At 26.0% G+C, this 72,089-nt stretch overlaps 2 protein-coding genes and 2 pseudogenes across 2 annotated transcripts; all 4 read left to right on the top strand.

Annotated features, from left to right (window-relative positions):
• Positions 1-20,058: 20,058 nt before the first annotated feature.
• On the top strand, positions 20,059-23,153 carry LOC149510733 (disease resistance protein RPS5 pseudogene; annotated as a pseudogene).
• A 13,881-nt stretch (positions 23,154-37,034) lies between these two features.
• LOC149510732 (uncharacterized) lies at positions 37,035-51,920 on the top strand. Its single transcript, XM_089757074.1, has 7 exons — positions 37,035-37,183; positions 43,798-43,946; positions 50,694-50,773; positions 51,155-51,214; positions 51,357-51,599; positions 51,668-51,751; positions 51,903-51,920. The coding sequence occupies exons 1-7, from the start codon at positions 37,035-37,037 to the stop codon at positions 51,918-51,920; spliced, it is 783 nt and encodes a 260-aa protein (XP_089613200.1).
• A 4,413-nt stretch (positions 51,921-56,333) lies between these two features.
• On the top strand, positions 56,334-59,938 carry LOC149510731 (disease resistance protein RPS5 pseudogene; annotated as a pseudogene).
• Positions 59,939-66,491: 6,553 nt separating this feature from the next.
• LOC149510730 (disease resistance protein RPS5-like) lies at positions 66,492-67,988 on the top strand. The gene has a single exon (XM_089757073.1). The coding sequence runs from the start codon at positions 66,492-66,494 to the stop codon at positions 67,986-67,988; it is 1,497 nt and encodes a 498-aa protein (XP_089613199.1).
• Positions 67,989-72,089: the final 4,101 nt, after the last annotated feature.

Genomic DNA, 72,089 nt, shown 5'->3' with positions numbered 1-72,089 from the left:
CCCCCAAAAGTAATTTCAAAAGTTTAAACATTGGATAAAATGGGGTATTTACAGTAAATTACTAATAACATTGTACTAAAATAATGATAACTTAATTGTCAATCTTTGATAACTTTTTTTATACTTAAAATTGTTAGGGATCGAACCTTGGTTAGGATAAATCTACCATAAACTTATTTAATAAAAAAAATTTAGTAAAACAAATTTAAATTTAAATAAAGCAATAACGTTACTATATAAAAAAAATTATACCACTACTAGAAAAATGGCCTTTACCGAGGGAAAACTCCATAAAAAAAAGCCAAAATTTTATTGATAATAGCAATAGCAAAGGATTTAGTGACTGAAAAATTTCATTAGTGGTAGCTAAGTTAGAAATGCTATTCCATTAGTAATAAACAAAATCTGTCAATAATAGCTGAGGAAAATTCTATCAGTAAATTTTGCCAATAATTATCGAAGGAATTATTATCGATGAATTTACGTATGGATTTTCATTGGTAATTAACCTCCATTAATTATCGACAAAAAATCCATAGGTAAATCCATTAGTAATTCATTGGTATTTTGTATGTATTTCATTGGTAATTCATCGGTAATGACCAAAATCCCATTGGTAATACTAAAATTCCATCGGTACTATCTATTAATAAAATTATAGTTTCATTAATAATTTGATTAATTCATTCAATAATTATTCAAAAAACTTGTAATTATTTAAGAAACATGTAAATTACAATTAAAACATGTTTAAATATTTAAAAATTCTATTATTATGAATTAAAATATCAAATCAAAATAACATTCATCAAATACATCATAAAATATCCATCCATCCATAACATCCATCATATATATCATACAAATCCAAAAAAAGTGTCACTGTGCTGCTATTGCATCTCCTGATCTAGATTCTTCGTTACCATCATTAGGTTTATAAAATTTTATTAGTAGAGTTTGTCTAGAACCCATCAAAACCATCATGTGGTCCATGAAAAACTTAAGCTTAGCCCTTAACTCATCAATTTATTTATTTTTCTTTTTTTTTTCTAAGGCTAATGAGGCATATATTATAGACCACAAATGGAGTGAGACATTCCTACTACAACAATGGACTAAGTTGAGCGAATGAGGTCCCCAAATTTAATTGTAAATCCAAAGCCATATACATGAGCGCGGGTAGCTTTAACTCCTCTAATAGCTTCAGTCCATACCCGTGGATCTAAATCTGGATGATTGGAAGAGTCTTCACTCAATTTTTGAGATAATGTAGTAGCATAGTTTTTCTATAAAAAGTTTAAAATAATTATAATTCATTTTAACTATAGTTGACTAAAATAAGATAACTTCAAACAATTTACAATGTCAATTTTTTATTATTACATATGCAATAGTTTTCCTATTTGACAAAGTCATTGCATTTCAATATGCACAAAATATTATCTAGTTCAATATAGAATTTCCCATAATATTTATGCTTTCAACTACTTCACTATATACATCATCAACAATTATAATATATAAACAGAATCACAAATGAAAATACATAATAGTTTTCACCTTTCACAAATGTGATCTCATCTAAATATGCAAATAACACTATATATTTCAATATTGAATTTCTTACAATGACTATTCATCGTGATGTACTATTAAGATAGTTCATCAACGATCACAATAAACAACTATCATTACAATGCAAAATACGCAATAGTTTTCACATTTCACAAATGTAATCTTATTACAATATACAATAAAGATAGTTGATCAACAATCACAATAGATAATTGTCATCATTATTCAAAATATGCAATAGTTTTCACATTTCACAAATGTGATCTTATCACAATGTACTATGAAGATAATTAAGCAACAATCACAATACATAACCAGAATTACAAAATAACAATAGTTTTCACTTTTGACAAAATCTTTGCATAAAAAACACTCAAGATATTATTTCACACAGTTAGCAATATTATTCACAAAGTCTTTGCATCATAAAACACTCAAAAAATTATATATTTCAATAAAGGAAGGTAGGTAGCAATTTGAAATTATTCTGAATCTTTTAAAAGTCACATAAATTGATAACTTTGGACTTGTTGTCAATGAAATAACCATATCCTCCTGAACATCTATTTTATCTAGCAAACCAAACTTCAAGGCAACAATAAATATCTAAGTGTATGAAATTTTTATTCTGCTTGAATCTTTCTCCCTAATTTTCTTGTTTAGTGCTTGCAATAATGGTCCATAGCAACAGGGCATGATCTCGGGGTAAATAAATGAACTATTGTTTAATTAACATGAACTAGAAATAGTCTTGCACGTTGTCGATGGTTCAAATTTTTTTTTATTTGTAATAAACAATGTTCAAGATAAATTTAATAAATCAATGAGTATAGTTTCATTTATAGTATTTTAATGTAATGATCAGTAAAAATTTATCAATTAACTTATACATAATATGTGCATTTTATTTTGACATCTTATGTAACAAATAAAATCAAAATTCATTTTTTAAATTTTATCTTTTCAAACATAATTAAGAAAAAAATAAAATAGACAATTTAAAAAACAAAATAAAATTAAAAAAAGAAAAAAATGGCCTAAGAAAAAAAAAAGAGGAAAGAGAACTAAATTGAGATTCAACATGGACAAATTCACTTAGGATGACAACAAGTCGGATTAAGATGGATGTTTTCTAGCTTTGGCTCTGACCCAAATTTTTAATAATTCAATCCGAATCCAATTTAGACTTGACATCAATTACTATTTTTATATCCAATCTCAACTAAGCATATATGTGTAATCACATCTGACTTAATTTAACTCGAGATGAATTCATTAATTTTAATTTAGTATAATGTTTATAAAAATATTATTTTTAATATAAATTGTATTTAAATTATATATAAATGTAGTTTTTTTATTTAATTAAGTTATTAAATAATAATTTTATTAATATAATACATATACAAATATAAAATTAAATAAATAATAAAAAATATATTTTTTATATATCCTGAAGAGGATCGTGGCAAAGTACCTTGAACTCGCCTCTGACACCATCCTGATTTAAAAAAAGAAAACCATCCTAGCCCAACTCAATCCCAATTTTGAAAAGAAAAAATGTCCCCTATTGGATGAAGTTGGGTTAGAATTGGTCGGATGCTAATTATTTTGTCATTCATATCACTAGTGACCCATTTTTTGATAAAATTTATCTAGAAATAAATAAAAACTAAAAAAAATGAAGAGGGCAAAAATGAAAAATAAAAGAAAGCCAAATTGAAATGTCACATAAATACTTCCATTTAGATATGATAACAGGTTGAGTCAGGACGAGTTAAGGTTTGTCCTTTGATCCACTTGACTCTGATAATTTTATCCAATTTTTCTCCGACTTGACATCAGCTTTTTTTTTATACTCAGACTCCGATCCTGACTATATATGTTCAATATGCATCTGACAATAGAGAAGTAGTTTTTAGTTTATTTATTTTGGAGGTGAATAATGTGATTGAATGACTGTGCCTATGGTGCAAGTTGATAATATTCAATTCATCTCTCTTTCTGGTTCTATTGTCCACTCAAATTTGTCGAAATAGGGATAGTCTATAATGTTTCTGCAATTTAAAGTCATTCTCACTTCATTATAGAGGTTATAAAATTCTCTAATCTGTCAGTATGATGTAAGGCTTTGAGAGAAAAAAGTACGAAAAAAATTACAGGATGAGGTAAGGAGGAAAAGAAAAGAACTGCTGTAACTATTGAAGCTTGTTTGGATCTGTAATAATTTCTTGAAATGTGTTTGTTCGTGAAATATCCAGATATTTGTCTCAACTAATCAAACCTATTGCATTTAAGATTGATGTAAATGCTACTCATTGGGAAAAAAAAAATCTTGTTCCCGATTGTTTCTGGTCATTTGTCACTTTTTTTGCTGTCTAATCTCAGAGTAACCACTGTCAAACATGGAAATGAAGTACCCCTCTGATTAAAATGTGTAAATTTGAATATTTTGAAGTTTTGCCATCATCTCTGTTTTTTGCTTTTTAAGTTTCTAAACTACATAATTTGTTGTAATGTCTACATCATTTTGTTTGCTGACTTGCAGCTACTACAAATTTAGCAGACGATTCTGAAGAGACTAAAATGTCTGGTTTGACCAGCCAGCTTATTCCAAATTCATCTGGGGTGAGTTCATAATTGTTTTTTTGTAAATCATTAACGCAAGCATGTATGTTATGCCACATCATTATTGCCATTCTTTTTTTCATCTTTAAATTAAAATATTTTATCTAGTAAACCTTTGAAGTTAACTGGGTAATTAGTGAACTGTGCTTGCATAGCTGTTTCAAGTTTCAACTATGTTTTAAGCCGCTGTGAAGAAACAATACATGGGATTTGGAGAAAATGAAGTAATTGATTTCTCTTTTTTTTTTTTTAAATGCACTCAAACGTTAGAAATTGGGAATAAATATGTGAATATTGCCTGCTTAGGGACTTCTTTTAAAAATGAATGAAAAATCTTACCTTTAGCTTATATTTTAGAAGTTTGTAGTTTACAATTTCTAACTGCAGGTGGAATCTCTGGTCAGAGATATATGCAATGCAACTTCAACTGCAGAGTTTGAACTAAAAGTAAGCAGGCTTTAATTTCTTGTGCCGCAAATAGCTTGATAATGTTAATGGCTTTTCTACTTGAATTGTTTCTGTTTCGTATGCAAAGCAATTACATATATTGTGGTTTTGAGTGGCTTTCCGTTCTGTCTCCATTTGTTAGCTTGGTGGATTCGGTTATACATGGTGAGGGACTTGGCGGGAAAAGTGAACATCCACCTGCGATCCCAAGTCCTCCTCCTGTCAGCGTCAGCACCAATAGAACTGTTGGAACACCTGACTCAAATGGGGCTGTTTCTTCGCCTTCTTTAGCTGTCACCAAACCACTATCTTCTTCAGGGAGAATCCAATCCTTGCTTGATAAAGCTGCTGATGAAGGCTTGGTGATACTTCAGTCTCCGAATGTGAGAATATGAAATTTAAATTTTCTCTTGCTTTGAACTCATAGAAGTATGATGATAAATTGTGCAGGTAGGTTTCTTCATGAGATCACGAACCATAAAGGGGAAGCGTGCTCCACCATCATGTAAAGAGGTAATACTTCAATGGATTTTGGTAAGAGTATTTATTTATTTTAGGGGCCCAAATAATAGATTGCTTTGATCAAATTAGCAGAAAGAGATAATGTTTTTTCTCATTTGGCCATAGCATTCAAAACGGTTTTACTGTTTTTCATCCTTTTATTTTCCAATGAGTTGTCTTCAAGAGACAAAACATAAATGAAACCATTGATTTGGAAGCCATCATTGGCTCACTTGTACTCTCAAGGGTTGCTTTCGTTTCCATATGTTAGAGGTTCTGTTGAGAAATTCTGAGTTTGCTTTTGCAACTGGGGCAAATAGTGAAGGATTGCCAGGTGCTTTGCTACATTGAACAACTAGGTGGTGAAATTCCAACTGAGGTATAAATCTTGACTTGATGGGAATTACCATGTGCTTACTTTTGTATGTTGACTGATGGAAATGAGGGGTTGATTTCATCCTACGTGTCTTGCTACTTACTTTTCATACATGCTTATGTTTATATGATCAATGAATCTGGGTTTTGTTTCTAATTGTGATCATTCTTTCACCAGTCGAATGTGTCCAGGGAGGTCATAAAAATTCTGAGAGGATGGTGGTATGTTTTGTCACTTGTCAGTACATTTCAGTCTCACCTCTTCATCTATTCTTATATGTTATGCTTACATGACAGATCCCGTAGCATATGGTGATGCTCTTTTCGCACTACTCCCTTCTTTACCGGGGATAACGAAGCTCCAGTAGATGATTTAGTTAATTTGATTGCTATCCCATCACGGTGCTTAATAGTTTGTCACAGATGTAATCTTTTAGTAGAATGAATACCACATGCCTCTAGCTAGCATTAGCATTCCTCCAGTGGTACAGGAGGATTTATTTAAAAAAAAAAAAGCCTCCATCAAAACAAAATTTTCATGTGATCTATGAATTTAGTAGTTGGAGAAACTATTTCTTTATTGGCAGTAATTAAAATTAAAAATTATTTTTATAATCAAATAATTTTATATATCACATATTACATACATACATTTATGAAAAAATTAATAAACATTAATTAAATAAATTTCCTTGCATGATGTATGTCTTAATATACATCACACATTCATTTGCTTTTACATATTTGATTGTGCAATCAATATTTCTTTACCAGATAATGTTGTACCATTGTATAATTATATTTTTCTTTTAGAATTTTTCTAATAAAGTAAAATAGAAGAAATTTACTTCTCATCTTTATATAAACTTTTACTTTCTGAATTACTTCTACAATACTTTATTTTTCATAGCAAAAAATTACAAAACATGAACTCTATATTTTTAATTTATTCTTGATCTATACCAAACATATTATCTTCGTATAGTCAAATGATGAAAATTTTTTAAACTTATTATAAATAAATTTAATCATATAATTTATTATAGATATTATAAGTCAAAATTAACTCATCAAATTTTAATGTCTCTTTTTTAGAGCTTATTAAGTTTAATTAAGAATTTAATTAATTTACATATTTTTATAATCTTGTCTTGAAAAAGTTTGTTTCAGATATATCCTTTTGTTTAATTCATCATTTTAAAAACATGTGAATTTCACTTCCTTTAGTGAATTAACATCAATGCAATAAGTATTTTTTTAGAAATTGATTCTTTTTATGGTGTATATATATCAAAATAATCATTCTATTTGTGTAAATTCTCTTAACAATATTTGGCTTCAGTGTTTGTCTAGAATTATATGAACTTTTATTTTCTATTAAATTTCATTTGCAACTTATTGGTTTGCAACAAAAAGATTTAGCCATTAACAAATATATAAATATATATTATATTATTAATCATTATAATTTCTTTCAAGAATGCTATTCCTTGAATTCCATTTGTTTCAACAAAGCACTAAAATCGGATTTCATAACAAACATTATATAGGTTTATATGCAACTTGTTCTTTAAACAAGTATCATTAAGAAATATGAGTCATATGATTCTTATTCTTTAAATAAAAAACTTAAATCATAATTTACTTTTTTAACTCTTTATTTTAAAATGTACAAGATCTTTATGTTCTTCAATTGGAAAGAATTTTGTTTCAAGTTCATATGAATTTTTTTTAGTAATTTTAGTAACTTGATGAATTACCTTGAATATATATTCTTTCAGTATGATATGAATCTACATATTTTATTGTATGCAATTATGCATAACCAATGCACTTAATTCATCTTTAATTTCTTGGTTTTGAAAACTTTTACTATTGCTTCATGTTCCCGAACCTTTAGATAACTTAGATTTGATTTTATATCTTTCATAATTCATGAGAATAACTTTTTTATTGTCTGAAATTTTATTTTAATCATGATATAATATCATTAATAATTTAACCTTATGATCTTATCTTGCTTGAAGGGAGTGAATCATTTGGGTTAATTCTCATATTTAGAAAATAGAAATCTTTATGTGCTTGACTGCTATGTTTTTTTATGGCATCTCTCTATGAGAGCTTAATCATGTGCAGATCAATCAAAATATTATTGCTAAGCTTAGATTTAAATTTAAAAATTTTAAATACGAAATAAAAATAATATGAAAAAAATATGAAAGCAATACAATTTAAAATTTTCATAAAAATTATATATAGATTTGATAAAAAAAAAAACGTTTTGTGTTGGGTGCTTATACGAATTTGATACTACAAGTTTTTATGTTTTACATATGTTAGACATGATAAAAATATGAAATAGGTATACTTTATTTAAATTCATTGGTTTTTTTTTCATTATCTTCTATATTTTAAAAACATAAATAACCCGATAAAAATAAAATTTTTATGTAGTTGATGTATTTATTGAAATCATCTAATTACAATTAAAAATTTATCATAATGAAATAATTTCATATATCATATATTACACATACATTTATAAAAAAAAACAAATTAATTAAATAAATCAATACAAAATTAAATTAAAGTCACTTGCAATAATACTTAAATGTGAAACTTAAAGATTTTAAAAGCTCATTCTTAGGGTCGATTTAGATGAACGATGAAATTGATTTCAGTAAGATTGAAAGTAGTAGTGAAGATGAAATTTGTTATTACAACAGTAAGATTGATTATTGTAATGATAATATTAAAATCAGTAGTGGAATATATGTTTGGATGCAAACGTATTGATAACAATGAGGTAAATTATAATGAAAAGATAAAATGATCATTAAAGATATTAAATTAAAATTTACATATCATAAAATTTATAAAATATATTTGATATTCGTGATATTAATAAATAATTAAAATTTATTAAAATTATTTTATATCAAATAATATTTTTATTAATAAACTGAAAAATATTAAAATGATTTTTATATCAAATAATAATTTATTATTATATATTTAAAAACAAAGCTAAAAGCTAAGGGAAATTTTTGTCCCTTCACTATTGTTTGAGGGGTAAAAAAGATAAAAAGAAAAGAAAGTAAAGCTATCATAGCAAAGGATGTTTCGATGAGGTGGAGAATTTTTCATTGGAGTGGGGAGTGTGGCAGGTGAAAAAAAGGGTATATGGCGCGTTGAAACTCAACTCCAATTGCACTGATATTGTTTAACAAATGTATACATGATGCGTTTGGCACAATTTTTCACACAAAAAGTATTTCCACTGGACCGTATTTGATTCCAAACGAAGCTTTAGTAGTGAGATAAGGTTTGATTGGTTAGAGAATGATTGACCATTTTTCAATAAAAAATATTACAATTTACATCTAATTAGTCTTCCCAAAAAAAAGATTTAAATAATTTTGTTCTAGGAAATTAAAATCATATTTAGTACACAAAATTATAATAGAATAAGATAAAATGATATTATGAATAGGATTAGATTAAATAATATCATTTTGTTTTGTTTTTAATGTATGTAAAGATTAGAATATGATAATTTATTTTTTGTCAAAATTATCCTTTCTTAAAGCTTATACAATTTAAATTATTGATATAATTTTTAAGGGTATAATTGGATATATAAGTTTAATATCATGGATTAAAAGTAATCTTCTCCACTTGAAGAGAATTGAATAATCCTATACTAATAAGATACTAATCCTTCTTACAATTCCTATAATTTTCTTTAGATACAAATCAAACATATATATTATAGGTTGATTATTATCCTATCTTATCAATAATTCTATACATCAAATATAACCTAAAACTGACTTAGTCGTAGATGTGCATGCCAAATTTAATTTCATTCCACTTTTTACACAAATAATGTATGTTTTGAATCTACAAAATGAAGGGTTTCAATGATGCTTCAATGGCAGCCTCAACATCCAATTCATGGCAAAGACCTCGAAATCTCTTCTCACATTGAATTCTTTTCCTTCATACAAGAAGCTAGAATCTGTGAAATTTTTTTCACAAATCAAAGGGTTATTGGGCTAATTTTATCTCTTTGCGAGAGAATAATCATGTGCACACGGATCAAAACACCATTGCTATACTTAAATTGAATGATCAAAACAAAGTTTTCATAACAATGGTTTGATGAATTTAGAATTCAGAGGAACGATTTTTTTTATTGAATGTAATCACAATTAAAAAATTTCATTATAATCAAATAATTTAAAAAATAACATATTTCATACAATTATAAAAAAATTAGTAAATAAATTCATTAAGTAAATCAAAATAACATTAAACTAAATTGAAATGCAAAAAGACTTAAATTTAAAAGTTAAAATTTAAAAAGGTTATTCTTACTATTTTTCTTCTTAAAAATGACTGATTATTTTTTATATAAGATATTGCAGTTGACGTCTAATTAGTCTTTCTTAGGTCCATTGAAAAAAGAAAAAGTTTTAACCAATGTTCTTATAGGAAAGTGATTTGGTTTAATTAGTCATGGATGTGCACGCCAAATTGGACCACAACAGAAAAGCCGACCCCACATTATTAAAATTTTAAGCTAATTATTTATTAGTTGATTCCAAAATACTTGTCAATGAAAGTATAAGGCTTTGTTTTATTGTGCACCTTCCTCTTCACTTTCTCTGGCCAATATAAAATGCTGTAAGGATAGGTGCCAAAAGCCTTCTCGGCCCCAAAAGTCATCTTTTGCTAAGAAAAATATATGCATGATTGTGACAAGAAACCAACTTTAATTTAATTTAATTTAATTTAATTTAATTATTATTTGATCCTATAATTTTTATTTGGAAGAAACATAATCATATGATTATATCTACTTGTACTTGTTTGATATGTTTTTCTGTGTTGGTTATGGTATAATTACCAGTTAAATTGAGCAGCAAACTAAATATTTTTAATGGAATGAACTAGAAGAAAATTGCAATTACTAGTAATTCCCACATCAACTGCTCCTAATACTTTTTTCTTTTTTTTTTTTTTTTAGGTTCCCATTAATGTAACTATTCTAGTTTATTCTTATTTCTTTCTCTCTCTTATTTTTTTTTTGACTTTTTTATGATTTAATTAAAAAATAAAATATTTTTGGTTAAATTAGGCTATTAAATTTGTTTAATGATAACTTATAATTAAATTAAGCTATTTGATTTTTGAGAATTATAATGAAAAGATAAAATAATCATTAAAGACATTAAATTAAAATTTACATGTAATAAAATTTATAAAATATATTTGATATTTGTGATATTAATAAATAATTAAAAAAATTTTAAATTATTTTATATCAAATAATATTTTTATTAATAAATTGAAAAATATTAAAATTATTTTATATTAAATAATAATTTGTTATATATTTAAAAACTATTTTTGTTAAAAATAACAAATAATAAAAATAAAAAGAAAACAAAACTTAAAGCTAAGGAACATTTTTGTCCCTTCACTATTGTTTAAGGGGTAAAAAAGGTAAAATGAAAAGAAAGTAAGGGCATTATAGAAAAAGATGTTGAGGTGGGAAGGATAATTTTTCATAGGTAGCGAAATAACGCGTTGAAACTCAACTCCAATTGCACTGATATTGTTTACCAAATGCATACATTATACGTTTGGCATAATTTTCATACAAAAAAATCTCCACTGGACCCCTATTTGATTTCAAATAGAGTCTTAGTATTGAGATAAGATTTGATTAGCAGGAGAATGACTAACCATTTTTTAATGAAAAATATTGCAATTGACGTCTAATTAGTCTTAATAAAAAAAAAATTTAACAATGTTGTCGTAGGAAAGTGATTTGGTTTAATTAGTTGTAGATGTGCACACCAAATTGGACAACGATAGAAAAACCGACCCGACATAATTAATTTTTTAAGCTCATTATTGTCTAATTGATGTCCAAAATATTTGTCAATGAAAGTACAAGGATTTTATTTTTATGTATTATTAGTGTGTAAATTTTATATATTATTAGTGAATATAATGGCGTTATTTTATTAATTGGTAAGATTTTTTAAAAATATTAAGTTTTGTATATTTATTTTAAGAGTTAATATTTATTTATTATTGAAATAATATCATTTGATTTATTAATAATATATAAAATTTATATATTGATAATGTATTAAATGTAAACTGTTTTGTTTTATTGTGCACTTTCCTCTTCACTTCCTCTGGCCAATATAAAATGCTGTAAGTAAAGCCTTGTCGGCTCCAAAAGGCATCTTTTGCTGAGAAAAATACATGCATGATTGTGACAAGAAACCAACTTTAGTTTAATTTAATTATTATTTGAACCTATAATTTTTATTGAGAAAAAAACATAATCATACGATTTTATCTACTAGAAATTGTCTGATGAATTTTTCTGTGTAAGCTGTGATATAATTACCAATAAAATTGAGCAGCAAACTAAATATTTTTAATGGAACAAACTAGCAGAAAATTCCAAATACTAGTAATTCCCACATCAACTACTCCCAAGAATTTTTTTTTTCAAGTTTCTCATTAATTTAACTATTCTAGTTTATTCTTATTTCTTTCTCTCTCTTATTTTTTTCTTTTACTTTTTCATGATTTAATTAAAAAATAAAATATTTTTCATTAAATTAGGGTATTTGATTTTTGAGAATTTTGTGTATTAAATCTTGTAATTTTTAAAACTTGTATTTGCATAAGAATATATAAGAATATTTAATAAAGGTGCATTTATATATATATATATATATTTAATATTATATAATACCAATAAACATAAAATGTTACGGTGGAACAAATCATTTTGATTTAAAGGTAAAAAAATATAATACTTACATTAATATATCTGAATCTTTACTCTCTTTATATATTTTAATATTTTTGTGAGAAAGATAATTGTAACTATTGATGTAGAATACTTTTGGATTACAATGCTATTGTTGAAGTTTGGGAATTCATAGGGAACCTTCAAATTACGAAAACTAAGATAGTTATTAATAGAATAGTTGTTTCTTTAAAAAAAAAAGAAAAAAGAAAACAGAATGGTTGTGGATACTTTCAATGCCAACTTCAATTTCCATAAACATTTCTTTAGTTTAAGAATCTTTTACAAGGAAGAGGGCAATTGTAAAGTTAAACTCGACGTTGATAAATTTTTCAAAATGAATGTCTTCTTTATCCTCTGCTTTACGACTACATCGCTAATTAATTAATGATAATTTTAAATTATGTAGAGTTAGTCAAAATATAGAGAACATTTTATCTATAACTTTTTTATTTATATAATTTTGTAATTATTCTAATCATAATAAAAAAATTACATAAAATTTATTACTTATAAATATGAAATTTATTATTATTTTAATGGATTGTACACCGTTTTAATATATGTAGAATACACATTTAGACAAAAAAATAAAAATCATATATAGAATACACCCCAACCGCTTACTAGAACACACAATTGCTACATAAAAGGGTGAATATGTCAAGGAAGCTTTAGGAATTAATTATCAAGAAAAATGGAGGAAAAGAAGAAAGAACATGTCAAATAGCTTTTTTTTTTTAAGTTGAATATATTGAATTTATTCACAATTTAAACTTATAAACAACAATTCCGCATATGCAATGTAAAATATTGGTAACTCCAAAAATATACAAACAATTTTATTGATATTACAAAAAATTTAATGAAATTCCTTCTTTTCCGGGGATAAAGAAGCTCCAGTAGATGATTTAGTTAATTTGATTGCTATCCCATCATGGTGCTTAATAGTTTGTCACAGACGTAAGCTTTTTAATAGAATGAATGCCACATGCCTCTAGCTATCTCTGGCATTCCTCCAGTGGTACAGGAGGATTTACTTAAAAAAAAAGAAAAGATCAAAGCAAAATTTTCATGTGATGGATGAATTTAGTAGTTGGAGAAACTATTTCTTTCTTTATTGGTTGTAATTAAAATTAAAAATTATTTTTATAATCAAATAATTTTATATATCACATATTACATACATACATATATATGAAAAAATTAATAAACATTAATTAAATAAATTTTTGTGCATGATTTATGTCTTAATATACATCACCCATTCATTTGCTTTTACATATTTGATTGTACAATCAATATTTTTTACCTGATAATGTTGTACCGTTGTACAATTATATTTTTTGTTTAGAATTTTTTTAATAAAGTAAAATTGGAAAAATTTACTTCTCAAATTTTTATAAACTTTTACTTTCAGAATTACTTTTACAATACATTATTTTTCATAGCATAAAATTACTAAACAAGAACTCTATATTTTTAATTTATTCTTGATCTGTACCAAATATATCATCTTCATATAGTCAAATGATGAAAATTTTTAAAACTTATTATAAATAAATTTAATCATATAATTTATTATATGATATTATGAGTCAAAATTAACTCATCAAATTTTAATGTCTCTTTTTTAGAGCGTATTAAGTTTAATTAAGAATTTAATTAATTTACATATTTTTATAATCTTGTCTTGGAAAAGGTTATTTCAGATATGTCCTTTTGTTTAATTCATTATTTTAAAAACATGTGAATTTCACTTCTTTTGGTGACATCAATGCAATAAGTATTTTTTTTAGCAATTAATTCTTTTTATGGTGTATATATATCAAAATAATTATTCTATTTTTGTAAATTCTCTTAACAATATTTGGCTTCAGTGTTTGTCTAGAATCATATCAACTTTTATTTTCTATTAAGTTTGATTTGCAAAAGATTAAGCCATTAACATATAAATATTATTAACCATGATTGTAAAACAATTAATCATTTATAATTTCTTTCGAAGAATGCTATTCCTTGAATTTCATTTGTTTCAACAAAGCATTAAAATCGGATTTTATAGCAAACATTATTATATAGGTTTATATGCAACTTGTTCTTTAAACAAGTATCATTAAGAAATATCAGTCATACGATTCTTATTCTTCTAATAAGAAACTCAAATCATAATTTTATTTTTTTAACTCTTTATTTTAAAATGTACAAGGTCTTTATATTCTTCAATTGGAAGAATTTTGTTTCAAGTTCATATGAATATTTTTTTTTTGTAATTTCTTTAACTTGATGAATTACCTTGAATATATATTCTTTCAATATAATGTGAATCTACATACTTTATTGTGTGCAATTATGCATAACCAATGCACTTAATTCATCTTTACTTTCTTGGTTTTGAAAACTTTTTCTATTGCTTCATGTTCCCAAACCTTTAGATAACTTTGATTTGGTTTTATTTCTTTCATAATTCATGAGAATAACTTTTTTTTTGTCTGAAATCTTATTTTAATCATGATATAATATCATTAATATTTTCACTTTATGATCTTATCTTGCTTAAGGAGAGTGAATCATTTGGGTTAATTCTCAGATTTAGGAAAAAGAAATCTTTATGTGCTTGACTGTTATGTTTTTCGATGGCATCTCTTTGCGAGAGCTTAATCATGTGCAGAAGAAGCAAAACATTGTTGCTAGGCTTAAATTTAGAATTAATAATTTTAAATACGAAATAAAAATGATATGAAAAAAATATGAAAGCCAAACAAATTAAAATTTTAATAAAAATTATATATGGATTTGATAAAAAAAAATTTTTTGTGTTGGGTACTAATACGTATTTGATATTACAATTTTTTATATTTTACATATGTTTGATATGATAAAAATACGATATATATATATATATATACTCTATTTAAATTCATTGGTTTTGTTTTCATCATCTTTTATATTTTAAAAAAATAAATAACTTGACCAAAACAAAATTTTTATGTGGTTGATGACTTTGTTAGAATCATCCTTTTTGTTGATTGTAATTACAATTAAAAATTTATCGCAATGGAAAATTTTCATATATCACATATTACACACATACATGTATGAAAGAAAAACAAATTAATTAAACAAATCAACACAAAATTAAATTAAATTCAATTGCAATAAGATTTAAATTTGAAACTTAATGATTTTAAAAGCTTATTTCTAGGATCCATTTAAATGAACGATGAGATTGGCTTCAATAAGATTAAAAATAATGGTAAAGATGAGATTTGTTACTATAGTAATAAAATTAATTACTGTAGTGGTAAGATTAAAATCAGTAGTGAAATATATATTTGGATGCAAATGCAGCGATAGTAATGAGGTAAATTATAATGAAAAAATAAAATGATTATTAAAGACATTAAATTAAAATTTACATATAATAAAATTTATAAAATATATTTGATAGTTTTGATATTAATAAATAATTAAAAATTATTAAAATTATCTTATATCAAATAATATTTTTATTAATAAATTGAAAAAAATTAAAATTATTTTTATATTAAATAATAATTTATTATTATATATTTAAAAACTATTTTTATTTATTATTTTTGTATAAAATAAGAAATAATAAAAATAACAAAACTTAAAGCTAAGGGACATTTTTGCTCCTTTGTTTAAGGGATAAAAAAGATAAAAGGAAAAGAAAGTAAGGGCATTATAAACAAGGATGTTGCGGGGGGGAGAGGAGAATTTTTCATGGGCAGCGAAAAAAAAAAAAGAAGGGATATAATGCGTTGAAACTCAACTCCAATTGCACAGATATTGTTTACCAAATGCATAAATTATACCTTTGGCATGATTTTCATACAAAAAAATCTCTACCGGATCCCTATTTGATTTCAAACGGAGCCTTAGTATTGAGATAAGATTTGATCGATCGGAGAATGACTGACCATTTTTCAATGAAAAATATTGCAATTGACATCCAATTAGTCTTCATAAAAATAAAAAATAAAAAATGCTGTTGTTGGAAAGTGATTTGGTTTATTTACTCATAGATGTGCATGCCAAATTGGACCACAACAGAAAAACCGAACCCACATAACTAATTTTTTAAGCTCATTATTGAGTAATTGATGCCCAAAATATTTGTGCTGTATAAATTTTATATATTATTAGTTGATATGATAATATCATCTTATTAATGAAGTGAATTAGATAATGTCACATCATTAATGAGTAAATTTTTTAAAAAAATTAATTTTTATATATTTATTTTAAAAGTTAATATTTATTTATTACTAATGTGATATCATATAATTTATTAATAATATATAAAATTTATACACTGATAATATATCAAATATAAACTATTTTATTTCATTGCACACCTTCGTCTTCACTTCCTCTGGACAATATAAAATGCCGTAAGGATTGATGCCAAAAGGCTTTTCGGTCCCAAAAGGCATCTTTTGCTGAGAAAGATACATGCATGATTGTGACAAGAAACCAACTTTAATTTAATTTAACTTAATTATTATTTGATCAATTAATTTTTATTAAGCAATAACATAATCATATGATTATATCTACTAGTAATTGTTTGATGTGTTTTTCTGTGTAGGTTGTGGTATAATTACCAGTTAAATTGAGCGGCAAACTAAATATGTTTAATGGAATAAATGAGAAGAAAATTGCAGTTGCTAGTAATTCTCACATCAACTGCTCCCAATACTTCTTTTTTTTTTTTTTTAAGTTTCTCATTAATTTAGTTTATTCTTATTTCTTTCTCTCTCTTATTTTTTTGACTTTTTATGATTTAATTAAAAAATAAAATTTTTTCATTAAATTAGGCTATTAAATTTGTTTAATGATAACTTATAATTAAATTAAGCTATTTGATTTTTGAGAATTATAATGAAAAGATAAAATAATCATTAAAGACATTAAATTAAAATTTACATATAATAAAATTTATAAAATATATTTGATATTGTGATTTTAATAAATAATTAAAAATTATTAAAATTATTTTATATCAAATAATCTTTTTATTAATAAATTGAAAGATATTAAAATTATTTTTATATTAAATAATAATTTATTATATATTTAAAAACTATTTTTTATTTATTATTTTTTTATAAAATAACAAATTAAAAAATTAAAAAAATAAAAACAAAACTTAAAGCTAAGGGACACTTTTGTTCCTTCACTATTGTTTAAGGGGTAAAAAAGATAAAGAGAAAAGAAAGTAAAGGCATTATAGAAAAGGATGTTGCGGTGGGAGGAATATTTTTCACTGGAGTGGGGACTGGCCAGTGAAAAGAAGGGGATATGGCGCATTGAAACTCAACTCCAATTGCACTAATATTTTTTAACAAATGCATGAATGATGCGTTTGGTACAATTTTTCATACAAAAAGTATCTCTGCTGGACCCCTATTTGATTCCAAACGGAGCTTTAGTATTGAGATAAGGTTTGATTGGCCGAAGAATGATTGACCATTTTTTAATAAAAAAATATTGCAATTGACAACTAATTAGTCTTTCCAAAAAAAAAAGATTTAAATAATTTTGTTATAAGAAATTAAAATTATATAAAATTATGATAAAATAAGATAAAATAATATTATGGATAAGATTAGATTAAATAATTTTATTTTATTTTATTTTTTATATATGCAAAAATTAGAATAAAATAATTTATTTATTTATCAAAATTATCTTTTTTTAAAGTTTATATAATTTAAATTATTGATAAAATTTTTAAAGATATAATTAGATATGTAAGTTTAATCTCATAAATTAAAAATAATCATTTCTATTTTGAAAGAATTGAATCATCTTTTTTAGATACAAATCAAATATGATATAGGATGATTATTATCTTATCCTATCAATAATCTTATACATTAAACAATGACTTAGTCAAAGATGTGCATGCCAAATTAATTTCATTTGCACCTTTTACACATATAATGTATGTTTTGAAACTACAAAATGAAGATTTTGAGAGATGCTTCAATGGCAGTCTCAACATCCAATTCATGGCAAAGATCTCGAAACCTCTTCTCACGTGAATTCTTTTCCTTCGTACAAGAAATGTAGAATATGTGAAATTTTTTTCTCAAATCAAATGATTATTGGACTAATTTTATATCTCCGCAAGAGAATAATCATATGCACACAAATCAAAACATCATTGCTATGCTTAAATTCAATGATCAAAACAAAATTTTCGTAGCAAAGGTTTGATGAATTTAGAATTAAAAATTTTCTTTATAATCAAATAATTTAAAAAATAACATATTTCATACATTTATAAAAAAAATAAAAAATTAATTAAATAACTCAAAATAAAATTAAACTAAATTCAAATGCAAAAAGACTTAAATTTAAAAAGCTTATTCTTACTATTTTTCTTCTTAAAAATGACTGACTATTTTTCTGTATAAGATATTACAATTGACGTCTAATTAGTCTTTCTTAGTTTCATTGAAAAAAGAAAAAGTTTTAACCAATATTCTTATAGGAAAGTGATTTAGTTTAATTAGTCGTGGATGTGCACTCCAAATTGGACCACAAAAGAAAAGCCGACCCCACATTGTTAATTTTTTAAGCTAATTATTTATTAGTTGATGCCAAAACACTAGTCAATGAAAGTACAAGGCTTCTTCCACACAACAGAAAACCTACCCCACAAAATTAAGTTTTTTTAGTCACTATTGACTAATTTATCGGTGAAAGCATAATGCATGATGAGCAACTTCCTCTTGGCTGCCTCTGCAAAAAGGTAGATGCCAAAAGCCACCCCGGCCCCAAAGGCATCTTTTGCTCAGAAAATACATGCATGATTGTTGCAAGAAACTAATTTAATATAGTTATTATTTGATCCTAAAAAGATAAATATCATTACGTGTAAATTGTCTAATGTGTTTCTCTCTGTAGGTTGTGGTCTAAATACCAGTTAAATTGGTCGGCCAAAGGAATATTTTTAATGGAGTAAACAACCTTTTGTTTAAGAATCTTTTACAAGGAAGAGGGCAATTGTAAAGTTAAAGCTCGACGTTGACAAATTTTCCAAAATGAAGGTTTTCTTTATCCTCTGCCTTACGACTATATTGATAATTAATTAATTATAATTTTAAATTATATAGAGTTAATCAAAACATAGAGAACATTTTATCTATAATATTTTTATTTATATAATTTTATAATTATTCTAATCTTAATAAAAAATTACATAACATTTATTACTTATATATATGAAATTTATTATTATTTTAATGGATTGTACACCGTTTTAATATATGTAAAATCCACATTTAGATAAAAAATAAAAATTACACATAGAATACACCCCAACCGCTTAATAGAATACACTATTGCTATCTAAAAGGGTGAATATGTCAATGAAGCTTTAGGAATTAATTATCAAGAAAAAAAGAAAGAACATGTCAAAAATGTTTTTTTTTTAAGTTGAATATATTGAATTTATTCACAATTTAAACTTATAAGCAACAATTCCGCATATGCGATATAAAATATTGGTAACTCCAAAAATACACAAACAATTTTATTGATATTATAAAAAATTTTACGAAACTCCTTTTCCTTTTTTCTTTTTTCTTGTTGAATATTTTTGGCTTTATAGTAAACAGCAAAGAAAATTTCAAGAGTCTTATATATCTCGTAGCTACATGGCCTTTTCTCATAAGTTGCATATCTTTCAAAAAAACTTCCAGGAGATATTCTCTGCCTTCCGTGCACTTCTGCATATCTTTCTTTCATTTTTTCACCCTTTGGCTTGATATTCCAAAAAGCATCTTTGATTTCGTTCCTTTTTCTCCTTTCCAGAAATTGTTCAACTCCCCCTTTAAAACCAAAGCCTAACTATGGGTAACATCTTCTCGATCTCAGCTTCATGCGACACTGTCATTACCCGCTGCTGTGATTGTGTTGCCGGACAAGTACAGTTTGTATGCAAGCTTGAAGAAAACGTAGAAGCTTTAAAAATTGCACTAGCAGAATTAACGGATCTAAGGAATGATGTGATCAGAAGAGTGAAAATAGCTGAAGATCAACAACAGCTGAAGCGGCTAGACCAAGTTCAAGGCTGGCTTTCGAGGGCAGAAACTTTGATTAATGGAGCTCATTTGTTGATTGAGCAAAGTCCTCAGGAAATTAAGAAATTATGTGTAGGAGGTTGTTTTTCTATGAGTCCCAAGTCCAACCTAAAATTTGGGAAGCAAATTACCAAAATGCTCCGAGATGTTGTAGATCATAAGAGCAAGGGAGTTTTTGACAAGGTGGCTGAGGAGGAACCAACACCTCTAGTAACTGAACGACCTACTGGGCATACTGTTGGTTTGGAATCCACATTCGATAAGGCTTGGAGCATCCTTGAAGCTGAACAAGTGGGCATTGTTGGCCTGTATGGCATGGGAGGGGTTGGCAAGACAACCCTCGTGAACAAAATCAACAACAAGTTCTGTGAACCCCCAAATCGATTTGATGTAGTTATTTGGGTTGTAGTATCTAAAGGGTTTTACATCGGAAAGGTCCAAGATGACATTGCTAAAAGGGTGGGAATAGATGATGGAACATGGCAGGACAAAACTCCAGAGGAAAAAGCTCTAAACATCTTCAGGGTTTTAAAGGAAAAGAAATTTGTTATACTGTTAGATGATATATGGGAGCGAGTTGATCTATCTAAGGTTGGGATACCTCTCCCAACTCAAAAAAATGGTTCCAAACTAGTTTTTACAACTCGTTCTATCAAGGTTTGTGGCCAAATGGAAGCTCAAAAGAAGATTGAAGTGCGGTGTTTGCCTGAAGAAAAAGCTTGGGAATTATTTCAAGAAAAAGTTGGTGAAGAAACACTCGATAGTAATCCATGTATTCGTGAGTTGGCTCATGAATTGGCCAAAGAATGTGGAGGCCTACCTCTCGCACTTGTCACCATTGCTCGTGCCATGGCTTGTAAGAACAAAGTTGAAGAATGGAAAGATGCAATTGAAGTGTGTCGGAGATCATCTGCCTCTGTTTTTCCAGACATGGGTGAAGAGGTATATCCACTTCTAAAATTCAGTTTTGATTCTCTTCCCAATGACATGTTTCGAACTTGCCTCTTGTACTGTAGTTTGTTCTCAGAGGACTACCCAATTGATAAAGAGAAGCTTATAGATTTCTGGACAGCAGAGGGGTTTTTGGATGGACATGGGAATACAAGTCTAGCTCGAAACCAAGGCCACCAAATGATTGGTTCTCTTCTTCATGCATGTTTATTGGAAGAAATAGATGAATTTCGCATAAAGATGCATGATGTGATTCGTGACATGAGTTTGTGGATAGCATGTAAGTGTGAAGAAGAAAAGTGGAGGTTTTTTGTGGAGGCAGGTTATCAATTAACTAAGTTACCAGAAGTTCAGAATCGGGGAAGCATACGCAGGATGTCATTGATGAAGAACAGGATAGAAAATCTAGCAGAAGCACCTAACTGTCCTGATCTCCAAACTTTGTTTCTTAACGATAATCCGTTGAAGGTGATCAATAATGACTTCTTCCAATTTATGTGTGGCTTAAAAGTTCTAAACTTGTCAGGCAATAGTGGTATAGGAGAATTGCCAGTGGGAATTTCGAAATTGGTGTCTCTGGAATGTCTCGATCTCTTCCGTACAAGGATAAGACAGCTACCAATTGATTGAAGGCTTTAGAAAAGCTTAAATGCTTGAACTTGGAGATACTTTATTCTACCATAAGAATTCCAAGACAGTTGATATCTGCTTTTTCAAAGCTGTTAGTATTGAGAATGTATGGCTGTGATTATTCTTTGGGCCAGGAAGAGGAAGATGATAATGAATGCTTGGTGGAAGAATTGAAGTGCTTGAACCATTTGAATGTGTTGACTGTCCCTATAACAAGTGCTTTGGGTCTCGATAGACTTTTGAGTACTGAAAGGTTATGCAGCTGCACTTTAAATATTCACCTTAAATTGTTAAAGGACTCGAAGCGATTGAATATTTTATCTTTAGCGAAAATGAAGAGTCTAGAACATCTAGAACTTAGGAAGTGTGAAAGTTTGGAAGAAGTGGAGATGGAGTGGGGAGGGGAAGGCAGAATGATAAAAACACAGAGCCACATTCAAACCTCTCTGATTGCAGGCAAACATTGCTTCCAAAGCCTTCGGTATGTATTTATAGTCGATTGTTCAAAATTGAAGGACATAACATGGCTAATTCTTGCTCCAAACCTGAGGTCTCTTGGTGTGATGCTCTGCAATAATATGGAAGAAATAATCAATGAGAGAAAACTGAGTCAAGTGGCTGAGCTAGAAGAAACTTTAAGCCTATTTGGAAAACTCGAGTCTCTTTCCTTACAGATTTTGCCAGAGTTGAAGAGCATTTACTGGGATACACTTCCCTTCTCATGTTTGAAAGAAATTTTTGTTTGGCGATGCCCAAAGCTGAAAAGACTTCCACTCAACTCCAACAGTGCAAAGGAAAACAAAATCAGCATTAGGGGAAAGAAAGAATGGTGGAAAGAGCTTCAATGGGAGGATGAATGTGCTCTAAACGGTTTTCTTCCCTCCTTTACGTCTTTTGACTGAAAGTGCAAAGTAAACATATTACTTTTACCTTTAGTCTCTGTTATAATTGTTGTGTTTGAACCTGTTGTGGTGTGTTCTAAAATCGTGGATGATTTTCTCATTTGTGTCATGTTCATTAAATTGACTAAGTTAATGGTGAATCTTTTGCTTATATGGATTTAAATATAGGCTGCATTTTAATGCTGAGTAAATAATTTTAGCTTCAACCTAAATATCTCAATTTGTTTTATTTTATTTATGGTCAGCTAACATGTTATGCTACCAACTTTTTCTTGATTTAAACCCGTGCAGTAACTATTTATATTCTTCTCGTCTTTCTTTAATTATAAACTATTATCTATGTATAAAAGTGTGAATTTTAATATTGTTAAAAGTGATTGACTTAAATACTTTTATAAATCTTTAAATTAACAAATTTATTTTTAAATATATAATTTTTATTAATTTATTTAAATTTAATTTAAATCAACTAAAATTAAAAATAGATTTTCTGCGGAATTAAACTGCTTAAAATTTTGAAATTTTAATTCCAAAAGGATTAAAAATGATTCATTAAAATATTCTTAGTAAATTTTTTATAACTTTTAATTTAAATTAATTTTCTTTTTTATTATTAAATTTTTTATAATTACGCTAAAAAAATATTAAAAGTGATTGATTAAAATATCCTTATTAAAATTTTTAATTCCCAAAATGTTAAAAATGATTGATTAAAGTACCATAATAAGTTTTTTTTTTATAAATTTTAATTTAAAAGAAGTTTCTTTTCATTATTAGACTCCTAAATCATTAAAGCATATTTGTTTTTATCCCTAATTTTTTTCCTTTCAGGTTTTTATTTTAATTGATTTGCTAACTATATATGTATGTTAATAATTTTATTAATTGCATATTTCATGAGTTGATAATTTGATCATAAATAATATAATTAAATCTTTTTAGTCGCTTGAAATAATTCAAAAGATAAATTAATTAAATTTTTTTTATTTCATTGTAATTTTTAAAATTATGTATTGTAATATTTTTATATAATCAAAATTTTTGTATAATAAAATTTTTAAATAAAAGAAATTTTATGTTTTTAATTGGTAGAATGTAGAATTATATTTAATTGATGGAAGCACCAATAGAAGATTTTCCAAAGCAAAAAAATGAGAAAAAAAAAATTGACTGATTATACATAGCTCTATCTTAGTCATATAAATAAAGTAAGTGCTATATGATGTTTTAATGAAAAATATATAATTTTAATGATTTAAAATTTTTTTAGGATCAATATAAAATTCTTTTTTTAGGAAAAACATTGTATAGCTTTCATTTTTCTTTTCATTATATAAGTTAAAGAATGTTCATGATTATATAAAAATTTTTAAGGTTACTATGTTAGGTAATATTTATTCAAAAGTATTGAAATTCATCAAATTAATTTTCACTATTACATTTAATATAAAAATATTATTATACATTATAATTTAACTAAACTTAAATGTGATTTAAAAGCATTAATTAACAAAATTCTTTCGATAAATTTTTATTTAATTGTATATTTAGTATTTCAATTATTTTAAATTTTGACTGCTCATAATTTCAATTTGGGTTTTAATTTTAGAATCAACTATCAATTAGGTTGAGTTAAGTTTTATTTGCATCTATTCATTGTATACTTAATTATTCACTTATCACTTGAACAAATTTGACTCAATAATTGGTGCAAACTTTTCCTTCTTTACAAAGTTAGATTTAAAATCATCTTAAATTCAAATAAAATAAAAAATGTTGGATTCTGATTGGATTGCTATTTCAATTCAAATTTTGGGTTCAATGATTTCATATTTTAAATAACCACCAAGGTTTTGATTGTTTAAAATCAATTGAATCAAGTGAAATTTGTTTATTTTTATAATTATGTGTATTATATTATTTTTAATTATATTAAAATTCAAAAAGCGTAAAAATTTTATGTATACTCAATATGAGTCTTGAATTATTTCAAGTTTGAGTTAATTAATTCATATTATTTTTAATTATACTTTTATGACATTGGTATTAAATTTCAAAATAGAATGAAAAAAAAAATTTAAGTGCAAAAGTTATGGAAATATTAATGATAATTCCAGAAGAAAATTCATATACCCAAATTGTGCAAAGATTAAATGACATATCTTCTTTTAAGGATTTTGAAATTCTTATGCCCAAGTCTTGCTAATCAAGTTGCTGTGATATGGATTGAAGGAAACAACTTAAACATTTCATTTGAAATAGATATTATAGTTCAGACTTATTTAGGAAGATAACATACAGTTAAATATTATTTGGGTCGTTATGACCCCTTATAATCTTTATTCTTTTCAAATGAAAAAGTTGGTTGACATCAAAATATATATAAAAAAAAATGCATTTTGAATGATAGTAATAAAAATAAAATAACAATTAGAAATATACTATCTTTTCATTTAATAAAAGAAATTTTTGAAAGAGAATGTGAAAGTAATTATTATAAACTTTATATTTTTTAAAATTATTGTCTATATATTTTTTATAAATTTTATTTAGTAAATTTTTTCTCATTGCTTTTGCATAATTAAACTTTACCTAAAATTATATACTTAAAGATAGAAACATAAGGTAAAGTTTATTATTTTCATTGTTGGCATAATACTTCAATTTTTTCAATCTTTTATAAGAAATTGTACTTCGCTAACAAGTATAAAAATATATAACAAATCATTCAATCAAATTATTAACAAAACTTATCTTAATATGTACTATTTTACAATGAATTAAAAAATTTAAAGAATATCTTAAAAATATTAACTTAATATATATTATACATTAATTTAACTTTGCTTTGATACTTACATTAGTATAAAAAGTTATGATTTTAACTTATTATTATATGCTAAACTACAAATAGCAAATTAAGAGCATTTACTTATTGTTTTTCAAGTCATTTACGTTTAAACATTTTCTTACTTCTTTCTCTATCTTATAAATTACATCATTTAGCATTCATTGCGGATGCTTTCTTTTTTAATATATGCAAATTAATGACAACATAATAGTATATGATTGCTAATTTAGTAATTAATAATGAAAGCTAAAAGTAATCAGTATAACTTAGTAGTAATTATTGATAACTTAATAATTAATCAATAATAACTTAATAGTAAATCATGCATAAATTAGTATATGAATAATAATTTAATAGTCAATAATTGATAACTTAGTAATAAATCAATAATAATATAATAGTAAATGCATAATAATTTAGTAATAAATTAATTGTAATATAATTGTAAATGCATAACAAGAGAGTAGTAAATAAAGAATAATTTAATGAAAAATAAGTGACAACTTAATAGTTAATCATTGATAACTTAATAATAAATTAATAATAACTTAATAGTAAATTAGTGATAATTTAATAATAAATCAATTTTATTTTAATAGTAATTAATTAATAGTAGTGAATTATAAATAACTTTTTTTATATTGTTAATAATAACTTAATATTAAATAATTGATAATTTAATAGTTACTCATTACGTTAAAAGTAAATTAATATAATTTAATAGTAAATCATCAATAACTTAATTGTTAATCAATGATAAATTAATAGTAAATTTGGATAATGTAATATAAATTAATGATAACTTGGTAATGAATCATGGATAATTTAATAGTAAATTAATAATAATTTTGTAGTATATAATCGAAAATTAAATTGCAAATCAATTATGATATAATAGTAAATATATAATAATATAATAATAAATCATTGATAATTTAGTAGTAAATTACCAATAACGCAGTAATAAATTATTAATAACTTAACTATAAATGAGTAACAATATAGCAGTAAATTAGTTAATCATTGATAATTTTATAATAAATTATTCATAAATTAATAATAAATAAGTTATAACTTTATAATAACTTATCAGTAACTTAGTAATAAATAATTCATAATTTAATGATAAATCATTTATAAATATGTAATAAATTATTGATAATTTAATAGTAAATTATTGGTAGCTTAATAATAAATGATTAATAACATAATAGTAAATAAACAATAATTTAATTATTAATCATTGATAATTTTTTTTATTATTAAGGATTGAACCTGGTTCATGGCGGAAATGAATCAAAAACTTTCATCTTAGGGGCTAAAATCAACCTATATCAAATCTATTCAATAAAAAATTTAGTAAAAAATTTTTAAATTTGAATAAAATAATAATATTATCGTATAAAAATAAAATTATCTTATATATTGTTAGTAACTTTTTAAATTCCATATTTCATAATTGTAAATATATAGTAGCATATTAATAAATCAAGGATATGTTAATAAAAAATAAATAGTAACTTAGTAGTTAATCATATATATCTTAACAATAAATCAATGATAACTTAACAGTAAATCAATTTTGCTTTAATAGTAATTAATTGATAAAGGGTTAATGTTATGAATGGCTCTTAAACTATAGTGAAATATATAATGTGGTACCTGAACTATAAAATTATTAACTAATGCAGTACCTGGAAAGTTGCTTGTATGCCATGTATCATCATTTGAAACTAATTATGTTAGGGATAAGTACCATATTAATTAACAAATTCATAGTTTAGATATCACATTAAAGATTTTTAAAATTTAAATACCATATTGAACATTTCACTATAATTCAAGAGTCATTTGTAACATTATCCCAATGACAAATTTAGTAGTAAATCATAAATAACTTAATAGTATCAATAATAATTAAGTAGTTAATTATTAAAAACTTGAAAGTAAATCAATATAACTTAGTAGTAAATTATCGATGACTTAATTTTTTTTGAATAATCTATAACTTAATAGTTAACCACTAGTAATATTATAGTAAATCATGGATAATTTAATATAAATAAGTGATAACTTGATGGCGAATCATGATTAATTTAATAATAAATTATAATAATTTCATAGTAAATAATCGAAAACTACGTATTAAATCAATGATAACATGTAATAAATGCATAATAATCATTGGGGATTTAGTAATAAATCACTAATAACATAGTTATAAATTAGTGATAATTTAGTTGTAAATTAGAGATAATTTAGCAATAAATTAGTTAATAATTGGTAAGTTTGTAATAAATAATCGATAACTTAATAGTAAATCAGTTATAACTTTATAATAAATCTTTAGTAATTTAGTGATAAATTATCAATAATTTAATGGTAAATCATTTATAATTTAGTGATAAATTATTTATAAATTAGTTGTAAATTAATGTTATTTTAGTAATAAATCATTAATAACTTAGTAGTAAATCATTGATAATATAATGATAAATCAATGATAACTTAATTGTCAATATTTGATAATTTTTTTTATATTCAAAGTTGTCGGGTATTGAACTTTGGTTACTACTAAAAATGAAACTAGAACTTTTATCTTAAGAGGCTAGGATAAATCTACCATGAGCTTATTTAATAAAAAAATTAGTAAAAAAAATCTAAATTTAAATGAAGCAATAATGTTACTTTATAAAAAAGAAAATTATCTTATACTAACATGAAACCTACGCTTTATTGCAGGAATCCAATATTTAATATATGATGGTATAAATTTTATCAATAATTACCAAAAAAATAAGTTAAATACTTAATTTAGGATTAAACGTTTGCATGGTTACTCAATTTAAGATTAAACGATTACAATTAAGAATATAAATAAGGATTAAACATTATTGAACGTTTACAATTAAGGATATATTTAGATGACAAATTGTTCTCCATGTGGTTTAATTGCATTGTTTAGTTGTGTATTATACTAATTTTTTCCCTAAAACCCCAAAAAAATTAAAAGATAATAAAAACATCAGTTTTATAAGAACACAACAACTTTTCTTTCTTCTTTCTTTCCAAATTTTTTTCTTTTTATCTTAACTTCAAAATTTTCTCCTTTCAACTCTTGTTTCTCTACAAAGCATCCCATTGTTCTGTTCTTGCAAAGGGCTATCTTTTTTTTTTTTATTTCATTCAATTTTTTTCTCCATTCAACTACTTTCTCTTAGTGTTCACTTTCTCTCTTTAGCTGTAACTCCTTTATTGACAATATAAAAAAACTAGAAATTTTAAACCTTGCCTTGTTGAGCCGTTAAAAGGTTGTGCATGCTCAATCTTTGCCAAATTTGAAATTTTGGAAGAAAACCAGATTAACAAACACCTAATCAATGAATCTCTTTCTGTAATTTTATAATTAAGAAGTTGGAGATGGAAAAGGTGTCTCGAAGAAATGAATCAAGGGGAGGTGAGGGTTATGAGGTGTGCCTAATAAGTTTAAAGACAGAACCGAGAAAGAGAACTCAAGACAATCCTAGTTATTTGAAAAGGAAAAGAATATAGTGAAACACGTAAGCGAGAATTAAGTAAAAATAAATTTTTTTGCAAAATTAAGTCACCTAAAATTGTAAACTTTTAATTCCAAGATTGTAAGTGATTCACTAAAATATTATTATTAAATTTTTTATAACTTTTAATTTAAATTAATTTTCATTTTTACTATTAAAATTTTAATAATTACAGTAAAAAAGTATTAAAAGTGATTGATGAAAATATCTTCATTAAAATTTTTAATTCCTAAAATGTTAAAAATGATTGATTAAAGTACTATAATAAATTTTTTTATAAATTTTAATTTAAATGAAGTTTCTTTTTCATTATTAGACTCCTAAATCATTAAAGCATATTTGCTTTATCTCTATTTTTTTTTCCTTTCAAGTTTTTATTTTAATTGATTTGCTAACCATATATGTATGTTAATAATTTTATTATTTGTATATTTTATGAGTTGATAATTTGATCATTAATAACACAATTAAATCTTTTTATTTGCTTGAAATAATTCAAAAGGGAAATTAATTAAATCTTTTTTTATTTCATTGTAATTTTTAAAATTATATATTGTAATATTTTTATACAATCAAAATTTATGCATAATAAAATTTTTAAATAAAAGAAATTTTATGTTTTTAATTGGTAGAATGTAGAATTATAATTTATTGATGGAAACACCAATAGAAGATTATTCAGAGCAAAAAAATGAGACAAAAAATTGACTGGTTATACATAACTCTATTTTATTCATATAAATAAGGTTAGTGCCATATAATATTTCAATAAAAAAATTTAATTTTAATGATTTCAAATTATTTTAGGATCAACATAAAACTATTTTGTTGGGAGAAACATTGAACACCTTTCATTCTTTTTTCATTATATAAGTTAAAGAATGTTCATGGTTATATACAAATTTTTAATGTTACTATATTGGATAATATTTATTTAAAAGTATTGAAATTCATCAAATTAATTATCACTATTACATTTAATATAAAAATATTATTATAAATTATAATTTAACTAAACTTAAATAACCACAAAGGTTTTGATTTTTTTAAATCAATTGAATATACTGAAATTTGTTTATTTTTATAATTATGTGTATTATATTATTTTTAATTATATTAAAATTTATAAAGCATAAAAATTTTATGTATACTCAATTTTAGTTTTGAATTGTTTCAAATTTAAGTTAATTAATTCATATTATTTTTAACTATACTTTTATGATACTGGTAATAAATTTCAAAATAGAATGAAAAAACAAAAAAAATTTAAATGCAAAAGTTATGAAAATATTAATGATAATTCTAGAAGAAAATTCATATGCCCAAATTGTGCAAAGATTAAATGATATATCTTCTTTTGAGAATTTTGAAATTCTTATGCTCCAATCTTGCTAATCAAGTTGCTACAATATGCATTGAAAGAAACAACTTAAACATTTCATTTGAAATAAATATTATAGTTCAGACTTATTTAGGAAGATAATATACAATTAAACATTATTTGGGTAATTATGACTCCTTATAATCCTTATTCTTTTTAAATGAAAAAGTTGGTTGATATTAAAAAATAAAAAAGTCATTTTGAATGATAGTAATAAAAACGAAATAACAATTATAAATATACTATCTTTTCATTTAATAAAAGAAAATTTTGAAGAATAATGTGAAAGTAATTATTATAAACTTAATATTTTTAAAAATTATTGTCTATTTTATTTTTTTATAAATTTTATTTCATAAATTTTTTCTAATTGCTTTTATATAATTCAATTTTTACCTATAATTATATACTTAAAGATAGTAACATAGGGTAAAGTTTATTATTTTCATTGTTGGCACAACACTTCAATTTTTTCAATCTTTCATAAGAAATTGTACTTTGCCAACAAGTGTAGACACCCTAAGTGGTCCGATCCTAAGCCCATTGGGCTTGGTACAATAAGATCCATATTATTAGGCCCAATTATCCATTTTCATTTTCATTTTTATTTCATATTTTGTTTTTGTTATTATTTTTGGTTTTTTCTTTTCTGATTATTTATTTGATTTATCTTTGGTTTTCTGTTTAGGCGTTAAGATTATAGGATAATGATAAGATAATAGTTAAAAAAAGGGGGGGGGGAGATAAAATTTTACCCTGTGAATGCATGTTAGTAGAATTTTAAAAGGGATTAAATTTGTATTCGAAAAATCCAAAGTTTTTTACAATATCAAAATCTTGTCAAAGGTTGAGTTAATCAGGGATTCTTCTGAATTTTCCTATAAACTTGGCACAAATATTTTAGAGTAGGGAGATCAAGAAAGATCACTGAGAAAAACAGAAGTACATGGCACCACCGATTCCCACCAAGCTAATTTTGTGGCCATCTCCGCATTGCCATCCTTCCCATCATTGGCAATCCACACCAAAGCAACCTAGCCTTGAAATTCAATACTGTCTCCATTACCAGTCGAGGCCTTATTCATTTTTTTTTTCATTATATAAGTTAAAGAATGTTCAAAAATTTTTAAGTTACTATATTGGGTAATATTAATTCAAAAGTATTGAAATTTATCAAATTAATTATCACTATTACATTTAATATAAAAATATTATTGTAAATTATAATTTAACTAAACTTAAATGTGATTTAAAAGCTTTAATTAACAAAATTCTTTTGATAGATTTTTATTTAATTATGTATTTAGTATTTTAATTATTTTGAATTTTAACTATTCATAATTTCGAGTTGAGTTTTAATTTTAGAGTCAACAATCAATTAGGTTGACTCAAGTTTTATCCATGTCTATTTATTGTGTACTTAATTATTTACTCATCGCTTGAGCAAATCTAACTCAATAATTGGTGTAAACTTTTCGTTCTTTAAAAAGTTAGATTTAAAATCATCTTAAATCCAAATGAAAAATAAGTATAATCAATTGCTTATAATTTTAATTTCACTTTAGAAATATTCTTAAAAATTAGTTAACTAATTCAAATACAAAGATAATAAAAATGAGACATTGAAGATGAAAGAAAAAAAACTTAAATAAGAAAATTTTGAATTGATGTGAAAGATGAATAAAAATATTGGATTCTAATTGGATTGCTATTTTAATTCAAATTTTGGGTCCAATAATTTCGGATTTTAAATAACCACTAAGGTTTTGATTTTTTAAAATCAATTGAATTGAGTGAAATTTGTTTATTTTTATAATTATGTGTATTATATTATTTTTAATTATATTAAAATTCAAAAAGCATAAAAATATTATGTATACTCAATTTGAGTTTTGAATTGTTTCAAGTTTGAGTTAGTTAATTTATATTATTTTTAACTATACTTTTATGACACTAGTAATAAATTTCAAAGTAGAATGAAAAAACAAAAAAGAAATTTAAAAGTTATTGAGATATTAATGATAATGCTAGAAGAAAATTCTTATACCCAAATCATGCAAAGATTAAATGATATATCTTCTTTTGAGGATTTTGAAATTCTTATGCTGAAGTCTTGCTGTTCAAGTTGCTGCAATATAGATTGAAGGAAACAACTTAAACATTTCCTTTGAAATAGATGTCATAGTTATACCCATTCAACAAGACAACATACATTTAAACATTATTTAGGTCATTATGACCCTTATAATCTTTATTCTTTTCAAATGAAAAAGTTGGTTGACATCAACATATCAAAAAAGTAATTTTGAATGATAGTAATAAGAAGAAATAACAATCAGAAATATACTATCTTTTCATTTAATAAAAGAAATTTTTTAAGGAAAATGTAAAAGTAATTATTGTAAACTTAATATTTTTTAAAATTATTGTCTATTTTTTTTATAAATTTTGTTTAGTAAATTTTTTCTCATTGCTTTTATATAATTAAATTTTTACCTAAAATTATATACTTAAAGATAGAAAGAAGGATAAAGTTTATTACTTTCATTGTTGGCACAACACTTCAATTTTTTCAATCTTTCATAAGAAATTGTACTTCTCTAACAAGCATAAAAATGCATAACAAATCATTCAATCAAATTATTAATAAAACTTATCTTAATACGTATTATTTTTCTATGAATTAAAAAATTTGAAGAATATCTTTAAAATATTAACTTAATATATATTATATATTAATTTAATTTTGCTTTGATACTTACATTAGTATAAAAAGTTATGATTTTAACTTATTATTACATGCTAAACTATGAATAGCAAATTAAGAGCATTTGTTTATTGTTTTTCAAGTCATCTATGTTTAAACGTTTTCTTACTTCTTTCTCTATCTTATAAATTACATCATTTAGCATTCATTGCAGTTACTTTCTTTTTGAATATATGCAAATTAATGACAACATAATAGTAGATGATTGCTAATTTTGTAATTAATCCATGAAAGTTAAAAGTAATCAGTATAACTTAATAGTTAATTAATAATAACTTAATAGTAAATCATGCAAAACTCAATAAATGAATAATAATTTAGTAATCAATAATTAATAACTTAGTAATAAAACAATAATAATATAATCGTAAATGCATAATAATTTAGTAATAAATTAATTGTAATATAATTGTAAATGTATAACAGAAAGTAGTAAATCAAGAATAATTTAATGAAAAATAAGTGACGACTTAATAGTTAAACATTGATAACTTAATAATAAATTAATAATAATTTAATAGTAAATTAGTGATAATTTGAATAGTAAATTAATTTCAGTTTAATCATAATTAATTAATAGTAATAAATCATAAATAGCTTTTTTATACTGTGAATAATAACTTAATATTAAATAATTGATAATTTAATAGTTAGTCATTACCTTAAGAGTAAATCAATATAATTTAATAGTAAATCATCAATAACTTAATTGTTAATCAATGATAAATTAATAGTAAATATGGATAATGTAAGATAAATTAATGATAACTTGGTAATGAATCATAGATAATTTAGTAGTAAATTAATAATAATTTTGTAGTATATAATCAGAAATTAAATTGTAAATCAATTATGACATAATAGTAAATATATAATAATATAATAGAAAATCATTAATAATTTAGTAATAAATTATTGATAATTTAATAGTAAATTACTAATAACGTAGTAATAAATTATTGATAACTTAGCAATAAATGAGTAACAATATAATAGTAAATTAGTTTAATCATTGATAATTTTGTAATAAAATCATTCATAAATTAGTAATAAACAAGTTATAACTTTATAATAAATTATCAATAACTTAGTGATAAATAATTTTCAATTTAAGGAAAAATCATTTATAAATGTGTAATAAATTATTGATAGCTTAGTAATAAATGATTGATAACATAATAGTAAATAAATAATAACTTAATTATTAATCATTGATAAATTTTTTTATTGTTATGGATTGAACCTTGGTTCGTGGCAGAAATGAATAAAAAAATTTCATCTTAAGGGCTAGAATAAACCTACCACGAATCTATCAAATAAAAATTTAGTAAAAAAAATTTTAAATTTGAATAAAATAATAATATTATTATATAAAAATAAAATTATCTTATATATTGTTAGCAACTTTTTAAACTCCATATTTCATAATTGTAAATATATAGCAGCATACTAATAAATCAAGGATATATTAATAAAAAATAAATAGTAACTTAGTAGTTAATCATATATATCTAAGTAATAAATCAATAATAACTTAATAATAAATCAATTTTATTTTAATAGTAATTAATTGATAAATGGTTAATGCTATGAATGACTCCTGAACTATAGTGAAATGTATAATGTGGTACTTGAACTATGAAATTATTAACTAATGTAGTGCTTGGAAGGTTGCTTGTACACCATGTATCATCATTTGAAACTAACTATGTTAGGGATAAATATCATATTAATTAATAAATTTATAGTTTAGGTATCGCATCAGAGACTTAAAATTTAGATATCATATTGAACATTTCACTATAATTCAAGGGTCATTTATAACATTATCTCATTGATAAATTTAGTAGTATATCATAAATAACTTAATAGTATCAATAATAATTTAGTAGTTAATTATTAAAAACTTAACAGTAAATCAATATCACTTAGTAGTAAGTTATCGACAACTTTTTTTTTGAATAATCTATAACTTAATAGTTAATCACTAGTAATATTATAGTAAATTATGGATAATTTAATATAAATCAGTGATAACTTGATGGTGAATCATGATTAATTTAATAATAAATTGTAATAATTTAGTAAATAATTGAAAACTAAGTATTAAATCAATGATAACATATAGTAAATGCATAATAGTATAATAGTAAATCATTGGTGATTTAGTAATAAATCAAATAACATAGTTATAAATTACTAATAATTTAGTTATAAATTATTGATAATTTAGCAGTAAATTAGTTAATAATTGATAATTTTGTAATAAATAATCAATAACTTAGTAGTAAATTAGTTATAACTTTATAATAAATCTTTAGTAACTTAGTGATAAATTATCAATAATTTAGTAGTAAATCATTTATAATTTAGTGATAAATCATTTATAAATTAGTTGTAAATCAATATTATTTTAGTAGTAAATCATTAATAATTTAGTAGTAAATCACTAGTAATATAATAATAAATCAATGATGACTTAATTTTTAATCTTTGGTAACTTTTTTATATTTGAAATTGTCAAAGATTAAACCTTGGTTATTAATAAGAACGAAACTAAAACTTTTATCTTAAGAGATAGGATCAATCTACCATGAATTTATTTAATAAAAAAGTTAGTAAAAAAATCTAAATTTAAATGAAGCAATAAAGTTACCATATAAAAAAGAAATTATCTTATACTAAAATGAAACCTACTCTCTATTGCAAGAATCGATTATTTAATATATGATAGCACAAATTTTATCAATAATTACCAAAAGTATAGGCTAAATACTCAATTTAAGATTAAACATTTATATGGTTGCTCAATTTAAGACTAAATAATTTATTTTATATAAATAAAGATTAAGTGTTATCGAATTTTTACAATTAAAGATATATTTAGATAAAAATTTGTGTGTGTCTCTTACGTGTGATTTAATTGCATGGTTAATTGTGTAATATACTGATTTATTCCCCAAAACCGAAAAAAAAAAGAAAAAAATAATAAAAACTCTTATTTTCTCCTTTCAACTCTTGTTTCTCTACGAAGCCTCCTATTGTTCTATTCTTGCAAAGGGCTATCTTTTCTTTTTCATTCATTTTTTTCTCTATTCAACTACTTTCTCTAAGTATTTACTTTATCTCTTTAGCTGTAACTCCTTTATTTACAATACAAAAAACCTAGAAATTTTAAACCTTACCTTGTTGAGCCATCAGAAGGTTGTCCATGCTCAATCTTTGCCACTTTTGAAAATTTAGAAGAAACCTATATTAACAAACACCTAATCAATGAACCTCTTTTTTGTAATTTTATAATTGAGAAGTTGGAGATGGAAAAGGTGTCTCGAAGAAATGAATCAAGGGGAGGTAAAGGTTATGAGGTGTGCCTAACAAGTTCAAAGACAGAACTGAGAAAGAGAACTGAAGACAATCCCAGCTGTTTGAAAAGAAAAAGAATATAGTGAAACACATAAACGAGAAACCTGCAGCTGAGAAAAGCGATTTGTAATTGAAAGCAAAAATGGGGGAAGTGTGTGTCCGAAATCCAAGCCGTTGTCACCTCGTTTACGAACTCAGAGCCTCTCAGGACCCATGCGGAGCAATCCACCTTTGGGTTTCAAGCAGAGTCCCCATCACGCTTGATTTTAGATGGAACCGTATAGTTGAACAGTGAGTTGCCTACGGACAAGTCGTTTCTGGATCTTTTGACAATGGGTTTGGGTAATTACGCTTCAGATTATGGGATGTTCCCTGGATTTGATGATTTTTCAAGGAGTTTATGATCCTGGAGCTCTATAATTGGGATAATGTTAGATCATTGGTCTCAGTTTTTTTGTCTTTTTCATAAATGTTTTAATTCCAAATTTCTAGACAAAAAAAATTTTATATGGTTTAGTTATGGGTTTTGAATTTCATGGGTATTATAGTATGGATTGGTGATTTTTTTTTTTGGGTATAGATTAATATTGAGTAATTGAAATTTTAATGATTGTGAAAAAAATACCAGAACTTTAAATTTTTATTTTCTTACTTTTTATTTTTAAACTGTATTTAAAATAGTAAGAAAAAATGAAATGATTTTTTTATTTTTTTATTTTTTTTCCAAAAAATAAATCTCCATTTTAGGATTATTTTTAATTTTTTATTTAAATTAATACTTAAACACTAAAAAAATTACACATAACCAGTTTTTTCATTTAATTATATTTTTTTTAGAGTTAACAGTGTGTGTGAAATGAGCATAAATTTTCATCCACATATATTCTTAATTGTAAATATTCGATGACATTTAATCTTTATTCGTATAAAATAAAATGTTTAATTTTGAATTCAGTAACCCCATAAAAGTCTCATATCTCAAATTGAATATTTAGCCAAAGTATATCATAAATGTTACCATAATTACATAAAAAAGTTATCAAAATTTTATCAAAAAGTATTAAAATTGTATCAATGGTTACCAAAATTATATAATAAGTTATTAAATATTGAAAGTTAACAAAATTATATAGAAAGTACCAAAATTTTATCAAAAGTTACCAAACTTCTAACAAATGTTATCAAAATCAAAATTAAGTTGTTCGTATTTATCATTATTATCATAGAAACCAAAAAATTTTTATTAAATTAAAATTTTAAATATATAAATGACATGTACATCATGCATATGTCAAAAATTAATGCACTGAAAGTATTGTAATTTATACAAGCACAAGATATTGAAAATTTCAAATTTATATCATTTACTCAGAAATTTCTAATTTCTATTAAGTTAGTATTGATACAATCTAATAATTGTAGTTGCAAATGCTCTTTGGAAGCTGTTATGAGGAAATATAGCTTTCTCAACTTCTCTCATTTTTGTTAGGCTAATTTATTTTTATTTTCATGGTGGTAAAACTTCCACTTAAACAGTTAAAAGGATCCAAAAATCATGATACAGGGAGTGAAAGATGATGGAAAGATTTATGATGAGGGATCAGGCAAACCATACTTCTAGGCAACAAAGAATATTTGATTGAATGGTTCTGCTTGTGTCTTCATCTCTTCCTAATTTTCTTATTTAATGCTTGCAGTAATGGTCCATAGCAACAATGCATGATCTCAGGGTAAATGAAAGAAACTGTTCTTTTATTAACATGAACTAGAAATAGTCTAGAACGATACGCACTTTAAATTTTTTTATTTGTAATAAACAATGTTCAAGATAAATTTAATAAATCAATGAGTATGGTTTCATTTATAATATTTTTAATAAATGCAATGATCAATGACAATCTATAAATTAATCTTTTTGCAATGTGTGCATTTTATTCTGACATTTTATATAACAAATCAAATCAAAATCCACTCTTTCAAATTTATTTTTTCAAACATAATTAAAAAATAAAATAGACAATTAAAAAAACAGAGCTAAAAAAAAAAGAACAAAATTGAGGTGCTATGTGGATGCCTTTGTTTAGGGTGATAATAGGTTAGGTTAAGGCAAGCTTTTTCTAGCTTCGACTTTGACCTAATTTTTTAAAAATTTAATCTAAATCTAACTCGTACCAAATATTAGATTATTATTTTAATATTTGATCTCGACTAAAGGCATATATGTATAACCACATTAACCTAATTTAAAGTGAAATAAATTTAACAATTTTAATTTAGTATAATGTTTATAAAAATATTTTTTTGTATAAATTGTATTTGAATTATATATAAATGTTGTATTTTTATTTAATTAAGTTATTAAACAATAATTTTATTATTAATATAATACATATATACAAATATAATATTAAATAAATAATAAAATATATATTTTTTATATATCTTGAAAAGGATCGTGGCAAACTACCTTGAACTCACCTAAGTCTCCATCCTTATTTTAAAAACTAAAAAAGCATCCCCACCCAACTCTATCTCAATTTTAAAAAGAAAAATCGCTTTTGATAGATGAATATCATATGCTAATTATTTTATCATTCATATTTCTAGTGACCCATTTTTTTATATAATTTATCTAATTAAAAAATAAAATAAATAAAATCTAAAAAAAGTTAAAATAAAATATGCTATTAGCCACTCAATTATATAAATATTTAAAAAAAATCATCAAACTATTAATTTTTTCGATTTAATCATTGTTTGAATAAATATTGTTTTTAAATCTTTGAAACCTTAATATCTAACAGATTTCTATGAGACATGCCGTATATGGTCAGAAACAACGTGGCATGTCTACGTAAGAAAAAATTGCCATGTGAGATTGGATTGGGTTAACTAACCATGTTCTTTTCTCTTCCTTCTTTTTTTATTTCCTTCTTTTTTTTTTTTCTTTTTTCTTTTTTTCTAAATCTCATTGTTTTATATAAACAATAAAAACCAAAATTTTCGTTTCCTTCGGTTTCTATTTTTGTTTCTCCCTTTAAAAACCTTACTTTTTTCCCTTCTCCCTTTCTCTAACCTTTCAATGAGCAGCCATCGTTTTTCCCGAATCTGGTGCTTCCCATTGCCAACGCCACCTATCATCACTAATCGTCACCATTCACTGGCAGTTAGAAAACCCATAAAATTTCCTTTTTGATTCCTCTTCATCTCTCTGAGACTTTAGTAAGCTTAGATTTTTTAAAATCCTCTCAAAATGTCTAAGATCTAGATCCAAAGAAAAAGATTCCCCAATGCCAAGACCACCATCACCTTTCCGAATGCCCAAATTCTCTTCCTTCTTCTACTTCTTTTATTTGATCTAGAAACCCTAGCAAGAAACCTCAAACAACTAAGCTGAGATTTCATAATACCCATCACAACTCCACTGTATTCTGTTAATTAAAAAGCCCAAAACTACAAATAAAAGAAAAATCTCAAAACAAAACCTCAAAACAAAACCCTTAGAATCCCTTATTTTATGTATATTTGCTATTAAATATTTTTATGAATTCTGTTGTGAATGAAGCCTGACTGCTGAAAATTGTGTTTGTGAGTTGTTGTTTATTATGGCTATAATGTGTCATTAGGTCTTGTTTCTGTATATGATTGTCCTTAGATTTTTTACGTGAATTGATAGTTGATGCCTAAAATTTGTTGTTGATGCTTGCTGTTTTCTGTTTATTGTTAATAGAAATTGTGTATTTGAATGGTTTGTTTATGGTCAATCGATTGTAGTTTTATTTTTGTCGAGGCTATCTGCTGTATGATTGAAGATTTAAATTGCTTCTCTTGGGGACTGCGTTTTTTCCAAATTGTTTCTTTCCAAATTGCTCCACTGATTGTTGTTGGGCTTTGAAGAGAAAAACCAAAAAGAAGGTCGCGAGAATGGGCAGGAGAGAGAAAGGAAAAGAAAAATGTGAATTTAGCAACTGATGTGACATACCCAGTACGTGTTCTGTTAGATATTAATGGTAGGGTGAAAAAAAAAATACTCAAATTAATGGTTAAACTAAAAAAATAATAATTGGGTGATAATCTTAAAAACTTTATATAATTGAGTGATTGTTGACCTATTTTATCCAAAAAAAAAAAAATTATGAAAAGGGCAAACGAAACTGAAGAAAGCAATTTTGGATGCCACATAAATATTTTTATTTAGAGACTTCAATGCATCAAGTTGAAACCAGTTAAAATTTATCTTGAGATCGATCTGATTTTGTAATAATTTTATCAAGTAGGTTCTTTTTTTTTAAACCGAACTCTAACTCGATAAATATATGTAACATGCATTTGGCCTAAGTTATCCAAAATTAATTCAATAATTTTAATTTAGTATAATTTTTATTAAAATATAATTTTTTTGATATAAATAACATCTTAATTATATGTAAATGTAGGCAATTTTATTAAATTAATATACTAAAAAATAAAATTTAATTTATAAATAAAAAAATAAAAAAAAATAAAAACTAAAATAGGAAAGACCTAAAAAGAAAAAAATAAAAAGAAGTCAAATTTGAATGTTACGTAGATACATCTCTTGACATTTTTTATAAAATTATTTAATTAAAAATAAAAAATATTTTTAATCAATAATGTCATATGATCTCACTTTAAATTTTAAAAAAAATAAAAATAGATTATTTATAAAAAATTGAGAAAATAAAAAAAGAAAAAGATGACATGTGGCAAATCTTGAGAATGGTCAAAATTAATGAAATTAATTGTATAGATGAATTTGATTGACCTGATAAGGATAAGTAATGTGCAAGATCAATGAAATTCTTATAAATAACCAAACATTCAATCTAAAATCAAATGAAAATTTTGGACAAAGTGTGAAAACAGCAAAATAAAACTTTAATGTAAGGTGAAATATCAAATTTAAAATCAATTGCTAATAAATAAAAAGATTCAATTTAAATATAAAATCATAAAAATTTAATATTTAAAAAATTCAAAATGATTATTCTTTAACGGTAGATATATAAAGCCGAATCCTGCATAAAACTCTTTCAAGATAAGTTAATATTGAAACCCATTCACTCGATCAACAAGATTCTTGTTCTTGCATATGTGGCCCTTTGAATGGTCAAAAAGAGGATTAAAAGGAAGAAAAACTTGAAGCTGCTTGTTTCAATATAACCCAACTATCCAACAAATTGATAATATAGAAAATTAATATATTTTGCTTAATTCATTAACGTAGTTACATTAATCAACTTTATAAAACATTAATTTAACTCGATTTTATTTTATATATTTATTGTTTCGTTTCATCAATGTGAAATCTGAAAACCACTTTGATGTTCATGCCCATTTTTCTATTCAGAAGTGGTTGGAGCCTGGAAGCAGTGATGAAATCAATACTTTAATCAAAATATTTACTCATGGTTCTCATTGTGTTGCTACGCCAAATTACAGTCAAACATTCTAGATTGCTAATTAGCATTTTCAAACTTCAATCCTTTCTGTTTGCTTGTTCTCTTTCCAACACAAGTTGATAGGTAAATCTGTTCTTTTCACCTCTTAGACAATTTATTTGTGTACTATAGAAGGATTGTGCTCTATCTCGATTTCGATTAAGAATACCATCTCTTTTTGCTGCAATCATGCAGCAACACACGCGAGTTATGCCTGCAAGCAGGGAAACATTTAAGTGTTCTTGAAACCAAAATGAAAGAACTAAAGCATTAAGAAATGACGTGAAGAGAAGAGTTCAGATTGCTGAAAGGCAGCATATGAAGCTGCCTAACCAAGTTGAATGGTAGCTTTCAAGGGTTGAAGTTTTGGAAGAAGAAGTTGATGATCTGATAAAAAAAATTGATCATGAAAAAAAAATACGGTAGATGTTGCTGCCCTAAGAATTGCTAACCCAGTTACAAGCTAGGAAAAAATGCTACCAAGATATTAAAAAAGGTGAGAAGACACATAAAGAAAGGCCAATTTAAAAATGTGACTAAAACACTACCTTCAATACCACGGGATATAAAGCCTTGTGAACACATTGTGGGCATAGAGTCCATGTTTACTACCATTTGGAACTACCTCAGTGAAGATCAAGCAAGAATCATTGCCTTTTATGGAATGAAAGGTATTAGCAAAACTACTCTCATGACTCAATCAACAAGATGCTCCTTAGCCATCCTAGCAATGTTGATTTTATGATCTGGGCAGTGGCTTGTAAAGACCTAAAACCTAAAATAGTCAAGAAGAGATTGGGGAAAAGATAGGATATTTTGACAATAGGTGGAGAAATAAAAGTATTGAACAAAAGGCTATAGACATATACAAAGTCCTAAGTACTAAAAAATTTGTTTTGCTGTTGGATGATTTGTGGGACCAAATTAATCTAACAAAAATTGGAGTTCCTATACCAGACCAACAAAAAACTCCAAGGTAGTTTTCACTAAACATTCCAAAGAGGTCTGTAGTCTCATGGAAGCGCATAAAAGTTTCAAAGTAAAGTGCTTTCCATCACCTTGTTATTGGCATTTGTTTCAGAAGAAGATAAGAAATGATACTCTCAACCTGCATCCAGATATTCTTATGCTATTAGAAATTATGGCCAAAGAGTGTGTTGCTATGCCACTAGCACTTATCACCATTGGTTGAGCCATGGCCTGCCAGAAGACACCATAAGAATGGATTGATGCAATTGAGGTTTTAAGAAAATATGCCTCAAAATTTTCAGGTATGGGGGATAAGGTCTTTCCTCTTATGAAGTTCTTTGATCATTTACCTAATGAGAACGTGAGATCTTGCTTCTTATATTATACTTTATCTCCAAAAGACTTTGTCATTCGCAAAACTAATTTAATAGATTATAGGATTTGTGAGGGACTTTTAAATGAATGTAATGGCAGAAATGGAGCTCAAAACCAAAGGTATGACTTTATTGGGACACTTGTATATACATGTTTGTTGGAAGAAGAAGGCCATTATGTGACAATGCACGATTTGATTTGTGATATAGCTTTGCGGATAGCCAATGGGTTCAATATTTTCAAGGAAGGTATTTTAGTGCAAACAGGTGATTGATTAAATGAAGCACCAGAGATTACAAAATGGGAAACAGTAAGAAGGACATCACTAATGGCAAATTCCCTTGAGAGTCTAATCGAAACACCTTCATGTCCTAACCTGCTAACCTTGTTTCTCAATGAAAACACATTAAACACAATCAGTAATGACTTTTTCCAATCTATGCCTAATCTAAGAGTGTTAAACCTATCCTGTAACAGTGGCATAACCGAATTGGCCCAGGGAATTTTAAAACTTATTTCCCTGCAATATCTCAATCTATCCAAGACAAGTATAAGACAATTGCCAACTGAGCTAAGTCCCTGCAAAGGCTGAAATATTAGAACTTAGAGGATACATTTGTACTAAATACAATTCCATGCCAACTGATATCTAGCTTTCCATTCTGACTAGTGTTAAGAATGCTTAATTGCGGTTCTACTAATCTGATTGTGCAAGGTAATATTCTATCTGGGGGAAATGAGTGATGGGTTAAGGAATTGTAGTGTTTGAAATAATTGACTATGTTGAGTCTCACAATAAGGAGCATTTTTGCACTTGAAAGACTTTTAAGCTCCCAAAAGTTCATGAGCTGCACTCAAGACCTATGCATTCAGTTTTTAAGTGGTTCAAATATTCTAAATATTTCATGTTTAACATATGTGAAGCAGCTTAATATGCTAGATATCTCAGACTGTAAGAGTTTAGAAGAGTTGAAGCATGATTGGTTGCAAGAACTAGAAAAAAACTAACATCTAAAGGACAGATGGTTCGACAGCCCTCAAAAAGTAAGTGTAGACAACTGTATGCAATTAGAGGATTTGACATGGCTCATGTTTACCCCAACCCTTGCTAGTCTTTGCATATCAAGATGCTTTCAAATCAAATAAATAATCTGCACAGCCAAATGTGCAGGACTTCCAGAGAAAGTAGGAAGCATTAAGCCATTTAAAAAGCTTGAAGTTCTCCATTTGTCTTACCTACCAGAACTAAAATGCATTTACCCCTTCCATTTTTAAGTTTCAAGAAAATCTCCATATTTGGGTGTCCAAAATTGAAGAAGCTTCCGTTCAATGCAAAGAATGGTGAAAGACATGGCATTGCCATTCATGGATGGGAATTTTGGTGGAAAGAATTATAATGGGATGATGTGACAACTAGGAATGCTTTCGCTTCCTGTTTCAAATCTAAGCCGCTAAACATCTCCGCACAATGACTTATCAGAATAGCTTCGAATTGCAGATGATTGCTTCTCTTCATCATTGATTACTTTTTCTTGATAACAAAAAATCTATATGTTTGTTGCATCGTTCTCCTTTTTCTTTTTATAGTAAGAGAATCATACCTTTAATGAACTCACAGAACTTGAATTTATGCTGTAATAAACCATATGATTAGAGATTTTCTATGTTAATGCAACTTTATTTATCATCAGGTCATACGGGGCTTGAAATTTAATATTTAAGATAGTTTAGAAAGTAGTAAAAAAAATAGTTATAGTCAAGGTCTAATCTTTAACTTTCATGGACTGACATCTATCTCTTTTGTGGAAGACATACACACACAAATATTAAAGTGAAACATACATGCCATGAAACTAAAATCTGACTTGTTAAAACATACTTAAAGTGTTGAACACATCATAAATTTTTACTTGCTATTTGATAATACCATTATTTACTTTTTCGCACAAAACTTTTTTTTTATTTACTTACTTTTAAAATCGTGATATTATAAAATAAAATAAAAATAACATTCGAAGGGAATAATTCTCGATACTCTGTTTAGATGTTTGAGAGTCACTAATAATCATTTCTAGCAAGGAGTGTTATTTTAAGGGATATTATATTAAATCTCAAGTGAAAAAAGTCATCTTAAGTTCTGCCTAGATGTTAGAGAATTTTAAGATAATTCTTTAACTTAAAGATTTTCTAAATATTTCTAAATAAAGAATTTTAGCAAAAAAATATTTTTTCAAACGAAGGGAATTAGTATTAAATTTCAAGTAAAAACCATTTTATCCAACACCGAAAATAGCACATGATTAAATGGTACAAATTTATGGACATTGTGGGAGTAATTCTTCCCACACGTAACCAACTCCTAGACCCAACCTGGTTTTCGTAGACCAACATTTATCTTTTTGATAAACTTTAAACCTGTTTTTATAGTTTTATTAAAACGATAATTTTTTGGGTGGCCAATCACACCCTAACAAAGATTGGTGGCAACTCCCTTTTTATTTTTTCTAATTTTAAAATACTTTACGTCTAGCAATCCCAAAACCGTTACGACGATGTTCGACTCCAATCCTAACTATATATGTTCAGTATGCATTTAACTTGACTTAACCTAAAATTAATTTAATAATTTTAATTTAATATAATTTTTATAAAAATATAATTTTTAAATATAAATAACATTTAATTATATATAAATGAAGTATTTTTATTAAATTAGTGTATTACAAAATAAAATTGTGCTATAAGGTATGTCGATATAAAGAGTTGACATAATGAACTTTTGTGCTCTCAATAATAGTGCTGATTCTTGAAGAAGTACATTTCACATTATAGCGGTCTCATGAACACATATATTTTATGTTACTCTACTTGTTTTAGATTTAGTAAAATTTTACCCTTGAATTGCTTTACAGACTAATCTTTCCTTAAAGTCTTTGGTAAGTGTTTGGTAAATAACTACTGTATACGTCTATTTATGCACAGTAGTTGTGCACATGTATAGCAAATGAAATCTACATAAACACGCAACACATGCATAATGCATTAGTGCATAAATAAAGAAGTAGTTTTAGTTTATTTATTTTGGAGGTGAATGATGCTGAAAATTGATGTTTAAGATGTAAAAATTAATTGCAAATAGAAAAACTCATAAAGAAGATAACTCACAAGGATTTAAATAATGGCAAAAGATGACTATTAGATTAAAAGGAATAAAAGTTCACAACCAAGACTAGAAACTAAGGGATACAAAAACACCACCTTAAGAATTTTAATTAGGGATATAGAATAATAAAAGTTCATCACTCTAGGAAATCCACCTAAGAGTTGCAGACTTAATGAACAATCTTAAATATTGCTTAATGGCAAAGAAAACTCTATTATACCTTTTACCAAAGAATAATAGAAAATATATAGGCTAGGAACATCTCTCAAAGCATGAAAACTTTCAAATTACATTGCTAGAATCATGCCTAAAATCATGAGATTTGTATGTAAACATAATCTGCTCATTTACTCTTGAACCTAACCATAATCCCATTTATATTCATGATCTTATTTTTCAACTAGTGTTAATGCAATTTTCCTATTCTAGCCTACCTTATTTATGTATGGATTTTGACCAAGGTGTGGATTTGGACTAAGGATAAGCTCATCTTATTTTTGGATAAGTCTGCCTTAGTCTTAGCCTAAGTTGTATAATGTGCAAACACTCTGATATCAATCTCTTTTAGTTGGAAAAGAGTTGTCCTCAAGTCTAAACTAGTATTCTTACCATGGTGGGGTGAAAAATTAGCAATAGTGAAGGTGGAAGATACTCCACAAGTGTCAAAAATATCTATCTTATAGGTATTCTCTCCAATTTGTTAGAGAACTCTAAATGGACCATCTGCCTTAGGTTGTAATTTGCCAAACTTTCCTAGAGGAAATCTTTCTTTTCACAAGTTAATCCACACCAAATCATGTTATTTGAACTTCACATGTCTTCGATGCTTGATTATTACCTTTTTGCATTTTTTATTTTTTTGCAAAATTATATTTTGATCCTGTTCATGAAATATTTTGATACCTTTGGCTATTTCTTTTACATCTCTATCAAATTTTTGATTAATATAAAGTTGAATTAAATCCAAATGACATATTGCATTCTTACCAAGAACAATTTCAAAAGGGCTTCAACTAATGGGTAGAACGGCTCTTGAGATAAGGTTTATGCAATGTTGAATTTCCCTCAATGGTCGTAGACTAGCTGGTAACTCCTTCTGAACAGCTTCTTGAAATTCTGCTAATAATTGTTATATCACTACAAGGGGCTCTTCATTATCTTTATTCTTCTTAATCAACACCAATAATACATAGTATCACCCATCTTAATTTTCTTTCTGTAATTGGCCTTGGTAAATAAACTACTTCCTTCCCTTTTGGTTGGTTTGGATATCACTATGGGCTTGGTAGGGCTTATAATGATTTTGCATACATCTTTCACAAATGTGTAAGTGTTGCTGTAACCATCATAAATAACCATCCTATCATAATGCCAAGGTCTTCTGAGTAGTAAACGACAAACATCTATCGGAGCTGCATCACACCATACTTTGTCCTTGTAATTCTTTACTATGGAAAAATGATCCAAACAGCTCTTGCTAACCATGATTTCATTCTTTTTTTATAGCTAAGACAATTCATATAGTTGGGGGTGATCCACTATTTTAAGATCTAATTTCTGCATCATAAAAGTAGAAACAACATTTTCAAAGCTTTCACTATCAATTATAACATCCCATACCTTATTATGAGCAGTGCTTTTAGTGTGAAATTTATTCTTGTGCAACCAATCTCCTTTCTCTACATACACATCACTCAAGTTGTATTGTATAACAAGTGAGGATTCAAGATCACCATAGGTCTCTTTAACATTTTCTTTAAGATCCCAGGGTATTTTAATAGGTTCTCCATCAACATCTTCAAGTTTTTCATTTTCAACCAATGTAATTATCTTGAGATTTGGACACTCAAAATGTGTATGCCTAATTCCTTGGCTCTTGAAGTCTCTTTGGGTTTGAGTGTTGATAGTACTAAATTGTGGTTTGATGGGAATGGCTTCTACCTTTTTTAAGGGTAGAGTTGAAGAAGGTTTGGTAGAAACACTGGTCTTGGATGTGTTTCCCTTGTTAATGCATTCTTCTATCGAAATATCCTTTTGCTTCAAGTTATGAAGCCTAAGGAAAAATCTTACCGAAAGTTATCTGAGAGATACTTTCTCTTCAACTCTCTTTTCATCTTCTCCCATGTTGTAATTTTTCTCCAGCCATCACTTTCCTTTTGCTTTTTCAGATTTTCCCACTAAAAAGATGCATGCTTCTTGAGTTTGATGGCCACTAGTTTCACCTTGCAATGTTCAAAGGCATCATGGTATTCAAATATACGTTTCACCATATGTAGCCAATCTAAAAATTCTTCAAGTTGCATCTTTCCCTCGAACTTAAGAATTTCTATCTTTGGATTGGATATGCTAGGTTGAAGCTGGTTTTTGCATTGATAGTCTCTAACTTGTCATGGGTGAGATTGGGTACTATCATCAGAATCACTGTTGTTTCCATGATATGGATTAGTTTCTCCTTTACCTTTTTCGTTCCTCCTTCGTTGCCACCTTATCTTCGATTTTTCTTTTTGTAGATGCAGCTTACGTTGTAGTTGAAGGATCTGTTGTCACATCTCCTCAATGAGGGCATTCTTTAGGTCAACATTGGTAGTTGCTACAACATCGGTGTTGGCTTTAACATCTTCTATTGGTGCTTGACGATGACAACCTACCATAGCTCTGATACCAATTTGATGTTGGAAATTAATGTTTGAGATGTGGAGATTAACTGCAAACAAAAAAAAGTCACAAAGAAGACAACTCACAAGATTTTGAATAATGGTAAAATATGATTATTAGATTAAAAAGGATAAAAGTTCACAACCAATACTAGAAACTAAGGGATACAAAATACCACCCTAAAAATTCTAATCAATGATACATAATAATAAAAGTTCACAACTCTAGAAAATCCGCCTAAGAGATACAGAACTTAAAGAACAATCTAAAAGATTGCTTAAGGACAAAGAAAACTCTATTCTGCCTTTTACCAAAGAATAATAGAAAATATATAGGCTAGGAACATCCCTCCAAGCATGGAAACTTTCATATTGCATTGCTAGAATCATGCCTAAAATCATGAGATTTGCATGTAAAAATAATCTACCCATTTACTCCTGAACCTAACCACAATCCCATTCATATTTATGATCTTCTTTTTCAACTAGTGTGAATGCAATCTCCCTATTCCAGCTCACCTTATTTATGTGTGGATTTTGACCAAGGATAGGCCCATCTTATTTTAGGATAATTCTACCTTAGTCTCAGCCCAAGTTATATAATGTGCAGACACTCCGGCATCAGTGAATAATGTGATTGAACGACCGTGCCTATGGTGCAAGTTGATAATATTCAATTCATCTCTCTTTCTTGTTCTATTGTCCACTCAAATTTGTCGAAATAAGGATTTTCTATAATGTTTCTGCAATTTAAAGTCATTCTCACTTCATTATAGAGGTTATAAAAATCTCTAATCTGTCAGTTGCTGTAAGGCTTTGAGAGAAAAAAGTACGAAAAAAAAAATACAGGGTGAGGTAAGGAGGAAAAGAAAAGAACTCCTGTAACTATTGAAGCTTGTGTCTCAACTGCTCAATCCTAATGCATTTAAGGTTGATGTACATGCTACTCATTGGAAAAAAAATCTTGTTCCCGATTGTTTCTGGTCGTTTGTCACTTTTTTTGCTGTCTTATCTCAGAGTAACCACTGTCAAACGTGGAAATGAAGTGCCCCACTGATTAAAGTGTGTAAATTTGAATATTTTGAAGTTTTGCCATCATCTCTGTTTTTTCCTTTTTAAGTTTTCTAAACTACATGATTTGTTGCAATGTCTCCATCATTTTGGTTGATGACTTGCAGCTACTACAAATTTAGCAGATGATTCTGAAGAGACTAAAATGTCTTGTTTGACCAGCCAGCTTATTCCAAATTCATCTGCGGTGAGTTCATAATTGTCTTTTTGTAAATCATTAATGCAAGCATATATGTTATGCCACATCATTATTGCCATTCTTTTTTTCACCTTTAAATTAAAAATATTTTATCTAGTAGACCTTTGAAGTTTACTGGGTAATTAGTGAACTATGCTTAGCTATTTCAAGTTTCAACTATGTTTTAAGCCGCTGTGAAGAAACAATATATGGGATTTGGAGAAAATGAAGTAATTGATTTCTTTTCTTTTTTTTAATGTATTCAAACGTTAGAAATTGGGAATAAATATGTGAATATTGCCTGCTTAGGGACTTCTTTCAAAAATGAATGAAAAATCTTACCTTTAGCTTATATTTTAGAAGCTGGTAGTTTACAATTTCTAACTGCAGGTGGAATCTCTGGTCAGAGATATATGCAATGCAACTTCAATTGCAGAGTTTGAACTAAAGGTAAGCAGGTTTTAATTTCTTGTGCCTCAAATAGCATGATAATGTTACTGGCTTTTCTACTTGAATTGTTTCTGTTTCGTATCCAAAGCAATTACAGATATTGTGGTTCTGAGTGGCTCTCTGTTCTGTCTCCATTTGTTAGCTTGGTGGATTTCGGCTATCCATAGTGAGGGACTTGGCGGGAAAAAGTGAACATCCACCTGCGACCCCAAGTCCTCCTCCTGTCAGTGTCAGCACCAATAGAACTGTTGAAGCAACTGACTCAAATGGGGCTGTTTCTTCACCTTCTTTAGTTGTCACCAAATCACTATCTTCTTCAGGGAGAATCCAATCCTTACTTGCTAAAGCTGCAGATGAAGGCTTGGTGATACTTCAGTCTCCGAAAGTGAGAATATGAAATTTAAATTCTTCTCTTGCTTTGAACTCATAGAAATAAGATGATAAATTGAGCAGGTTGGTTTCTTCAGGAGATCACGAACCATAAAGGGGAAGCGTGCTCCACCATCGTGTAAAGCGGTAATACTTCAATGGATTTTGGTAAGAGTATTTGTTTATTTTAGGGGCCCAAATAATAGATTGCTTTGATTACATTATCAGAAAGAGATAGTGTTTTTTTCTCATTTGGCCATAGCATTCAAAATGGATTTACTGTTTTTGATCCTTTTATTTTCCAATGTGTTGTCTTCAGGAGATAAAACATAGATGAAACCATTGATTTGGAAACCATCTTTATAAAATACATTTATAAAATATATATTAATACATATAATATATTTGATATCATATAATAAAATTTATAAAATATATTTGATATTTGTGATATTAATAAATAATTAAAAATTATTAAAATTATTTTATATCAAATAATACTTTTATTAATAAACTGAAAAATATTAAAATTATTTTTATATCAAATAATAATTTATTATTATATATTTAAAAATTATTTTTTTGTATATATTATTTTTTTGTAATTGTTTAACGTATTTTTTTACATGTACAATTACTAGTTGTGTATAACATATCTCAACACAATTTATTTCCTTTCATATATCTACTAACTTGTATTTATCACAAAAGTAATGTTTCATTTTTTGTATGTATTAATATACATCACGCATTCATTTCCTGTTACTTATTTGATTGTGCAATCAATATTTCTTTATCAGATAATGTTGTATCATTGTATAATTATAATTTTTTTTAGAATTTTTTTAGTAAAGTAAAATTGAAAATTTTCACTTGTCAATTTTATATAAACTTTTATTTTTAGAATTACTTTTACAATACTTTATTTTTCATAGTAAAAAATTATTAAACAAGAATTTTATATTTTTAACTTATTCTTGATCCATCCTAAACATATAATCTTTATATAGTTAAATGATGATAATTTTTTTAACTTATTTTTTGAACTTATTATAAATATATTTAATTGTATAATTCATTATATGATATTATAAGTCAAAATTAACTCATCAAATTTTTTAGTTTTTTAGGAGTTTATTAAGTTTAATTAAGAACTTAACTAATTTACTTGCTTTTATAATCTTCTCTTGAAAAAGGTTATTCCATACACATCCTTTTGTCTAATTCATCATTTTATAAACATGTGAATTTCATTGCCTTTGGTGAATTAACATCAATCCTATAAGTTTTTTTTTTGGTAGTAATTAATTCTTTTTACGGTGTAAATATATCAAGACAATCATTTTATATTTGTGTAAATTCTCTAAATAATACTTAGCTTCAGTGTTTGTCTAGAATTATATGAACTTTTATTTTCTATTAAGTTTCTTTTGTAATTTATTGGTTTGCAACAAAAAAATTAAGCCGTTAACACGCACACACATATATATTATTAACCATAATTGTAAAATAATTAATCATTTTATAATTTCTTTCGAGAATGCTATTCCTTGAATTTCATTTGTTTCCACAAAGCATTAAAATTGGATTTCATAACAAACCTTGTTGTATAGATTTATATGCAACTTGTTCTTTAAACAAGTATCATTAAAAAATATGAGTCATATGATTCTTATTATTTTAATAAAAAACTTAAATCATAATTTTACTTTTTTAACTCTATATTTTAAAATGTACAAGGTTTTTATATTCTTCAATTTAGAAGAATTCTGTTTCAAGTTCATATGAATTTTTCTTAGTAACTTGATGAATTACCTTGAATATATATTCTTTCAAAATGATATGAATCTACATACTTTATTGTATGTAATTATGCATAACCAATGCACTTAATTCATCTTTAATTTCCTGGTTTTGAAAACTTTTACTATTGCTTCATGTTCCTGAACCTTTAGATAATTTGGATTTGGTTTTATTTCTTTCATAATTCATGAGAATAACTTTTTTTTGTCTGAAATTTTATTTTAATCATGATATAATATCATTAATATTTTTACCTTATGATCTTATCTTGTTTAAGGAGACTGAATCATTTGGGTTAATTCTCAGATTTAGAAAATAGAAATGTTTATATGCATGACTACTATGTCTTTCGATGGCATCTCTCTATGAGAGCTTAGTCATGTGTAGACCAATCAAAACTTTGTTGCTAAGCTTAAATTTAGATTTGATAATTTAACTACGAAATAAAAATAATATAAAAAAATATAAAAACAAAATAATTTGAAATTTTAGTAAAAATTATATATGGATTTGATAAAAAAAAACTTTTTTTATCGAACGCTGATACAAATTTGATACTGCAATTTTTTATGTTTTACATATGTTTGACTTGATAAAAATACGATATAGATATACTCTATTTAAATTCATTGGCTTTGTTTTTATTATCTTTTATATTTTACAAAAATAAATAACTTGACGAAAATAAAATTTTCATGTGGTTGATGAATTTGTTAGAATTATCATTTTTGTTCCTTCACTATTGTTTAAGGGGTAAAAAAGATAAAAAGAAAAGAAAGTAAGGGCATTATAGAAAAGGATGTTGCGGTGGTGAGGAGAATTTTTCATGGGCAGCGAAAAAAAAAAAGGGATATAACGCGTTGAAACTCTCCAATTGCAGTAATATTGTTTACCAAATGCAATCATGATACGTTTAGCATAATTTTCATAAAAAAAATCTTCACTTGACTCCTATTTGATTTCAGACGGACCCTTAGTATTGAGATAAGATTCGATTGGCCAAAGAATGACTAACCATTTTTCAATGAAAAATATTGCAATTGACATCTAATTAGTCTTCATAAAAAAAAATAAAAATTAAGCAATGTTGTTGTAGGAAAGTGATTTGGTTTAATTAGTCGTAGATGTGCACGTCAAATTGAACCACAACAGAAAAACCAACCCCAAATAATTAATTTTTTAAGCTCATTATTGACTAACTGATGCCCAAAATATTTGCCCATGAAAGTATAAAAATTTATTGTTATGTATTGTTAGTGTATAAATTTTATATACTATCAATAAATATGATGCTGTCATCTCATTAATGAAGAGAAATAGATGATACTATCTCATTAATGAGTAAGTTTTTTTTTTAAATATTAATTTTTGTATATTTATTTTAAGAATTAATATTTATGCATTAATGAGATGATATCATCTGATTTATTAATATTATATAAAATTTATACGTTAATAATACATTAAATATAAACTATTTTGTTTTATTGTGCACCTTCCTCTTCACTTCCTCTGGCCAATATAAAATGCCATAAGGAAAGCTTTCTCAGCCCCAAAAGACATCTTTTGCTGAGAAAAATACATGCATGATTGTGACAAGAAACCAACTTTAATTTAATTTAACTTAATTATTATTTGATCCTATAATTTTTATTGAGAAAAAACTTAATCATATGATTATATCTACTAGTAATTGTCTGATATGTTTTTCTGTGTAGTAATTCCCACATCAAATGCTCCCAAGACTTATTGATATTATTTATAAAAATGAAATTTATTATTATTTTAATGGATTGTACACCGTTTTAATATCTGTAGAACGCACATTTGACAAAAAATAAAAATCTTATATAGAATACAACCCAACCGCTTAATGGAACACACAATTGCTATCTAAAAGGGTGAATATGTCAATGAAGCTTTAGGAATTAATTATCAAGAAAAATGGAGGAAAAGAAGAAAGAACATGTCAAAAAGGTTTTTTTTTTTTTTTAAGTTGAATATATTGAATTTATTCACAATTTAAACTTATAAACAACAATTCCGCCTATGCAATGTAAAATATTGGTAACTCCAAAAATATACAAACATTTTATTGATATTATAAAAAATTTAATGAAATTCCTTCTTTTTTTTATCTTATTGAAAATTTTTGGCTTTATAGTAAACAGCAAAGAAAATTTCAAGAGTCTTATAAATCTTGGAGCTACATGGCCTTTTCTCATAAGTTGTTTTTTCCCCTTTAAAAGTCCTTTGCCTAACAAGCATATGCTATGCGTCCAATTTTTGCTTTTGTCAAGGATAGACAGCTCCCAGCTCCAATCAAAACACCTCCTCCTCTCACCCTATTCCAATCAGTACAGGTGCTTAGCTGCCTTCGAAAGTGAATTCCATGAATTTTCTAACATGGAAAATTCAATTTAATTCGCACCTTTTACACAAATAATGTATGTTTTGAAACTACAAAATGAAGGTTTTCAGTGATGCTTCAATGGCAGCCTCAACATCCAATTCTTGACAAAGACCCCGAAACCTCTTCTCATACTGAATTCCTTTCCTTCGTACAAAAAACGTAGAATCTGTTAAATTTTTTTCCCAAATCAAAGGATTATTGGGCCAATTTTATCTCTCTATAAGAGATTAATTATGTGCACATGGATCAAAATACCCTTACTATGCTTCAATTATCAAAACAAAGTTTCCATAACCAAGGTTGATAAATTTAGTATTCGGAGGAACCATCTTTTTTTATTGAATGTAATTACAATTAAAATTTTCAATTATAATCAAATAATTTCAAAAATCACATATTTCATACGTTTATAAAAAAATTATTAAATAAATAAATTAACATAAAATAAACTAAATTCAAATACAATAAAACTTAAATTTGAAACTTTAAGATTTTAAAAACTCATTCTTTCTATTTTTCTTCTTCGAAATGACTGACTATTTTTCCACATATGATATTTCAATTATGTCTAATTATTCTTCTTTAGGTCCAGTGAAAAAGGTAAAAATTTTAACCAATGTTCTTAAAGGAAAGTGATTTGGTTTATTTAGTCGTCGATGTGCACGCCAAATTGGACCAAGTTTGTGCATATTCCACACAACAGAAAACCCACCCCACTAAATTAATTTTTTAAAGTCATTATTGACTAATTTGTCACTAAGTATAATGCATTGTTTTGATGTGCAACTTCCTCTTGACCGCCTCTGCCGAAAGGTAGATGCCAAAAGCCACCCCGGCCCCAAGGCCATCTTTTGCTCAGAAAACATACATGCATGATTGTTACAAGAACCAATTTAACATTATTATTTGATCCTACCAAAATTTTAAAAAAAAAATCATATCATTACATGTAAATTGTCTGATGTGTTTTTCTCTGTAGGTTGTGGTATAATTACCAGTTAAATCGGTTAGCAAACAGAATATTTTTAATGGAGTAAACAAGTAGAAAGTGGCAAATAGTAGTAATCCCACAGCAACTACTCCCAACACCCTTGGTTAAGTTAGAATTAGCAAACAAAAAAAAACTTCCAGGAGATATTCTCTTCCTTCTGTGCACTTCTGCATATCTTTCTTTCATTTTTTCACCCTTTGGCTTGATATTCCAAAAAGCATCTTTGATTTCGTTCATTTTTCTCCTTTCCAGAAATTGTTCAACTCCCCCTTTAAAACCAAAGCCTAACTATGGGTAACATCTTCTCGATCTCAGCTTCATGCGACACTGTCATTACCCGCTGCTGTGATTGTGTCGCCGGACAAGCACAGTTTGTATGCAAGCTTGAAGAAAACGTAGAAGCTTTAAAAATTGCACTAGCAGAATTGACGGATCTAAGGAATGATGTGATCAGAAGAGTGAAAATAGCTGAAGATCAACAAGAGCTGAAGCGGCTAGACCAAGTTCAAGGCTGGCTTTCGAGGGCAGAAACTTTGATTAATGGAGCTCATTTGTTGATTGAGCAAAGTCCTCAGGAAATTAAGAAATTATGTGTAGGAGGTTGTTTTTCTATGAGTCCCAAGTCCAACCTGAAGTTTGGGAAGCAAATTACCAAAATGCTCCGAGATGTTGTAGATCATAAGAGCAAAGGAGTTTTTGACAAGGTGGCTGAGGAGGAACCAACGCCTCTAGTAACTGAACGACCTACTGAGCATACTGTTGGTTTGGAATCCACATTCGATAAGGCTTGGAGCATCCTTGAAGCTGAACAAGTGGGAATTGTTGGCCTGTATGGCATGGGAGGGTTGGCAAGACAACCCTCCTGAACAAAATCAACAACAAGTTCTGTGAACCCCCAAATCGATTTGATGTAGTTATTTGGATTGTAGTATCTAAAGGGTTTTACATCGGAAAGGTCCAAGATGACATTGCTAAAAGGGTGGGAATAGCTGATGGAACATGGCAGGACAAAACTCCAGAGGAAAAAGCTCTAAACATCTTCAGGGTTTTAAAGGAAAAGAAATTTGTCATATTGTTAGATGATATATGGGAGCGAGTTGATCTATCTAAGGTTGGGATACCTCTCCCAACTCAAAAAAATGGTTCCAAACTAGTTTTTACAACTCGTTCTATCAAGGTTTGTGGCCAAATGGAAGCTCAAAAGAAGATTGAAGTACGGTGTTTGCCTGAAGAAAAAGCTTGGGAATTATTTCAAGAAAAAGTTGGTGAAGAAACACTTGATAGTAATCCTTGTATTCGTGAGTTGGCTCATGAATTGGCCAAAGAATGTGGAGGCCTACCTCTCGCACTTGTCACCATTGCTCGAGCCATGGCTTGTAAGAACAAAGTTGAAGAATGGAAAGATGCAATTGAAGTGTGTCGGAGATCATCTGCCTCTGTTTTTCCAGACATGGGTGAAGAGGTATATCCACTTCTAAAATTCAGTTTTGATTCTCTTCCCAATGACATGTTTCGAACTTGCCTCTTGTACTGTAGTTTGTTCTCAGAGGACTACCCAATTGATAAAGAAAAGCTTATAGATTTCTGGATAGGAGAGGGGTTTTTGGATGGACATGGGAATACAAGTCTAGCTCGAAACCAAGGCCACCAAATGATTGGTTCTCTTCTTCATGCATGTTTATTGGAAGAAATAAATGAATTTCGCATAAAGATGCATGATGTGATTCGTGACATGAGTTTGTGGATAGCATGTGAATGTGAAGAAGAAAAGTGGAGGTTTTTTGTGCAGGCAGGTTATCAATTAACTAAGTTACCAGAAGTTCAGAATTGGGGAAGTATACGCAGGATGTCATTGATGAAGAACAGGATTGAAAATCTAGTAGAAGCACCTAACGGTCGTGATCTCCAAACTCTGTTTCTTAACGGTAATCAGTTGAAGGTGATCAATAATGACTTCTTCCAATTTATGTGTGGCTTAAAAGTTCTAAACTTGTCAGGCAATAGTGGTCTAGAAGAATTGCCAGTGGGAATTTCGAAATTGGTGTCTCTGGAATGTCTCGATCTCTCCCGTACAAGGATAAGACAGCTACCAATTGAATTGAAGGCTTTAGAAAAGCTTAAATGCTTGAACTTGGAGTCAGTTTATTGTAACATAAGAATTCCAAGACAGTTGATATCTGCTTTTTCAAAGCTGCAAGTATTGAGAATGTCTGGCTGTGATTATTCTTCGGGCCGGGAAGTGGAAGATGATAGTGAATGCTTGGTGGAAGAATTGAAGTGCTTGAACCATTTGAATGTGTTGACTGTCACTATAACAAGTGCTTTGGGTCTCGATAGACTTTTGAGTACTGAAAGGTTATGCAGCTGCACTTTAACTATTCGGCTTAAATTGTTGAAGCACTCGAAGCGATTGAATAGTTTATCTTTAGCGAATATGAAGAGTCTAGAAAGTCTACATCTTGTTAATTGTGAAAGTTTGGAAGAAGTGGAGATGGAGTGGGGAGGGGAAGGCAGAATGATAAAAACACAGAGCCACATTCAAACCTCTCTGATTGCAGGCAAACATTGCTTCCAAAGCCTTCGCTCTGTATTTATAAGCCGATGTTCAAAATTGAAGGACATAACATGGCTAATTCTCGCTCCAAACCTGAGGCGGTTTAATGTGGCCCGCTGCAACAATATGGAAGAAATAATCAATGAGAGAAAACTGAGTCAAGTGGCTGAGCTAGTAGAAACTTTAAGCCTATTTGGAAAACTCGAGTCTCTTGAGTTACAGGTTTTGCGAGAGTTGAAGAGCATTTACTGGGATACACTTCCCTTCTCATGTTTGAAAGAAATTTTGGTTTGGCGATGCCCAAAGCTGAAAAGACTTCCACTCGACTCCAACAGTGCAAAGGAAAACAAAATCAGCATTAGAGGAGAGAAAAAATGGTGGAAAGAGCTTCAATGGGAGGATGAATGTGCTCTAAACGATTTTCTTCTATTTACTGAAGTTGCAGAGTAAACATATTACTTTTACCTTTAGTCTCTGTTATAATTGTTGTGTTTGAAGCTGTTGCGGTGTGTTCTAAAGTCGTGGATGATCTTCTCATTTGTATGATGTTCATTAAATTGACTAAGTTAATGGTGAATCTTTTGCTTATATGGATTTAAATATAGGCTGCATTTTAATGCTGAGTAAATAATTTTAGCTTCAACCTAAATATCTCAATTTGTTTGATTTTATTTATGGTCAGCTAACATGTTATGCTACCAATTTTTTTCTTGATTTAAACACGTGCAGTAACTATTTATATTCTTCTCATCTTTCTTTAATTATAAACTATTATCTATGTATAAAAGTGTGAATTTTAATATTGTTAAAAGTGATTGACTTAAATACTTTTATAAATCTTTAAATTAACAAATTTATTTTTAAATATATAATTTTTATTAATTTATTTAAATTTAAGTTAAATCAACTAAAATTAAAAATAGATTTTTTGTGAAATTAAAATGCTTAAAATTTCGAAATTTTAATTCCAAAAGGATTAAAAATGATTCACTAAAATATTCTTAGTAAATTTTTTATAACTTTTAATTTAAATTAATTTTCTTTTTTATTATTAAATTTTTTATAATTACGCTAAAAAAGTATTAAAAGTGATTGATTAAAATATCCTTATTAAAATTTTTAATTCCCAAAATGTTAAAAATGATTGATTAAAGTACCATAATAAGTTTTTTTTTTTATAAATTTTAATTTAAAAGAAGTTTCTTTTCATTATTAGACTCCTAAATCATTAAAGCATATTTGTTTTTATCCCTAATTTTTTTCCTTTCAGGTTTTTATTTTAATTGATTTGCTAACTATATATGTATGTTAATAATTTTATTAATTGTATATTTCATGAGTTGATAATTTGATCATAAATAATATAATTAAATCTTTTTAGTCGCTTGAAATAATTCAAAAGATAAATTAATGAAATTTTTTTTATTTCATTGTAATTTTTAAAATTATGTATTGTAATATTTTTATATAATCAAAATTTTTGTATAATAAAATTTTTAAATAAAAGAAATTTTATGTTTTTAATTGGTAGAATGTAGAATTATATTTAATTGATGGAAGCACCAATAGAAGATTTTCCAAAGCAAAAAAATGAGAAAAAAAAATTGATTGATTATACATAGCTCTATCTTAGTCATATAAATAAAGTAAGTGCTATACGATGTTTTAATGAAAAATATATAATTTTAATGATTTAAAATTTTTTTAGGATCAATATAAAATTCTTTTTTTAGGAAAAACATTGTATAGCTTTCATTTTTCTTTTCATTATATAAGTTAAAGAATGTTCATGATTATATAAAAATTTTTAAGGTTACTATGTTAGGTAATATTTATTCAAAAGTATTGAAATTCATCAAATTAATTATCACTATTACATTTAATATAAAAATATTATTATACATTATAATTTAAATAAACTTAAATGTGATTTAAAAGCATTAATTAACAAAATTCTTTCGATAAATTTTTATTTAATTGTATATTTAGTATTTCAATTATTTTAAATTTTGACTGCTCATAATTTCAATTTGGGTTTTAATTTTAGAATCAACTATCAATTAGGTTGAGTTAAGTTTTATTTGCATCTATTCATTGTATACTTAATTATTCACTTATCACTTGAACAAATTTGACTCAATAATTGGTGCAAACTTTTCCTTCTTTACAAAGTTAGATTTAAAATCATCTTAAATTCAAATAAAATAAAAAATGTTGGATTCTGATTGGATTGATATTTCAATTCAAATTTTGGGTTCAATGATTTCATATTTTAAATAACCACCAAGGTTTTGATTGTTTAAAATCAATTGAATCAAGTGAAATTTGTTTTATTTTTATAATTATGTGTATTATATTATTTTTAATTATATTAAAATTCAAAAAGCGTTAAAATTTTATGTATACTCAATATGAGTCTTGAATTATTTCAAGTTTGAGTTAATTAATTCATATTATTTTTAATTATACTTTTATGACATTGGTATTAAATTTCAAAATAGAATGAAAAAAAAAATTTAAGTGCAAAAGTTATGGAAATATTAATGATAATTCCAGAAGAAAATTCATATACCCAAATTGTGCAAAGATTAAATGACATATCTTCTTTTAAGGATTTTGAAATTCTTATGCCCAAGTCTTGCTAATCAAGTTGCTGTGATATGGATTGAAGGAAACAACTTAAACATTTCATTTGAAATAGATATTATAGTTCAGACTTATTTAGGAAGATAACATACAGTTAAATATTATTTGGGTCGTTATGACCCCTTATAATCTTTATTCTTTTCAAATGAAAAAGTTGGTTGACATCAAAATATATATATAAAAAAAAAATGCATTTTGAATGATAGTAATAAAAATAAAATAACAATTAGAAATATACTATCTTTTCATTTAATAAAAGAAATTTTTGAAAGAGAATGTGAAAGTAATTATTATAAACTTTATATTTTTTAAAATTATTGTCTATTTATTTTTTATAAATTTTATTTAGTAAATTTTTTCTCATTGCTTTTGCATAATTAAACTTTACCTAAAATTATATACTTAAAGATAGAAACATAAGGTAAAGTTTATTATTTTCATTGTTGGCATAATACTTCAATTTTTTCAATCTTTTATAAGAAATTGTACTTCGCTAACAAGTATAAAAATATATAACAAATCATTCAATCAAATTATTAATAAAACTTATCTTAATATGTACTATTTTACAATGAATTAAAAAATTTAAAGAATATCTTAAAAATATTAACTTAATATATATTATACATTAATTTAACTTTGCTTTGATACTTACATTAGTATAAGAAGTTATGATTTTAACTTATTATTATATGCTAAACTACAAATAGCAAATTAAGAGCATTTACTTATTGTTTTTCAAGTCATTTACGTTTAAACATTTTCTTACTTCTTTCTCTATCTTATAAATTACATCATTTAGCATTCATTGCGGATGCTTTCTTTTTTAATATATGCAAATTAATGACAACATAATAGTATATGATTGCTAATTTAGTAATTAATAATGAAAGCTAAAAGTAATCAGTATAACTTAGTAGTAATTATTGATAACTTAATAATTAATCAATAATAACTTAATAGTAAATCATGCATAAATTAGTATATGAATAATAATTTAATAGTCAATAATTGATAACTTAGTAATAAATCAATAATAATATAATAGTAAATGCATAATAATTTAGTAATAAATTAATTGTAATATAATTGTAAATGCATAACAAGAGAGTAGTAAATAAAGAATAATTTAATGAAAAATAAGTGACAACTTAATAGTTAATCATTGATAACTTAATAATAAATTAATAATAACTTAATAGTAAATTAGTGATAATTTAATAATAAATCAATTTTATTTTAATAGTAATTAATTAATAGTAGTGAATTATAAATAACTTTTTTTATATTGTGAATAATAACTTAATATTAAATAATTGATAATTTAATAGTTACTCATTACGTTAAAAGTAAATTAATATAATTTAATAGTAAATCATCAATAACTTAATTGTTAATCAATGATAAATTAATAGTAAATTTGGATAATGTAATATAAATTAATGATAACTTGGTAATGAATCATGGATAATTTAATAGTAAATTAATAATAATTTTGTAGTATATAATCGAAAATTAAATTGTAAATCAATTATGACATAATAGTAAATATATAATAATATAATAATAAATCATTGATAATTTAGTAGTAAATTACCAATAACGCAGTAATAAATTATTAATAACTTAACTATAAATGAGTAACAATATAGCAGTAAATTAGTTAATCATTGATAATTTTATAATAAATTATTCATAAATTAATAATAAATAAGTTATAACTTTATAATAACTTATCAGTAACTTAGTAATAAATAATTCATAATTTAATGATAAATCATTTATAAATATGTAATAAATTATTGATAATTTAATAGTAAATTATTGGTAGCTTAATAATAAATGATTAATAACATAATAGTAAATAAACAATAATTTAATTATTAATCATTGATAATTTTTTTTATTATTAAGGATTGAACCAGGTTCATGGCGGAAATGAATCAAAAACTTTCATCTTAGGGGCTAGAATCAACCTATATCAAATCTATTCAATAAAAAATTTAGTAAAAAATTTTTAAATTTGAATAAAATAATAATATTATCGTATAAAAATAAAATTATCTTATATATTGTTAGTAACTTTTTAAATTCCATATTTCATAATTGTAAATATATAGTAGCATATTAATAAATCAAGGATATGTTAATAAAAAATAAATAGTAACTTAGTAGTTAATCATATATATCTTAACAATAAATCAATGATAACTTAACAGTAAATCAATTTTGCTTTAATAGTAATTAATTGATAAAGGGTTAATGTTATGAATGGCTCTTAAACTATAGTGAAATATATAATGTGGTACCTGAACTATAAAATTATTAACTAATGCAGTACCTGGAAAGTTGCTTGTATGCCATGTATCATCATTTGAAACTAATTATGTTAGGGATAAGTACCATATTAATTAACAAATTCATAGTTTAGATATCACATTAAAGATTTTTAAAATTTAAATACCATATTGAACATTTCACTATAATTCAAGAGTCATTTGTAACATTATCCCAATGATAAATTTAGTAGTAAATCATAAATAACTTAATAGTATCAATAATAATTAAGTAGTTAATTATTAAAAACTTGAAAGTAAATCAATATAACTTAGTAGTAAATTATCGATGACTTAATTTTTTTTGAATAATCTATAACTTAATAGTTAACCACTAGTAATATTATAGTAAATCATGGATAATTTAATATAAATAAGTGATAACTTGATGGTGAATCATGATTAATTTAATAATAAATTATAATAATTTCATAGTAAATAATCGAAAACTACGTATTAAATCAATGATAACATGTAATAAATGCATAATAATCATTGGGGATTTAGTAATAAATCACTAATAACATAGTTATAAATTAGTGATAATTTAGTTGTAAATTAGAGATAATTTAGTAATAAATTAGTTAATAATTGGTAAGTTTGTAATAAATAATCGATAACTTAATAGTAAATCAGTTATAACTTTATAATAAATCTTTAGTAATTTAGTGATAAATTATCAATAATTTAATGGTAAATCATTTTATAATTTAGTGATAAATTATTTATAAATTAGTTGTAAATTAATGTTATTTTAGTAATAAATCATTAATAACTTAGTAGTAAATCATTGATAATATAATGATAAATCAATGATAACTTAATTGTCAATATTTGATAATTTTTTTTATATTCAAAGTTGTCGGGTATTGAACTTTGGTTACTACTAAAAACGAAACTAGAACTTTTATCTTAAGAGGCTAGGATAAATCTACCATGAGCTTATTTAATAAAAAAATTAGTAAAAAAAATCTAAATTTAAATGAAGCAATAATGTTACTTTATAAAAAAGAAAATTATCTTATACTAACATGAAACCTACGCTTTATTGCAGGAATCCAATATTTAATATATGATGGTATAAATTTTATCAATATTTACCAAAAAAATAAGTTAAATACTTAATTTAGGATTAAACGTTTGCATGGTTACTCAATTTAAGATTAAACGATTACAATTAAGAATATAAATAAGGATTAAACATTATTGAACGTTTACAATTAAGGATATATTTAGAAGACAAATTGTGCGTGTCTTCTCCATGTGGTTTAATTGCATTTTTTAGTTGTGTATTATACTAATTTATTCCTTAAAACCCCAAAAAAATTAAAAGATAATAAAAACATCAGTTTTATAAGAACACAACAACTTTTCTTTCTTCTTTCTTTCCAAATTTTTTTCTTTTTATCTTAACTTCAAAATTTTCTCCTTTCAACTCTTGTTTCTCTACAAAGCATCCCATTGTTCTGTTCTTGCAAAGGGCTATCTTTTTTTTTTTTTATTTCATTCAATTTTTTTTCTCCATTCAACTACTTTCTCTTAGTGTTCACTTTCTCTCTTTAGCTGTAACTCCTTTATTTACAATATAAAAAAACTAGAAATTTTAAACCTTGCCTTGTTGAGCCGTTAAAAGGTTGTGCATGCTCAATCTTTGCCAAATTTGAAATTTTGGAAGAAAACCAGATTAACAAACACCTAATCAATGAATCTCTTTCTGTAATTTTATAATTAAGAAGTTGGAGATGGAAAAGGTGTCTCGAAGAAATGAATCAAGGGGAGGTGAGGGTTATGAGGTGTGCCTAATAAGTTTAAAGACAGAACTGAGAAAGAGAACCCAAGACAATGCTAGATATTTGAAAAGGAAAAGAATATAGTGAAACACGTAAGCGAGAAACCTGCAGCTGAGAAAAGCAATTTGCAATTCAAGGGTGTTCGAAAGTGAAAATGGGGGAAGTGTGTGTTCGAAGTCCAAGCAGTTGTTGCCCAGTTTGCAAACTCCGAGCCTCCCAGGACCCATTCGGAGCAATCCACCATTGGAAGAACACAGTTGAAGAATGGAAATATGCAATTGAAGTGTGTCGGAGATCATCTGCCTCTGTTTTCCCAGACATGGGTGAAGAGGTATATCTACTTCTAAAATTCAGTTTTGATTCTCTTCCAATGACATGATTCGAACTTGCCTCTTGTACCGTAGTTTGTTCTCAGAGGTTTGCCCAATTTATAAAGATAAGCTTATAGATTTCTGGATAGGGGAGGGGTTTTTGGATGGACATGGGAATACAAGTCAAGTTCGAAACCAAGGCCACCACATCATTGGTTGTCTTCTTCATGCATGTTTATTGGAAGAAATAAATGAATTATTCATAAAGATGCATGATGTGATTCGTGACATCAGTTTGTGGACAGCATGCAAGTGTGAAGAAGAAAAGTGGAGGTTTTATGTGGAGGCAGGTTATCAATTAACTAAGTTACCAGAAGTTCAGAAGTGGGGAAGTATACGCAGGATGTCATTGATGAAGAACAGGATTGCAAATTTAGTAGATGCACCTAACTGTCCTGATCTCCAAACTCTGTTTCTTAACGATAATCAGTTGAAGGTGATCAACAATGAGTTCCATTTTATGTGTAGCTTAAAAGTTCTAAACTTGTCATACAATAGAGATATAGAAGAATTGCCAGTGGGAATTTCGAAATTGATGTCTCTGGAATGTCTCGATCTCTCGGATACATGGATAGGACAGCTACCAATTGAATTGAAGGCTTTAGAAAAGCTTAAATGCGTGAACTTCGAATTTTGTGGTTCTCCTGGCATAAGAATTCCAAGAAAGTTGATATCTGCATTTTCAAAGCTGCAAGTATTGAGAATGTCTGGCTGTGATTATTCTTCGGGCCGGGAAGTGGAAGATGATAGTGAATGCTTGGTGGAAGAATTGAAGTGCTTGAACCGTTTGAATTTGTTGACTGTCACTATAACAAGTGCTTTGGGTCTCGATAGACTTTTGAGTACTGAAAGGTTATGCAGCTGCACTTTAAGTATTCAGCTTGGATTGTTGAAGCACTCGAAGCGATTGAATATTTTATCTTTAGCGAATATGAAGAGTCTAGAATGTCTAGACCTTAGGAACTGTGAAAGTTTGGAAGAAGTGGAGATGGAGTGGGGAGGGGAAGGCAGAATGATAAAAGCACTGAGTCACATTGAATCCTCTGTGATTGCAAGCAAACATTGCTTCCAAAGCCTTCGCTTTGTATTTATAACCCAATGTTCACAATTGAAGGACATAACATGGCTAATTCTCGCTCCAAACCTGAGGTCTCTTAGTGTGGGGTTCTGCAACAATATGGAAGAAATAATCAATGAGAGAAAACTAAGTCAAGTGGCTGAGCTAGTAGAAACTTTAAGCCTATTTGGAAAACTCGAGTCTCTTAATTTACAGGTTTTGCCAGAGTTGAAGAGCATTTACTGGGATACACTTCCCTTCTCATGTTTGAAAGAAATTTTGGTTTGGCGATGCCCAAAGCTGAAAAGACTTCCACTCGACTCCAACAGTGCAAAGGAAAACAAAATCAGCATTAGAGGAGAGAAAAAATGGTGGAAAGAGCTTCAATGGGAGGATGAATGTGCTCTAAACGATTTTCTTCTATTTACTGAAGTTGCAGAGTAAACATATTACTTTTACCTTTAGTCTCTGTTATAATTGTTGTGTTTGAAGCTGTTGCGGTGTGTTCTAAAATCGTGGATGACCTTCTCATTTGTATGATGTTCATTAAATTGACTAAGTTAATGATGAATCTTTTGCTTATATGGATTTAAATATAGGCTGCATTTTAATGCTGAGTAAATAATTTTAGCTTCAACCTAAATATCTCAATTTGTTTTATTTTATTATGCTACCAACTTTTTCTTGATTTAAACATGTCTCGTCTTTCTTTAATTATAACTATTATCTTTGTATAAAAATGTGAATTTTAAAAATATTAAAAGTGATTGACTTAAATATTTTTATAAAATTTTAAATTAAAAAATTTATCCTTAAATATATAATTTTTAGGAATTTATTTAATTTTAATTTAAATAAACTAAAATTAAAAATAATTTTTTTTGCAAAATTAAGTCACCTAAAATTGTAAACTTTTAATTCCAAGATTGTAAGTGATTCACTAAAATATTATTATTAAATTTTTTATAACTTTTAATTTAAATTAATTTTCATTTTTACTATTAAAATTTTAATAATTACAGTAAAAAAGTATTAAAAGTGATTGATGAAAATATCTTCATTAAAATTTTTAATTCCTAAAATGTTAAAAATGATTGATTAAAGTACTATAATAAATTTTTTTATAAATTTTAATTTAAATGAAGTTTCTTTTTCATTATTAGACTCCTAAATCATTAAAGCATATTTGCTTTATCTCTATTTTTTTTTCCTTTCAAGTTTTTATTTTAATTGATTTGCTAACCATATATGTATGTTAATAATTTTATTAATTGTATATTTTATGAGTTGATAATTTGATCATTAATAACACAATTAAATCTTTTTATTTGCTTGAAATAATTCAAAAGGGAAATTAATTAAATCTTTTTTTATTTCATTGTAATTTTTAAAATTATATATTGTAATATTTTTATACAATCAAAATTTATGCATAATAAAATTTTTAAATAAAAGAAATTTTATGTTTTTAATTGGTAGAATGTAGAATTATAATTTATTGATGGAAACACCAATAGAAGATTATTTAGAGCAAAAAAATGAGACAAAAAATTGACTGGTTATACATAACTCTATCTTATTCATATAAATAAGGTTAGTGCTATATAATATTTCAATAAAAAAAATTTAATTTTAATGATTTCAAATTTTTTTAGGATTAACATAAAACTATTTTGTTGGGAGAAACATTGAACACCTTTCATTCTTTTTTCATTATATAAGTTAAAGAATGTTCATGGTTATATACAAATTTTTAATGTTACTATATTGGGTAATATTTATTTAAAAGTATTGAAATTCATCAAATTAATTATCACTATTACATTTAATATAAAAATATTATTATAAATTATAATTTAACTAAACTTAAATATGATTTAAAAGCATTAATTAACAAAATTCTTTTGATAGATTTTTATTTAATTGTGCATTTAGTATTTCAATTATTTTGAATTTTGACTACTCATAATTTCAAGTTGGGTTTTAATTTTAGAATCAACTATCAATTAGGTTGAGTCAAGTTTTATATGTGCCTATGCATTTTGTGCTTAATTATTCACTTATCACTTGAGCATCAATAATTAGTGCAAGCTTTTTGTTCTTTAAAAAGCTGAATTTAAAATCATATTAAATTCAAATAAAATAAAAAATATTAGATTCTGATTGGATTGCTATTTTATTTCAAATTTTGGGTTCAATGATTTCAGATTTTAAATAACCACAAAGGTTTTGATTTTTTTAAATCAATTGAATATACTGAAATTTGTTTATTTTTATAATTATGTGTATTATATTATTTTTAATTATATTAAAATTTATAAAGCATAAAAATTTTATGTATACTCAATTTTAGTTTTGAATTGTTTCAAATTTAAGTTAATTAATTCATATTATTTTTAACTATACTTTTATGATACTGGTAATAAATTTCAAAATAGAATGAAAAAACAAAAAAAATTTAAATGCAAAAGTTATGAAAATATTAATGATAATTCTAGAAGAAAATTCATATGCCCAAATTGTGCAAAGATTAAATGATATATCTTCTTTTGAGAATTTTGAAATTCTTATGCTCCAATCTTGCTAATCAAGTTGCTACAATATGCATTGAAAGAAACAACTTAAACATTTCATTTGAAATAAATATTATAGTTCAGACTTATTTAGGAAGATAATATACAATTAAACATTATTTGGGTAATTATGACTCCTTATAATCCTTATTCTTTTTAAATGAAAAAGTTGGTTGATATTAAAAAATAAAAAAGTCATTTTGAATGATAGTAATAAAAACGAAATAACAATTATAAATATACCATCTTTTTCATTTAATAAAAGAAAATTTTGAAGAATAATGTGAAAGTAATTATTATAAACTTAATATTTTTTTAAATTATTGTCTATTTTATTTTTTTATAAATTTTATTTCATAAATTTTTTCTAATTGCTTTTATATAATTCAATTTTTACCTATAATTATATACTTAAAGATAGTAACATAGGGTAAAGTTTATTATTTTCATTGTTGGCACAACACTTCAATTTTTTCAATCTTTCATAAGAAATTGTACTTTGCCAACAAGTGTAGACACCCTAAGTGGTCCGATCCTAAGCCCATTGGGCTTGGTACAATAAGATCCATATTATTAGGCCCAATTATCCATTTTCATTTTTATTTCATATTTTGTTTTTGTTATTATTTTTGGTTTTTTCTTTTCTGATTATTTATTTGATTTATCTTTGGGTTTTCTGTTTAGGCGTTAAGATTATAGGATAATGATAAGATAATAGTTAAAAAAAGGGGGGGGGGAAGATAAAATTTTACCTGTGAATGCATGCTAGTAGAATTTTAAAAGGGATTAAATTTGTATTCGAAAAATCCAAAGTTTTTTATAATATCAAAATCTTGACAAAGGTTGAGTTAATCAGGGATTCTTCTGAATTTTCCTATAAACTTGGCACAAATATTTTAGAGTAGGGAGATCAAGAAAGATCATTGAGAAAAACAGAAGTACATGGCACCACCGATTCCCACCAAGCCAATTTTGTGGCCATCTCCGCATTGCCATCCTTCCCATCATTGGCAATCCACACCAAAGCAACCTAGCCTTGAAATTCAATACTGTCTCCATTACCAGTCGAGGCCTTATTCATTTTTTTTTTCATTATATAAGTTAAAGAATGTTCAAAAAATTTTAAGTTACTATATTGGGTAATATTAATTCAAAAGTATTGAAATTTATCAAATTAATTATCACTATTACATTTAATATAAAAATATTATTGTAAATTATAATTTAACTAAACTTAAATGTGATTTAAAAGCTTTAATTAACAAAATTCTTTTGATAGATTTTTATTTAATTATGTATTTAGTATTTTAATTATTTTGAATTTTAACTATTCATAATTTCGAGTTGAGTTTTAATTTTAGAGTCAACAATCAATTAGGTTGAGTCAAGTTTTATCCATGTCTATTTATTGTGTACTTAATTATTTACTCATCGCTTGAGCAAATCTGACTCAATAATTGGTGTAAACTTTTCGTTCTTTAAAAAGTTAGATTTAAAATCATCTTAAATCCAAATGAAAAATAAGTATAATCAATTGCTTATAATTTTAATTTCACTTTAGAAATATTCTTAAAAATTAGTTAACTAATTCAAATACAAAGATAATAAAAATGAGACATTGAAGATGAAAGAAAAAAAACTTAAATAAGAAAATTTTGAATTGATGTGAAAGATGAATAAAAATATTGGATTCTAATTGGATTGCTATTTTAATTCAAATTTTGGGTCCAATGATTTCGGATTTTAAATAACCACTAAGGTTTTGATTTTTTAAAATCAATTGAATTGAGTGAAATTTGTTTATTTTTATAATTATGTGTATTATATTATTTTTAATTATATTAAAATTCAAAAAGCATAAAAATATTATGTATACTCAATTTGAGTTTTGAATTGTTTCAAGTTTGAGTTAGTTAATTTATATTATTTTTAACTATACTTTTATGACACTAGTAATAAATTTCAAAGTAGA

Source organism: Durio zibethinus, chromosome 28 (assembly GCF_047325235.1).
Source record: "Durio zibethinus cultivar Kanyao isolate XHJ-2024 chromosome 28, ASM4732523v1, whole genome shotgun sequence".
Classification (NCBI taxonomy): domain Eukaryota; kingdom Viridiplantae; phylum Streptophyta; class Magnoliopsida; order Malvales; family Malvaceae; genus Durio; species Durio zibethinus.
This window is presented reverse-complemented; position numbering and strand designations above follow the sequence as displayed.

Excerpts from the sequence above, each read along its gene's own strand:
- LOC149510732 (XM_089757074.1), top strand. The coding sequence starts at position 37,035 with ATGGGGGAAGTGTGTGTCCGAAATCCAAGCCGTTGTCACCTCGTTTAC. Across the intron at positions 50,774-51,154 it reads TTATTCCAAATTCATCTGCG|GTGGAATCTCTGGTCAGAGA; the intron begins GTGAGTTCATAA and ends TTCTAACTGCAG. Across the intron at positions 51,215-51,356 it reads TTGCAGAGTTTGAACTAAAG|CTTGGTGGATTTCGGCTATC; the intron begins GTAAGCAGGTTT and ends TCCATTTGTTAG.
- LOC149510730 (XM_089757073.1), top strand. The coding sequence starts at position 66,492 with ATGATTCGAACTTGCCTCTTGTACCGTAGTTTGTTCTCAGAGGTTTGC.